Source organism: Bos grunniens, chromosome 5 (genome assembly GCF_055505025.1).
Source record: "Bos grunniens cultivar Pamir isolate PY7600 chromosome 5, Bosgru_T2T1.0, whole genome shotgun sequence".
NCBI classification, from domain to species: domain Eukaryota; kingdom Metazoa; phylum Chordata; class Mammalia; order Artiodactyla; family Bovidae; genus Bos; species Bos grunniens.
In genome coordinates, this window is record NC_141169.1 from 1324780 (window position 1) to 1396868 (window position 72089).

Genomic DNA, 72089 nt, shown 5'->3' on the forward strand with positions numbered 1-72089 from the left:
TCCTTAAAAAACTGGAAATAGAACTGCCTTATGACCCAGCAATCCCACTGCTGGGCATACACACCAAGGAAACCAGAATTGAAAGAGACACGTGTACCCCAATGTTCATTGCAGCACTGTTTATAATAGCCAGGACATGGAAGCAATCTAGATGTCCATCGGCTGAAGAATGGATAAGGAAGCTGTGGTACATATACACAATGGAATACTATTCAGTCATTAAAAACAATGCATTTGAATCAGTTCTAATGAGGTGGATGAAACTGGAGCCTATTATACAGAGTGAAGTAAGTCAGAAAGAAAAATACCAATACAGTATATTAATGCATATATATGGAATTTAGAAAGATGGTAATGATGATGACCCTATATGTGAGACAGCAAAAGAGACACAGATATAAAGAACAGTCTTGTGGACTCTTGGAGAGGGAGAGGGTGGGATGATTTGAGAGAATAGCATTGAAACATGTATATTACCATATGTGAAATAGATGACCAGTCCAAGTTCGATGCATGAAACAGGGCACTCAAAGCCAGTACACTGGGATGACCCTGAGAGATGGGATGGGAAGGGAGGTGGGTGGGTGATTCAGGATGGGGGACACATGTACATCCACGGCTGATTCATGTTAATGTATGGTGAAAACCACTACAATACTGTAAAGTAATTCACCTCTAATTAACATAAACAAATTAATTTTTTAAAAGGAAACCATAAAAGTTATAAGCATATTCACTGATTCATTCACTCATTTTGCTAACATTTGTGAAGTCATCAGGTTTCCCATTAGAATACCAGGACATATCAGAATGTTAGGAACTCTACATAATTTCTAGATATTCTACTAATATCTATCTTAGTAATATTTGCCATACAGTATAACCTAAGAGGATTTATTACTCATTTGATAATATTTCCCATGTAATTTAACCTACCAAAAAAGCAGAATTAGTTTAATATCTCTCTTTGGAATGTTTCAGGGGTCCTCTAAAGCAACCCAAAGCTAGCTAGAGGTCAAAAGAATTTCAACAGAATTTGACTTAGGAAGTTTTGTCGAAAAAAAAAAATCAATCAAAAGGGTTTAGAACATTCGATCAGATTTAGTCAATGCAGATTGGTGTATCATTTAGCTTGCTGATATGTCACAATGGGTATATATACTGAGGCTCAAGGTCTAGTGAAAGTCAACTCTGCCATCTTGGACTTAGTTAGCTCTAACCAATTCCCCTACAGCATTGTCATTCCTAACAAAGTCCATTTATCCAACTAATTGTAATCCAATTTTAGAAAATCCTGATCATGCATAACTCTTTTCAGTAATTGTTTTCATACCTTCTTCTACTGAAAACACATCTAAGTTTCCCTAAAGTATTTTACACAATGAGGTACATTTTCTTGTAGACAAATTTGTTACAGAACACAGTCTGATTTGACCTCTAGTAAACCTAGGTACAACAGGAGTATTATACTTATTGATGGTTCTAAAAACATGTCTATGTTACCAGGTATATTTCCCAGTTCACATGAACCTAAAATTCATTTAATTTAATTTAAAATTATTTGATTTATAAGTGCTTACTTTTTTTTAAAACCAATTAAATAGAACTTATTTACAAATTAATCTCAAAAATATTATCCAGAAACAAAGACATACCGAGACATACACATATTCAGACACAACACAAGATTTAGCTTCATTTTCTAAACTTAGTCATGAATTAGATGTTACAACATAAAATTCACTATTTTGTACATAAGTTGGATGAAATAAAATTTTTAAAGGCTTCTTCCCATTTTTTCTCAGTCTCAGGAGTTAGAGATGGCCTAGATACGTGTTCCTTGAGAGCCCTGGTCTCAAGGCACAAGGAAAGGAAATCAAGTTCTAACAAAATGGTGGCAGGTCCAAACCAAGTGGTGGCCAGGCAAAGCAAAATGGCCATTGAAAATCACAACACAGAACACAGAGTTAAAACAAAAATATAGACATGGCAGTCTTCATCAGATACTCCCTTAAATACAAGAATACAGTCTCAGAAAACCTCTTATAGAGACACAGAACTTCAGATCCAAGTACTAATAGAGTAAATGAAAACATCTCATGACTTCAAAGAGAGGAAAGAATGCCAGGTTGAAAGAAGAGGGGGGAAGAGGCAGGAGAAGGTGGCAAAAATGGTGGGCTTACGGACGTCTCCTGCCAGAAACTAGAACAGAACCAAAATTTGAGTTCTCTGCCAAGAAGAGATGAGGCCCTTTGACCAGATTCTTGTGTCCAGGGGACTAGGAAAAAAAAAAAAAGGGTAGGATAGGAAGGGTTAAGGAGAGGAAAGAGAGAGAAAGGAGAGATCATTAAAGTCTCTTGTTCCTTACCCAGTTGAGGCACTCTGGGCAGTTGTCCATGCCAGGAAGAAACCAGGGATGAAAAGGTCCCAGTTGTGGCAGCTGGATCTGGTCCATCAGTGGGCAAGCTGGTCCCTGAGTACCCCAAGTGGTCAGGATGTCAGTCACAGCAAAGAAGAGTCCTGGGTGAGGGCCATTTGTTACAGGAAGGGGGACCCCTTCAAGGACCCAAAAGTGGGCTCTTGTCTAACACTTAGAAATGAATGTCTGAGGAGACACATGTGCTGACAAAGCAAGAGATTTTATTGGGAAGGGGCGCCTAGGCAGAGAGCAGCTAGGTAAGGGAACCCAGGAGAACTGCTCTGCCATGTGTCTCCCAGTCTTGGGTTTTATGGTGATGGGATTCATTTCCAGGTGGTCTTTGGCCAATCATTCTGATTCAGAGTCCTTCCTGGTGGTGCACACATTGCTCAGCCAAGATGGATGCCAGCGAGAAGGATTCTGGGAGGTGGTTGTGAAATAGAAGCAAGATCAAAGCCTCCCATTAAAGTAACAACCTTTTGCTTTCCCTTCCATTATCTTGTTTTTGAATAGCTTCTGCTCATCAATTACCACTTTCACTTCTATGATCTTGCTTGTTCATTATATCCACAGGAACTAGGGCTACCTGGGGAGGAGAGGGATCTGACCTGTTTGAGTGGGAAGTTTACTGTGTATAAAAGATACCCAGACAAAGCCGGGGCACTCAGTCTTTGGAGGTGATGCCACTGGATCTGCACCAGTTCTGAATAAACCTTGCTGTTCTGTATCTTTGAGTGCCACTTTTGTCTTTTGGACACCATGGTTACTAAATATTTTCTGCTGTTTTGGCCAGGAAGCCAACAACCAAACTGGTCCATTGTGCCACCATTGTCAGGTAACCAGAGAAAGCCGCAGCTGCAGGCCTGGTGACAGATGGATAGGCACCACCCGGCCATCTGCCACATCCCAACTCTTACTCAAGCCACACTGGCCTCGGCCCATGCCACTTCCCAAACGGACTCAGAGCAGAAGCAGGTTCCAGGACAGGATGTCTGATGGGTGAGTGCCCCAGGGACATCTGCCTGAGTCGGGACCCACCATATGGCGGAAGGGGTGCCTGATCACCTCCCAGTGACCAGAGAGTTACTCAGAATAGGGTTTGTTCCTTCAGATGGTCATTTCTGGTGTGTGTGGGAGAATGATTGAGCAGAGTGAAAGCCAGCGCTCCACCGTCTTCGGATTATGGAGCCTGAGAGGAACCTGAGAGGAGCCCGAGAGGAACCTGTGGCTCCATGATGACCTCATTCAGCTCAGGGCAGTGCCAGCCTGTGGGGGATTTAATCTGTCCTTGAGAGGCTGGTCTTGGTCAGGGGTTTATACTGAGCTGCCAGTGCTAAGAGCCATCTAAATTTCCTTAAGGGGAGCAGCCAGGTGGATGAAAGTCAGTGTCCCCCTTTGTCTTGTGGAACACTGCCTCAGGGTGGAAACTGTCACATAATGGGCAATTTGACTTCTAAACTCATTATCTTAGAGTATATGGTAAAGAATTTTAAGAAATGATTTTCTGGGGATTGGGCTTCCTTCATAGCTCAGTTCGTAAAGAATCTGCCTGCAATGCAGAAGACTCTGGTTCTCTTCCTGGGTTGGGAAGATCTGCTGGAGAAAGGATAGGCTATCTAGTCCAGTATTCTTGGGCTTCCCTTGTGGCTTAGCTGGTAAAGAACCCACCTGCAATGTGGGAGACCTGGGTTTGTATCCCTGGGTTGGGAAGAGCCCTTGGAGAAGGGAAAGGCTACCACTCCCGTATTCTGGCCTGGAGAATGCCATGGAATGTATAGTCCATAGGGGTCGCAAAGAGTGAGACACAACTGAGCGACTTTCACTTTTTCTGGAGATTATGGTGTAAAATAGAGTCCTGAAAAACTGCACATTCTTTGTATCCTGGACTGGCCCTCCTTTGGGGTCAGATGGCCCCCAGAAGGGACCTTAGATGTGCCCACTGTCTGAGCAGTGTCATAGCCAGAGACTCCAGCCACCTGGACCAATTCCCATATATCAATCAATGGTTGGAAATTGTCCACTTAGGGCCCCCTTGGGTTCGATTTTATGCGGCAGGTCAGGGACAGTGTAAGGTCCTAGTTTTTCAATCAAGAAAAGAACCTCGCGCCTAGAGAAGGAACAACCTATCCTCCAGGGTGAAGCTGAAGAAATGCCTCCAATGCCCCCACCTTACATCCCCACGGCTCCTCCACCAAAAGCAGAAGATCCCTGTTTACCAGACAGCCACCTTCCATTCCATCTCCTCCTCCTGATGTTCCTAAAGCTGCTGTGCCCCCACGGCCAGCCACCCCAGCACTGATGGGTAGGTGCTTCTGGTCGGCTCAGGAAGCAGCTGCCTCAGCACTACAAATGCCCTTACGAGACACTCAAGGGCCACAGAACTTTGCTTCTGATGGGACCCTACAAGAGGAGGGACCCATTTTTTACTACCAGCCTTTTTCCACGACTGATCGCCTTAACTAGAAACATCACACCAACCTCTATTCTGAAAAGCCCCAAGCACTGGTCAATCTCTTAGAACCCATCTTCCAGACCCACCGCCCCACCTGGGTAGACTTCCAGCAGCTTCTCCTGCTGGAATAGGAACACCTGTTCCTGTTACAGAGGATCACCAACGAGTCAGGTCAGAGGCTCAGAAATGGCTCTAGGCCAATGCCCCAGGGGGTCAATTAGATGCAGAGAACTGGGCTTGGGAGAACTCCCCAGAAGGAGAGCCTCTCTGGGACCCCAATATCTATGGGGAAGAAACCAGTTGGAGAGGTATCGACAGGCCTTCCTACAGGGAGTAAAAGCTGGGACTAAGAAGCCTACTAACATGGCCTTGACCACTGAGATGCTACAAAAGGCAGGTAAAAATCCAGTCGATTTCTACATCAACAGATGATAAATGCACCCTGTGTGAGACAGGCCCAATCAGACATCCAAAAAAACATTACAGACGTTAGAAGCGTTTGCAGGTAAAAATGCTAGGAATAGCTATTTCTAGCTATTTCAGTTCTATTTCACGAACTGCCAGAAATAGCTAACAAAGTTTTTGTCAATCATAACTAAACAGCACACCAAGAAGCAGAAAAGAGGATGAAGCAAAAAGCCTCACTCCTGGCAGCTGCCCTGTCAAAGTCTGTACCCCTGGCAGGACCACCCCAGAAGGCAAGGGGCCCAGGTCCAAAAGGGAGAGTTCTCCTCAGCCGTAATCAGTGTGCCTATTGCAAGGGAAAGGGACACTGGAAAAATGAATGCCCCAGTTGCCCTCAGAAGAAAACAAAAGCAGCAGGCCCACTGAGCCAATATCAACCTGAGCCACCCAGTGCTAACCTGATCGGGCTAGCTGGAGCAGAATCCAACTGCGCAACTTGGGGCGGGGGGCGGCGGCGGGGGGCGGCGGGGGGTGGCGGGTGGAGGCGGGCAGGTTCTCTCTAACTGGGCCCCCGAGAGCCCGTGGTCAGAGTTCAAGTAGGGGGCCATCCAATGGACTTTATGGTGGACACAGGCGCTGAGCATTCAGTGGTCACCCAGCAGACAGCCCCCTCTTGGGAAAAAAAACTACCATCCTCAGGGCCACAGGCGCACAGATCCGCAGGCCGTTTTGCGGTCCTTGACAATGCCGACTAGGGGGCCGTGTGGTAATGCACGAATCCTGCTCAACTGCCCTGTTCCTTTGATGGGAAGAAACCTGCTTGCTAAGATGCGGGCCCAGATTTCCTTTTCTGCTGATGGGTCAGCTCCGCTAAAGCTAGCAGGACCGCCCTCCTCCTTGATTATGATTCTCGCTCTAAGGAGAGAAGAATGGCACCTGTATTCCTCTCCTCCAGGAGAAGGGACCATTCCTCCTGAATTAGAGACTGAGTACCCACTAGTTTGAGCTGAGGAAAATCCTCTGGGTCTGGCAAAACACCATGCTCCCATCCTGATTTATCTGAAACTGGGAACTCAGACTGCAAAACTATGACAGTATCCAATTCCCCTGGAGGCCCAACTGGGAATCCAGGCTCATTTAGACAGACTACTCCAACACGGACTTCTGATGAAATGCTAGTCATCCTGGAACACCCCATTACTACCCATGAAGAAGCCAGGGACTCACGACTACCATCCAGTTCAGGACTTAAGGGCTATGAACAAGGCAACAATTACTCTGCACCTGGCAGTGCCTAATCTGTACACCCTACTAGGACTGATCCCTTCCACAGTCAAATGGCTTACTTGCTTGGACCTGAAAGATGCCTTCTTCTGCCTTTGGGTTGTACCTGTCAGCCAACTGCTGTTTGCCCTTGAATGGGAAAACCCACACACGGGAAACAAGGAACAGCTCACTTGGACAAGGCTTCCTCAGGGGTTCAAGAACTTCCTTCTTCAGCAGAGCTTTGGCTGCCGACTTGGCTAACTTTCCTGGACAGGAGTTAGACTGTGTCCTGCTGCAATACGACAATGACCTCCTGCTGGCCAGCACAACACAGGCTCGCTGCCTAGAAGGAACAAAGGCCCTTCTCTCCTTGTTAGTGGAAGCTGGGTCCTGGGTATCAAAGAAAAAGGCGCTCCGGAAAGAGATTGTCCCCAGATGTGGAATACCTCTGACCATAGGATCGGATAATGGACAGGCATTTGTAGCCAAGACAGTACAATAGGTGGCAAGGGCTTTGAAGATTTGGTGAAAATTACATACTGCCTACCATCCCCAGAACTCAAGGAAAGTGGAACGCATGAAACGAACTCTCAAACAAACCCTAGCAAAACTATGCCAGGGGACCAGCATACCTTGGGTAGGCATGTTAACTATGGCCCTTTTGAAGATGAGGTGTTCACCCCAGGCAGGGATAGGGTTTTCACCATTAGAAATCCTGTATGGATGGCCACCCTTGCTAGTCAACTTAAGGGGAGACACCAGAGAACTGGGGAACTTGGTTTTACATAGGCAGCTGCAAGGGTTAGGACACACAGTCTCTCAAATACATACATGGATAGTATGTATTTGAGACCCATATATATATATAAGGACCCATATCCTTAAGCATAGCAATATATCCCCACCAACCAGGGGAGCAAGTATGGGTAAAGGATTGGAAAAAAGAGCCTTTAAAATCCATGTGGACAGGGCCCTAGTCTGTAATCTTAACTACCCCCACTGCTCTCAAGGTGGCAGGAGTAGACGCTTGGATCCATTACTCCAGAGTCAAAACTTCAAGTCCAACCAATAGCTGAGGGAAGTGGGAAGCAACCCTCACTCAGTCCAGAGGAACCCCTGTGCTTGATCGTGTGAAAAAGAAAACAGCCTGAAGCCTTACTCTAACCACACTGGAAGCTGGCCAGTCAACGCAGGGCTGAAGCTTGATGAACCAACCGGACCAACAAAAGTCAGATGTATTGGTTATTAATTGGACTGCTGCTGCTACTGCTACTGCTAGTCAGTCGCGTCCAACTCTGTGCGACCCCATAGACAGCAGCCCATCAGGCTCCACTGTCCCTGGGATTCTCCAGGCAAGAACACTAGAGTGGGTTGCCATTTTCTTCTCCAATGCATGAAAGTGAAAAGTGAAAGTGAAGTCGCTCAGTCGTGTCCGACTCAGTGACCCCATGGACTGCAGCCTACCAGGCTTCTCTGTCCATGGGATTTTCCAGGCAAGAGTACTGGAGTGGGGTGCCATTGCCTTCTCCTGAGACTCCCCTTATTCATCTTATTCAGAATAGGACTTTACTCTGTGTCTCCCCTGGAGTGGACTTGTATCCAAAAACTCTCCCTCTGCTTTGTCTACTTCTTCATTGTTCTTGTTTTTGGAGTCTCCTACTGTGATCAGCTTAAATATGAAAATGGCAAATTTTTGCCTTATAGTTCTGTTAAGTTGTAAAACCCCCTCCTCATCTGAGAGTCAGGATGATTGTTCTGAACATATGCTGCTGCTGCTGCTAAGTCGCTCAATCGTGTCCGACTCTGTGCGACCCCAGAGACCGCAGGCCACCAGGCTCCACCATCCCTGGGATTCTCCAGACAAGAACACTGGAGTGGGTTGCCATTTCCTTCTCCAATGCATGAAAGTGAAAGTGAAAGTGGAGTCGCTCAGCCGTGTCCAACTCTTAGCGACCCCATGGACTGCAGCCCACTAGACTTCTCCATCCATGGGATTTTCCAGGCAAGAGTACTGGAGTGGGGTGCCACTGTCAATCTTTCTATTATGAGAAGGGGTGGGTCCACCGCACCTTTGTTTACTGTATGCACCAGTCAGCCACATGTTATAGTTCAGCCTCTCCATGCACTAGAGAAGGGAAGCATTATTGGAAGGGAGAAATTAAAGCCCAAAGTATAGATGGTCAAAGATGTTACAGGTTTCCAGGACAAGCAACTTGTTGGAAATTAGGCAAAGAGAAAACAAAAATTCAGGTTGACCTAGCAAAATGGCCAAGTGAGTACATCTGGCTGGACTCCAACCCCTTAGTAGCCACCTCTGGCCCACCAACGTTAAGCCCTGGGCCAGGATCCAAGGGACTATATGATCAGCTCCAAACTTCCCTAAAAGATGAACTAATACCTACTGTTGCAAATAATCTCTTTATCCATTTAGCTGAGGAGGTAGGTAGCCGGAGAATTGGGTATCACTAACTGTTGGTTTTACAGAGGAGCCCAGATGAGTGAAACATGGCCCTGGAAGGGCACCAGACTGGACACCTTTCTGCTACTGCAATGGGATGGAACAATTAGTAGGCAGACAGGAGGTCCTATTTGAAATTGGACCCTGTCCTTGGAGACAATAGGTGAAGAATGCCTGAGCTAAGAAAGGGAAGTTATACCTGAGTCGGAAAAACAAAATGCAGAAGAGCCCCAGTCTATAGTGACACCAGTAAGAGCCATTCATGGTGACCAGGAGCCCCAAGCTGGTATTGGGCTCCCCAAAAAGGAGGGAATGTAAATCACACTTGTGTTCCCTTCAACTCCACCACCAGGATTCTAGGGCAAAACTGTACAGGAAATCAACCTGATATTAATCCTTTTCTTGCAATCCTAGACATTAGCCCATATTGGAAGCATCTTAAGTCCACACACCCAGACTTATGGCAGGCCCCGGAAGAACTTTTTTGGATTTGTAGGAGAAGGGCCTACTTACAACTCCCATCCAGGTGGGGCGTAACCTGCGCCATAGGAATGATTCAGCCAGATTTTTTCCTCCTAACTGGCTCACAAGGAGACATGCTTGGTGTTCCAATCTATGATGACTTAAAATGTCGAGAAAGGCAGTCTCCAGAGATAGGAGGCCATCAGGAATGGGATGAAAATGACTGGCCTCCCCAATGGATTATTCAATATTTTGGTCCAGCCACATGGGAACAAGATGGAAATTGGGGATACAGCACACCCACTTATATGCTAAATCAAATAATCCGACTACAAGCAATGCTATAGATTATAACCAATGAAACTGCTGCTGCTTTGGAACTGCTGGCACAGCAACAATCCCAGATGAGAACTGCCATCATTCAAAATTGCTTGGCACTAGACTACTTCCTAGCAGAGGAAGGAGGAGTCTGTGGGAAATTCAGCCAAACTGACTGTTGCCTCCAAACAGATGATAATGGAAAAGGTGTGATAGTCATAGCTAAACATATCAGGAAAATTGCCCATGTTCCGATTCAGACCTGGAAGGGATGGGATACAGATGGCTTCTTTGGAGGATGGTTCTCTTGGCTGGAGTGTGGGGGGGGTTGGCAGTTTAAAATAATGATTGGGATGGTTATAGTTATACTTGCCAGATGTCTGCTTATTCCCTGCCTCATACCTCTCCTAATCAGAGTTGTAACAGGGTTCATAGAGGCGGTTGTGGAACAGAGGAAGGCCATGCAGTGGCTGCTTTTAAAGGAATACCAGCAAGCTGATGTTCTCTGACAACTGCAGATGCACCCTAAACATCAAGAGGGGGAAATGAGGTAGGAATGAGATAAAAGCCCCCAATTAAAATAACAACCTTTTGTTTTCCCTTCTATTATCTTGTTTATATATATATTTTTCATTATCTTGTTTTTAAACAACTGCTGCTGCTGCTAAGTCGCTTCAGTCATGTCCGACTCTGTGCAACCCCATGGACCGCAGCCTACCAGGCTCCTCCAATCCATGGGATTTTCCAGGCAAGAGTACTGGAGTGGGGTGCCATTGCCTTTTAAACAGCTGCTGCTTGTCAATAACCACTTTGCTTCTGTGATCTTGCTTGCTCATTATATCCTCGGCAACTAGGGCTACCTGGGGAGGGGAGGGATCTGAGCTGTTTGAGTGGGAAGTTTACGGTGTATAAAAGATACCCAGACAACTGAGGAACTCAGCCTTTGAACGTGACTCCGCTGGGCCTGCGCCAGTGCTGAATAAACCTTGCTGTTCTGTATCTTTGAGTGCCGCTTGTCTCTTTCCGACACCACAGTTTCTATGTTGGACACGTGGTGTCACCTTTTGACCTTTCCTGAACTATTCCAGTTGGTGATGACCTATGAGTTCCATGTTGCTTACCAGGACCTCCTATCGAAAAACAATTCATGCACATGATAACTATGGTGCCTGGCCAGGGTGGGTGGTTTCAGTCAGTGTGCTTCCCCTAGCAGGTCCCTGATAAGCTAATGGATAATGAAAATTTTAATTCTCTAGACTGCAGAATTAGCACGTGCTTTCAGCATAATTAAAAACTAAGGTTGAAGTGTTTTTATTTAGCAGTAGAGACATTTAAGAACCGCAAAACTCACATTTTGAAATCCTACTACCCCCCCTTTTTTTTAATGGTATACCCATTTGGACCTGACAAATATAAAATTAAAAATATGGTTTAGATGACAATTTGTTTGGAACTGGGAATGTTAACTGCCTCTGTAGGGAGGCCAGAGGTCCCCAAGCGGCAGGAGAAAATAAACTCCAAGTGGCACACTGTTTTCCCTTCTCTGTTGACACCTGGTTCCACCTGAAATTAACTTTTCTCAAACCTTGAGCTAACCAATGCATTTTTCATATGGAAATGTTTTTCTTAAGCTATGTTAATGAAGCTGTCTATTTGCTTTGGAATCTGCCTTTCTTCAAATCGCCCAAGACTAAATCTTTTTTCTTTTCTCAAACCTTGGGCTGATCATGGCTCAACAAACCAGTGTTCATGTCAATTGTTTTATGGTGAGGGAGTGGGGATGACACACCTTGGGCCATTCTATCTCAAAAATGCATATTGTGGGAGGAGGGCCTGGTGAGACTCCCTCAGCCTTGAGGTGTCTCCCTTATTTGATTAGCAGCTCACTAACACATAAAATGCCTTTCTGAAAACTAGCAAGTTGGCACTCTTTCTGTCTCCTTCTGATGTCTATGTCAGAAGCTTTCCCTATCTCTATTATACTTTAATAAAACTTTGCTACAGGAAAAGCTCTGAGTAGTCAAGACTCATCTCTGCCCCAGGATCAAAATCCTCTCCTCCAGAGGTCACGAATCCCACATAGCACATGGCTTGCAATGGCAACCTTTCAGAATCATACCGAAAAACAGTTTATATGAAATAATTAAAAACAAGCCTCTCCAAAATTGCTTGGTGGTCCAGTGTTTAGGACTCCAGGCTTCTACTGTAGGTGGCTGGGGTCTGATCTCTGGTCAGGGAACTAAGATTCCCCTGCCATGCAGTGGTGCGACCAAAAAAAAAAAAAAAAAGCCTTTCTCCTTTAAAACAAAAACAAAAACATTTATTTGTTCATTTATGTATTTTGCCTGCACTAGATCTTAGTTGTGGCATGTGGGGTCCTGGTTACAGCATGCAAACTCTTAGTTGTGGCATGTGGGATCTAGTTCTCTGACCAAGGACTGAACCTGGGCCTCCCCCATCTTCGCCCCTGGACCGCCAGGGAAGTCCTTTGCTCGTTCCAGTTGCTCTGTGACCCTGCTGACTGGATCCCTGGGGATCCAGGGATCCTCCCCTCTACTGTCCTGCCACACATCTTTGTGAGTGTTTCATGTCTTTATGGTTCTGGACCAAGTATCACCGCAAACAACCCAGTGAACACATCCTGGTGCTCTCCACATTCTTGCATTTATATTTGAGAGGGTTGACCAAGAGTTCCTGCTAGTTTCCTGAAGAGTCTCACCATTCTGCACTCCTATCAGCAAAATGGAAATTTTCTTGTGGATCTGAAGCCCCACATATGGTATGTTGTCTGCTGTTTTAGTCTTGCTGTTTTTGAACAGTGCAGAGTATTTTCCTACGTCATTTTTTTTTTTTTTTTCCTGGCCAAAGTGCATAGTTTATAAGATCTTAGTTCCCTGACCAGAGATCAAACATGGGTCCACAGCAGTGACAGTACCAAGTCCTAACCATTGAATGGCCAAGGAAGTTGCTGTTTCATTCATTTTGACTTGCATCCCCAACCACCTCACTGCTGTCAATTGGCCTACGCAGTTTGCTCTCATGTGAAAAACTGTTCATGAATGACCCAGTTTTCTGCTGGGTTACCTGTTATTGGGACACAGATGATTATTGGGTTATTTTGTATGTGTGTGTATGTAGATCAAGTTAATATATATACATTTGTGAGAGGGTAACAGGCAGGAAGGCCAGGGGTCTCCAAATAGAGGAAATAGCCTGCAAGTGTCAGACATTTTTATCTCTCTTAAGCGGCAGGAGGAAACAAACTAGCAATATTTTTTCCTTCTCTATACAAATTTAAAGGGAGGTTTCTCTTAAAATATTGTGTTGCCATAATGACACCCGGCTTCGCCTGAAGTTAGCTATTCTCAAGTCTAGAGATAACCAATGCCTTTTTCTTATGGAAATGTTTGTCTTAAGCTATGCTAATGTACTATGCCTTTACCCCAAACTCTGTCTCCAAGTCGGTTCCGCCTCTTGGCCCAGAACCTACTTGACAAACCAGTATGGATATTGTTCCCCTAATCTATGTAAATGAAACTATTTGTATGGTGGTCTGCCCTTCTTCAAGATTCAAGTTAATCATTTTATGGCCCAGGATAAACCATTTGGTGCCAAGATTATCCCAAAATGCATCTTATGGGTGAGGGGCCTGGTGCCATTCTGAATTTTAAGACATTCCTTTCTTTCATTAACAGACTGCTAGGGACTATATAACATCCAGCTAAAGACTAGCAGGGGGGTACTCTTTCTGCCCCCTTCTGATGCCTATGTCAGAAGCTTTCTCTATCTCCTTTATACTTTAATAAAACTTTATTACACAAAAGCTCTGAGCGATCAAGCCTCGTCTCTGGCCCCGGATTAAATTCTTCTCCTCCGGGGGCCAAGAATCCTGGTGTATTCTCGTGATTCAACAACAACCTTTCATTTGAACAAATGCACAATGTCATATATCCACCATTACAGTATCATTCAGAGTATTTTGCTGCCCTAAAAATCCTCTGTGCTCTCTTTGTTCTACATTCCCAGCCCCTGGCAACACCGTCCTCTTACTGTCTCCATAATCTGCCCTCCCCGACACGTCTTCTAGTTGGGGTCACACCAGACATAACATTTCAGACTGGCTTCCTGATCTTTGTTTTCTGTTTGAACCTGTCTTTTCACCCCACATCACTCAGAGAATGTTATTTCAATGCAAAAGACTTTGTCACATAAAAGCCTTGTTGATCACCCAATATGACCATGCTTAGAAGTACATAAGATTTTTTTTTTTACTATGATCATAAAGTTCTAAGGGTTACATTTATTTCTGAATTATCATTACATTTATGAGTAATTCACCCTCATTAAATTAATATATATATGATTACACATTTTTATAATTATTAAAAATAAATATATTTGAAATACATTTTTAATAGAATGAATACTTTTTCCTTTTGCTTTTTTTTTTTTACATGTATCCAAAGATGACCAATGACTAATTGCTAGGAAGAGAAAAGATTCAATAGTTAGATCTATTTCTAGTTTGTATTTCTTAGATACTAGCACAGATACCTTGCTCAGAAGAGAATAACTTATTCACTCAATTCCTTCCCAATTACATAACCAAGTATCACAAGAAAAGCTGGATAACCTATCAGCTGACAACTTGATTAGTGTTTCCTTCAATCCTGTTGAAAGGACACAGTGGGAAGCTTTCAAGAGGGTTTATGAGAATCCTTTTTCAGTGCCTGGAAAGCAGGACAAAAACATCCACAGGATCACTAACTGAGCAGCTGTCAACCTGACCAGCATCCCTTTCATTGAGAAAGTCTTGCTTAATCTGATGAGCTTAACAGGCTCTGGAAACATGCAACACTGTCCATCTTATTCTGCCTTCATACATGTAGTATTCTGTTTCAATAAAAGGTTCTTACTGTAGGATGTTCTTGAAGTGCATTTTCATTAAATCTGTATATTAGCTTATTCTGCTTGTGGAATATAATTGGCATCTTCATCCCTCCCTGCCTGGCCACCAGCCTGGTCGAATTCTCTGACAGTCAAGACTCGAATTTCAGTGTTCACTGCAAGAAAAACAGGTGTTTGTGTTGCGAGGAGGCTTACCAAACCAGGGCTAGGCAAACTGCAGGATGCATCCCGCAAGCAGCCTCAAGAAGATCAGAATAAGATGGAGCTGGGGTGAACACAGTTCCTATATAAGTTCAAAATAGGAAGGGACTTCCCTGGTTGTCCAGGGGTTTCAGTTCAGTTCAGTTCAGTCGCTCAGTCGTGTCCGACTCTTTGCGACCCCATGAATCGCAGCACGCCAGGCCTCCCTGTCCATCACCAACTCCTGGAGTTCACTCAGACTCACGTCCATCAAGTCAGTGATGCCATCCAGCCATCTTACCCTCTGTTGTCCCCTTCTCCTCCTGCCCGACTCCATGGGCGCGAGTCTATATTGAGCTGTTACTAGTGGTTTGTATGTGTTGAAGAGAAATTCCCTGTAGGTATCTTTGCAAGAATTTTGTTTTTCCATTCTGTGGGTTGTCTTTCTCTTTCACTGATGGTTTCATTTGCTGTGCAGATGCTTTTAATGTTTATTAGGTCCCATTTGTTTATTTCTGTTTTGTTTTCATGATTCTAAGAGGTGGATCAAAAAAGAACTTGCTGCATTTTATGTCAAGGCATGTGCTCTTTTCCTCAAGATTTTTGTAGTGTCTGTCCTTTTATTTAGATCTTTCATCTATTTGGAGTTTATTTTTGTGTATGGTGTTAGGGAGCATCAAAAATTCATTCTCATTTTCATGTTAAGGAACCTGCCCAGTGTCCTCCACAGTGGCTGCTCCCAATTTCCATTCGCAGCATCAGTGTAGGAGGGTTCCCCTTGCTCTACACCCTCTCCAGCATTTATTGTTTGTAGAGTTTCCATCTATGGCCATTCTGACTGGTGTGAGGTGATACCTCCTTGAAGTTTTGATTTGCATTTCTCGCATATTTAGCAATGTTGACATCTTTACATGTGATATTTTAAACAGTGTGAGTTAAACTTATTTATTCAAACTGACTTCTTGAACGCCTGCTCTGTTTTCAATATTTTTCTGTTGACCTCCCCTAGAAAATTTCTTGAGGGCAGGTATTTTTTACTTACAGCCCACAGGCCTGCTGCTGCTGCTAAGTCGCTTCAGTCATGTCTGACTCTGTGTGACCCCATAGACGGCAGCCCACCAGGCTCCCCTGTCCCTGGGATTCTCCAGGCAAGAACACTGGAGTGAGTTGCCATTTCCTTCTCCAATGCATGAAAGTGAAAAGTGAAAGTAAAGTCACTCAGTCATGTCCAACTCTTAGCGAACCCATGGACTGCAGCCTACCAGGTTCCTCTGTCCATGGGATTTTCCAGGCAAGAGTGCTGGAGTGGGGTGCCTGGTGAATATTAAGTGCCCGTGAGCAAAGGTTTCAAAGTTGTTGTTATGGAAAATGGCCACAAGGCAGCAGCATGTCTTTACTCCTGGTTACTGGGGGAACCAGAACCTTAGGGAAAGTTCTGTTCCTGGATTGTCAATTAGAGTCAAATGTGCTAGAAGAAATATGCAAGGTTTATGTCCCATACCATCTTCCTTCCTTACCCCTATGCCCTGGACACATCCTACTTCCTGCACCCCTCTGTGGAAAGTGCTTTTATCATAGGTGGGGTGACCCTAAGGAAGGAAGCTGGAGGTGGGAACACCATCACCTGGAGACATGGAGCCCAGGGGGGCTTTCCAAAGCTCTTCCAGCCTAGAAGCTCCACCTCCTTTGGGTGCAGTAGGTGTAGTTTCACTGCAGGAGGTCCTGCCTGTATCTGGAAGTTGTGGGCCGGTGCAGAGGGGAACAGGCATGCCAAGTCCATGGGCAGGGCTCATTGGCTGGCACATCCTCCCCACCTCCCTCAGCCTCAGGACAGTCCAGCCAAGGGACTCAAGCCTGCCCAGGCTTCAGGGATGTGGCAGCAGCCCAGCTCACTAAGGCCTGAAAGGAATACAGTCAGCATTCTCTTTTTGTAAGAAGTATTTTTTTGGTGTAGATGTGACTTACAGTGTTGTAGAGTGTTTTTTGATTGTTTGTTTGTTTGTTTGTTTCAGGTGTACAGCAACATGATTCACTCACACATAGCCAGCTGCATGTTCTTTTTTGGGTTCTATTATGCAGTGTTGATTAGGGGTCCTTGTCCTGTAGTGGGTTCGTGTTGGTTATTTTATAGAGTCATGTTTGTGTATATTCATCTCCATCTTCTCATTTTTTTGCCCACTACCTTTCCCTTTTGGTAGCCATAAGGTGGTTTGCTATGTTGTGAGGGTGTTTCTGTTTGGTAAAGAAGTTCATTTGTATCCATTTTTAGAATCCACCTCCAAGAGATATCACATACTTGTCTTCCTTTGTCTTACTTACGTCACTTTGTATTATCATCTCTACTTCCTTCCTTGTTGCTGGACATGGCATGATGTCACCCTCTTTATGGCTGAGTGATATTGCTGTGTGTGTGTTACCCACTTAGGCTTCATCCATATCTTGGCTCTCATACATAGTGCTGCCATGAACATTGCAGCACACGTGTCTTTTAAAATTGTGGTTCCTCTGGATCTGTGCCCAGGAATGGGATTGCTGGGTGTCATGGCACTTCTCCGTTTACTTTTTCATGAACCTTTGTCCTGTTCTCATTTGTGGATTTACTGACTTTCATTCCCACCAACAGGGAAGAGAGTTCTTTTCCTCCATTCCCTCTCCAGAATTTATTGTTGTAGGTGTTCTATACTGACCGTTCTGATGTGTGTGAGGTAATGCCACTTCTGATTCACAGTTCTCTAATACTTACAGATGCTGAGTATCTTTTCATGTACTTCATGGCCATTTCTACGTCTCCTTTGGAGAAAGGTCCATTGAAATATTATGCCCTTATTTGATGGGTTGCTTCTTTGATATCGAGGTGCATAAGCTGTTTGTATGTTTGGGAGAGAAATCCCTCGTGGGTGTCTTTGTTTGCACATATTAGCTCTACTATGAGGTTTGTCTTTCTGTTCTGTTTATAGTTTCCTCTGCTGTGCCAGCACTTTTTAAAAATTAATTAATTTATTTTAATTGGAGGCTAATTACTTTACAATACTGTAGCGGTTTTTGTCATATATTGACATGAATCAGCCATAGGTGTACACATGTCCCCCATCCTGAATCTCCCTCCCACCTTCCTCCCCATCCCATCCCTCAAGGTCATCCCAGTGCACCGGCTTTGAGTGCCCTGTCTCATGCATCGAAACTGGACTGGTGATTCATTTCACATATGATAACATACATGTTTCAACTCTACCCTCTCAAATCATCCCACCCTCACCCTCTCCCACAGAGTCCAAAAGACTGTTCTTTACATCTGTGTCTCTTTTGCTGTCTCATATATAGGGTCATCTTTCTAAATTCCATATATATACATTAATATACTGTATTGGTGCTTTTCTTTCTGACTTACTTTATTCTGTATATTAGGCTCCAGTTTCATCCACCACATTAGAATTGATTCTTTTTAATGGCTGAATAATATTCCATTGTGTATATGTACCACAGCTTTCTTGTCCATTTGTCTGCCAATGGGCAACCAGGTTGCTTCCATGTCCTAGCTATTGTAAACAGTGCTGTAATGAACATTGGGGTACATGTTTCTCTTTAAATTCTGGTTTCTTCAGTGTGTATATCCAGCAGTGGTATTGATGGGTCATATGGCTGTTCTACTTCCAGTTTTTAAAGGAATCTCCACACTGTTCTCCATAGTGGCTGTATTAGTTTGCATTCCCACCAAGAGTGTAAGAGTGTTCCTTTTTCTCTGCACCCTCTCCAGAATATATTATTTGCAGATTTTTTTGATAGCAGTCATTCTGACTGGTGTGAGTTGGTGTCCCATTGTGGTTTTGATTTTCATTTCTCTGATAATGAATGATGTTGAGCATCTTTTCATATGTTTGTTAGCCATCTGTATGTCTTCTTTGGAGAAATGTCTGTTTAGTTCTTTGGCTCATTTTTTGATTGGGTCATTTATTTTTTTGGAATTGAGCTGCAGGAGTTGTGCATATATTTTTGAGATTAATTCTTTGTCAGTTGCTTCATTTGCTATTATTTTTTCCCATTCTGAAGGCTGTCTTTTCACCTTGTTTATAGTTTCCTTCGTTGTGCAAAAGCCTTTAACTTTAATTAGGTCCCATTTGTTTATTTTTGCTTTTATTTCCAATATTGTGGGAGGTGGGTCATAGAGGATCCTGCTGTGATGTATGTCGGAGAGTGTTTTGCCTATGTTCTCCTCCAGGAGTTTTATAGTTTCTGGTCTTACGTTTAGATCTCTAATCCATTTTGAGTTTATTTTTGTGTATGGTGTTAGAAAGTGTTCTAGTTTCATTCTTTTATAAGTGGTTGACCAGTTTTCCCAGCACCACTTGTTAAAGAGATTGTCTTTTCTCCAGTGTATATTCTTGCCTCCTTTGTCAAAGATAAGGTGTCCATAGGTGTGTGGATTTACCTCTGGGCTTTCTATCTTGTTTCATTGATCTATATTTCTGTCTTTGTTCCAGTACCATTCTGTGTTGATGACTGTGGCTTTGTAGTAGAGCCTCAAGTCAGGCAGGTTGATTCCTCCAGTTCCATTCTTCTTTCTCAAGATTGCTTTGGCTATTTGAGGTTTTTTTGTATTTCCATAAAAATTTTGAAATTATTTGTTCTAGCTCTGTGAAGAATACCGTTGGTAGCTTGATAGGGATTGCATTGAATCTATAGATTGCTCTGGGTGGTATGCGCCAGCACTTTTAAGGGGAATTAAGTCCCACTTATTTATTTTTGTAAACAGGAGGCTCCTGATGAAATTCAATGAGGAGAGTAAAAAAGTTGGCCTAAAACTTAACATTCAGAAAACCAAGATCATGGCTTTTGGTGCCATCACTTCATGGGAAATAGATGGGGAAACAGTGGAAATAGTGGCTGACTTTATTTTGGGGGGCTCCAAATTTACTGTAGATAGTGACTTCAGTCATGAAATTAAAAGACACTTACTCCTTGGAAGAAAAGTTATGATCAACTTAGACAGCATATTAAAAACCAGAGACATTACTTTGCCAACAAAGGTCCATGTAGTCAAAGCTATCGTTTTTCCAGTAGCCATGTGTGGATGTCAGAGTTGGACTATAAAGAAACCTGAGCGCCAAAGAATTGATGCTTTTGAACTGTGGTGTTGGAGAAGACTCCTGAAAGTCCCTTGGACAACAAGGAGATCCAACCAGTCTCAGTTCACTTCAGTCACTCAGTCGTGTCTGACTGTTTGAGACCCCATGAACTGCAACATGCCAGGCCTCCCTGTCCATCACCAACTCCCAGAATTCACCCAAGCCCATGTCCAATGAGTCAGTGATGCCATCCAACCATCTCATCCTCTGTCGTCCCCTTCTCCTCCTGCCCTCAATCTTTGCCAGCATCAGGGTCTTTTCCAATGAGTCAGCTCTTTGCATGAGGTGGCCAAAATACTGGAGTTTCAGCTTCAACATCAGTCCTTCCAATGAATACCCAGGACTGATCTCCTGTAGGATTAAGTGGTTGGATCTCCTTGTAGTCCAAGGGACTCTCAAGAGTCTTCTTCAACACCACAGTTCAAAAGCATCAGTACTTCTGCTCTCAGCTTTCTTCACAGTCCAACTCTCACATCCATACATGACCACTGGAAAAACCATAGCCTTGACTAGATGGACCTTTGTTGACAAAGAAATGTCTCTGCTTTTTAATACGCTATCTAGGTTGGTCATAACTTTCCTTCCAAGGAGCAAGCGTCTTTTAATTTCATGGCTGTAATCACCATCTGCCGTGATTTTGGAGCCCAGAAAAATAAAGTCAGCCACTGTTTCCCCATCTATTTGCCATGAAGTGATGGGACCAGATGCCATGATCTTTATTTTCTGAATGTTGAGTTTTAAGCCAAGTTTTTCACTCTTCTCTTTCACTTTTATTAAGAGGCTCTTTAGTTCCTCTTCACTTTCTGCTATAAGGGTGATGTCATCTGCATATCTGAAATTATTGCTATTTCTCCCGGCAATCTTGATTCCAGCTTGTGCTTCCTCCAGCCCAGCATTTCTCATGATGTACTTTGCATATAAGTTAAATAAGCAGGGTGACAATATACAGCCTTGACGTACTCCTTTTCCTATTTGGAACCAGTCTGTTGTTCCATGTCCAGTTCTAACTGTTGCTTCCTGATCTGCATACAGGTTTCTCAAGAGGCAGGTCAGGTGGTCTGGTAGTCCCATCTCTTTCAGAATTTTCCACAGTTTCTTGTGATCCACACAGTCAAAGGCTTTGGCATAGTCAATAAAGCAGAAATAGATGTTTTTATGGAACTCTCTTGCTTTTTCGATGATCCAGCGGATGTTGGCAATTTGATCTCTGGTTCCTCTGCCTTTTCTAAATCCATGTTGAACATCTGGAAGTTCATGGTTCACGTATTGCTGAAGCCTGGCTTGGAGAATTTTGAACATTACTTTACTAGCGTGTGAGATGAGTACAATTGTGTGGTAGTTTGAGCATTCTTTGCCATTGCCTTTCTTTGGGATTGGAATGAAAACGTCCTTTTCCAGTCCTGTGGCCACTGCTGAGTGTTCCAAATTTGCTTGCATATTGAGGGCAGCACTTTCACAGCATCGTCTTTCAGAATTTGAAATAGCTCCACTGGAATTCCATCACCTCCACTAGCTTTATTCGTAGTGATGCTTTCTAAGGCCCACTTGACTTCACATTCCAGGATGTCTGGCTCTAGCTAAGTGTGAGTGATACACCATCATGATTATCTGGGTCGTGAAGATCTTTTTTGTATAGTTCTTCTTTGTATTCTTGCCATCTCTTCTTAATATCTTCTGCTTCTGTTAGGTCCATATCATTTTTGTCCTTTATTGAGCCCATCTTTGCATGAAATGTTCCCTTGGCATCTCTAATTTTCTTGAAGAGATTTCTAGTCTTTCCCATTCTACTCTTTTCCTCTATTTCTTTGCAACAATAACTGAGGAAGTCTTCCATAAGTCTCCTTGCTATTCTTTGGAACTCTGCGTTCAAATGGGTGTAGCTTTCCTTTTCTCCTTTGCTTTTCACTTCCCTTCTTTTCACAGCTATTTGTAAGGCCTCCTCAGACAGCCATTTTGCTTTTTTGCATTTCTTTTCCATGGGGATGGTCTTGATCCCTGTCTCCTGTACAATGTCATGAAGCTCTGTCCACATTTCATCAGGCATTCTGTCTATCAGATCTGGTCCCTTAAATCTATTTCTCACTTCCACTGTATAAGGGATTTGATTTAGGTCATACCTGAATGGTCTAGTGGTTTTCCCCACTTTCTTCAATTTAAGTCAGAATTGGGCAATAAGGAGTTCATGATCTGAGCCACAGTCGGCTCTTGGTCTTGTTTTTGCTGACTGTATACAGCTTCTCCATCTTTGGCTGCAAAGAATATGATCAATCTGATTTCAGTGTCGACCATCTGGTGATGTCCATGTGTAGAGTCTTCTCTTGTGTTGTTGGAAGAGGGTGTTTGCTATGACCAGTTCATTATCTTGGCAGAACTCTATTAACCTTTGCCCTGCTTCATTCTGTACTCCAAGGCGAAATTTGCCTGTTACTCGAGGCGTTTCTTTACTTCCTCCTTTTGCATTCCAGTCCACTATAATGAAAACCACATCTTTTTTGAGTGTTAGTACTAGAAGGTCTTGTAGGTCTTCATAGAACCATTCAACTTCACCTTCTTCAGCGATACTGGCCAGGGCATTGACTTGCATTACCATGATATTGAATGGTTTGCCTTGGAAATGAAAAGATATCATTCTGCCATTTTTGAGATTGCATCCAAGTACTGCATTTCGGACTCTTTTGTTTACTATGGTGGCTACTCCATTTCTAAGGGATTCCTGGCAAACAGTCAATCCTAAAGGAAATCAATCCTGAATATTCATTGGAAGGACTGATGCTGAAGTCGAAACTCCAATACTTTTGCCACCTGATGCGAAGAACTGACTTATTTGAAAAGACCCTGATGCTGGGAAATATTGAAGGCAGGAGGAGAAGGGGACAACAGAGGTTGAGGTGGTTGGATGGCATCACTGACTCGATGGACATGAGTTTGAGCAAGCTCCGGGAGTTGGTGATGGATAGGGAAGCCTGGTATGCTTCAGTACATGGAGTCACAGTCGTACACGTCTGAGCAACTGAACGGACCTGAGCACTGCTTTTCATGGCGTTGTTAAATAAAAGGCCACAAGGGGGCAACACTTCTTCATGTCCCACTGTTTTCTTCTGGTAATTTCCTTGTTATTTTAGTGTGGAATATTTTTGATTTCTGATGTGTTTGTTTCAGTTGTACAGATACATGATTCAGATATGCATAGATGTTTATTTATTCTCTTTGGGTTCATTTCCACGTATAGGTGATTACAGTGTATTCATCAACTTTCCTATGCTTTTCAGTGGTTACTTTTTGATCATCTATTTGATATATATTACTGTGTATATATTAATTCCAAACTCTTAATTTCTCCCACTGATTCTGAAGGTTGGGGGCTCTGCAGAGGGCAACAGGCACTCCTGGTCCATTGTGGAGGCACGTGGCCTGCTTCGTGTCCCCAGGTCCCTCAGCCCCAGAACACTCCAGCCTTGGTACACAAGCCAAGCAGGCTCCAAGGATGAGACACCAGCCCAGATGGCTATGGCCTGAGGGGATAGAATCAGCATTTCTTCTTCCATATTTTTCTGTTTCTACACTATGATTTGAACTGGAAAGTTTCTTTTCTAAATCTGTCAGGCTGTGTTTCTTTGGGAAAGAACTTCATTTGTATCCATTTTGGGGTTACACCTAGTGTCGTGTGATGATACGAGAGTTGTGATATGATAGTTGTCTCTCCCTGTCACCCTTAATTCACTCGGAGTGATCATCTCTACTTTATTTCTTGCGGCTGGACTTGGCATTATTCCCTACTTCCTTATTGTCGAGAAATATTGCATTGTGTACATGTGTCCCATCTTCTGTTTCCATTCATCTGTAATTTCTACATTTAGCTTGCTTTCCAGACTTGACTATTGTACCTTGTTGGGCCAAGATTGCAGGGGTTCCCATGTTTTTTAAATTTTTATTTTCTCTGGGCTTATGCCCAGGTGTGGGACTGCTGGGTCCTAAGGTACTTGTGTTGCAATGAAAAGGGAAAAAAGAGAGAGAGAAATGAATTTTTCTCTTTCCCCTTCCTAAGAACAAAGGCAATAAAGAGAACTGTGAGCAGACCTGAACATTCCTAGATTTCTTTTTTCTTTTTTTTTTTTCCTTTTTTACTTTAGCCACTCCTAGCTTTGCATGTCTGTTGCCAAGTTTGCTTTCCTGCCCCTAACTCTGTAGGAACTGCAGTTTGTCCTATGTAAAATCTCCTTTATACTGGGAACAGTTAAATCATACTAAGGACAGTCAGTCTAATAACACTAGAAAGCTAGGCTGGGTGCCTTATAATAATGTCAGTATATAGTTTCCCTAAAAAATACGGATTGGTATGGAACAAACTAAGGCAGGTGACTTACATATATACTGGGCTATGCATAATGGAAGTTCTTGCCTCAAGTTCTTACTGATGACCTTATCATTATTGCCAGCTATATTGTTTTCTATATTGCCTGTTTCAAAAGTGTTGTCCTGAGCCTATTATACAGAGTGAAGTAAGTCAGAAAGAAAAACACCAATATAGTATATTAAAGCATATGTATGCAATTTAGAAAGATGGCAATGACAGCCCTATAAGGCAGCAAAAGAGACAGATGTAAAAACACATTTTTTGACTCTGTGGGAGAAGGTGAGGGTGGGATGATTTGAGAGAATGGCATTGAAATGTGTATTACCATGTGTAAAATAGGTGACCACTGCAAGTTTGATTCGTGAAGCAGGGCACTCAAACCTGGTGCTGTGGGACAACCCAGAGGGATGGGAGGAGGAGGGAAGTGGGAGGGGTTTCGGGATGGGGGGACACATGTGCACCTCTGGCTGATTCATGCTGATGTTTGGCAAAAAGCCACCACAATATTGTAAAGTAATTATACTCCAATTAAAATAAAGTAATTAATTTTTTAAAGAATTTTTAAAAAGCGGTGTCCTCTACATTACCAAGTGTGTGACAAAATGGTTATGTAATGCCCCCAAACTATGGTCAGATTCATGACCCAGAAGAGGCTCTGCCATCTGCCACTGAGGCCACTGACCTTTAACACCCCCTGAAAGGAGTTCAGGGTAGAAATTAGGAATGAAGCACTCTGTGCTCTGAAAAAAACTGCAGAAAAGGCATTCAGATAGTTGCACACTTTGGGGAGGAAATTTTTATGACCCCTGATTCTTGGATCTTAAACTTAGAGAAGCACTAGCATCACTGACAGCAGCAGCCACTTTGGCTCTTAAGAAAAAACTTTACAATTAAAGTCAAAATAGAGTAAATAACTAGGTGACACTATGGTGTGATTTCAGACACATCCTTGTATTGTTGAGAACTTGAGTTTTCTGAGCTGTATCAAACTTAGGATGTCATCAGCCATTTTGAAAACCAAGTCTGCTAGCAGTAGGTGACTACAACCGTACTTTTTAAAGGTCTGTTCTTGTAACTGTTATATGTTTAGACAAGGAAATTGCTCTGGATCATATGTTGACAAGAAAAATTATGTGTAATGACCAATAGCCACATTAAAGGTTAAGACCTACCTAGATAAACCTAGACCACTGGTGACCTGGCTACAAGTCCCCTCAAAGTGTTAAGTCTAAATTAGGACTCAGGCTCAGTTTCAGGCTTAATTTCTTCTAGTTTGTCTATTTATGTTTAGGTTGTCATTCATCCGACTATTTCTGAGTCCTAATGGCTCCAGCCCTTTGGACAGGATGACCTAAGCACTGACCCTGTCTTGACCACAGTCAAAATTGCCATCAAACATAACTTGGTTCTTACTTGTTCTTTGAGCCCTAGTTACAATAACTCTTTTACTCATCTATGGCCTCTGTTTTCTTAACTTGTCTCCTCCAGATGACAACAGATTTATATAAAGATAATAACGATGAAGAGAGAAAAGCCATGCCCCCCAAGGCGATTACAGCCACTCCTCTGAACAGATCCTGTGGGAATAACCACAAAAGTCACCCTGGGGCCCCTTAATCAAACAAGGCGAGAGTGCCATGACCCCGATTAGACAGGGTCTTTGAGTTCCATGTCAGCATTCAAGATGCTGTGAAAGATTGACCTTCTGTCCCTCATCACCCCAATAAAGATTTCTTGGAGTTCACATCTCTCAAGGAAAAATTGAAGTAGGAGAAAGATGGGCCCCTGGGCTGAAGAAAAGATGGGCCCCTGGGCTGAACAGCTGGTGATTGTCAAACAGAGCAAAACTGAGGTTTTGTCCTCAGCCAGGCAAGAACAAGAACGACACCCATTTACCTTTTCACTCATATGGAGGAAATAAAATGACAGGGGAATTTGTTGCAGTGAAAAGGGAAAAAAAAAAAAAAAAGTGAGTTTTTTTTCTTCTTTCCTGAGAACAAAGAAGATAAACAGAACAGTGAGCAGGCCTAAGCATTTCTAGTTGTTTTTTTTATTATTATTATTTTTATTTTTACTTTAGCCACTCCTAACTCTGCATGCTGTAACCTAGTTTGCTTCTCTGCCCCCTCACTCTGCAGGAGCTACATTACACACCTATTGTCCTTTGATTACCCTTACAACATCCTTCTTCCCCTTGTAGTTACAAATCAGAAAGAAGGCTGCAGAGCCACCGAACTAGCAGACTCAATTACTGGGTTACTGATGCTAGCCTGTGACTATTTTTTGAGACGATTCTAACACGTCTGTTCCTCCTCACCAACCCCTCACTGTGAACCCTTGCCTTATATAAGCCACTAGACTCCTCGTGGAGGGGAGTGTGGGGCACAGTTTTTGAGGCATGAGCCCACTGTGTTCCCCTCTCCACTGGCTGAGGATTAAAGCCACCTTTCTATTCTTCCAAGCTTTGTCTCCATATTTTTTTGAATACGGTGGACCGAGAAAGCCAAGATTTTGGCCAGCAACACGTGTAGGTTATTTTTATGTGACCCTCCATACATTCTCCTAAGTACATTGCAAACAACAATGCGGGAGGGTTTCTCTCTCTCCACAACCTCTCTAGCACTTATTCTTTAGGATGTTTTGAGGTGGCCAATCTGATGAATGTGAGTGCTTACCTCATTGGACTTTTGATTTTAATTTCTCTAGTCATTAGTGATGCTGAGCATCTTTTCATGTATCTATCTGCTCTCTGTAAGTTTTCCTTGGAGAAACATCCATTTCGATCTTTGGCCCCCTTTTTTTTTTCTTGGTTTGTATGTATTTTTGATATTGAGCTGCATAGGCTGTTTGTATGTTTTGGAGATGAATTCCTTGTGGGTCTCTTCCTTTGCAAATATTTCTTTGTATTCTGAGGGCTGCCCTTGTCTTTCCTTGAGGGTTTCCTTTTGGTATGCAAAAGCTTTTAAGGTTAATTCGGTCTCATTTTCTGATTTGTGTATTTTTTCATTTTTTATTTTTCTAAGAGGTGGATCCACAAAGAACTTGCTGCATTCATGTCAAATTGTGTCCTATTTCTATATTTCTGAAGAATTTCATAGTATCCATCCTTAACAATTAGATTTTTAAATCTACTTGGAGTTTATTTCTGTGTATGGTGTTAAGGAGTATTCTAATCTCTTTCTCCTTTTCATGGCTGAAGGAAGCTTCACAGTGTCCTCCACAGTGGCTGTTACCAACTTACATTCCAAGCATCAGTGGAGGAGGGTTCCTTGTCTGCACACCCTCTCCAGCAGTTACAGTTTTTAGAGTGTTTGACCATGGTCCTTCTGACTGGTGTGATGTGATGTGATACCTCGCTGTAGTTTAGATTTGCACTTCTCTAATAAATAGTGAGGTTGACATCTTTTCTTGTAATTATTTTAAAGGGTGTGAGTCAAACTTACTTCTTGAAATTGGCTTCATTAATGCCTGCCTTGTTTTGAATTCTTTTCCGATGACCACCCCTAAGGCACTTCTCCATGCCTTAGGAGGGCAGGTGTTTTTTACTTTGTGAAATGTGAATATCTCCTGCCATATTCATAAACGTGAAACATCACAGACATCAGTGATTTCTGGTGTCCAAATGTGAATGAGGGCTCCCCAAACGGCGACCCAGAGGATGCCGTCACCCCCACGGTGATGGCTGAGGAGTGGGGGGGGATGCAAGGGCAAGGTGAGCAGGGAAGCAAGGCTGGCCACGGACGGCTGAGGAGATTGTGAAAGGAACGGACTCAGCGAGCCCAGTGGCTGAGCCTTCCCAGAGAACGCTGAATTCCTTAACTGTATATCTGATCTTTGCTTTTCAGACCGCCTGTTTCCCTTGGTGTAAACTTGTATAGCCTGACTTCCCCTGACTTCCCCTCCTGCCTCCTTGGAGCAGTTTTCTCAGAGATACTGAGATGCTGTCTCCCAGACTTGGACTTGTTAACATTCCCACCAAGTAAAATAACTTTCTCCTTTCAGGTTGTGACTGTTAAGTTGTGTCTCTTAACTTAACAGACCTTGAATCCTTACATAAATGCCCGGCAGCACTACTCTTCATAGTGTTGTTACAGAAAATTGCCACAAGGCGGCAGCACTTCTCCATGCTGCACACTTTTTTGTTTTGATTTAACCTGTTATTTCCTTATTTTCTATTGGATATAATTGATTTCTAATGTGTTTGTTTCAGATGTTCAGGAACTAGATTCAGTTACATTAATACCTGGACATTTATCTATTCTCTTTTGGTTTCTTTTTCACATGTAGATGATCACAGTGTGTTCAATCAGATCAGATCAGTCGCTCAGTCGTGTCCTACTCTTTGCGACCCCGTGAATCGCAGCACGCCAGGCCTCCCTGTCCATCACCAACTCCCGGAGTTCAATGAGACTCACGTCCATCGACTCAGTGATGCCATCCAGCCATCTCATCCTCCGTCGTCCCCTTCTCCTCCTGCCCCCAATCCCTCCCAGCATCAGAGTCTTTTCCAATGAGTCAACTCTTCGCATGAGGCGGCCAAAGTACTGGAGTTTCAGCTTTAGCATCATTCCTTCCAAAGAAATCCCAGGGCTGATCTCCTTCAGAATGGACTGGTTGGATCTCCTTGCAGTCCAAGGGACTCTCAAGAGTCTTCTCCAACACCACAATTCAAAAGCATCAATTCTTCCGAGCTCAGTCTTCTTCACAGTCCAACTCTCACACCCATACATGACCACAGGAAAAACCATAGCCTTAACTAGAGGAACCTTTGTTGGCAAAGTAATGTCTTTGCTTTTGAATATGCTATCTAGGTTGGTCATAACTTTCCTTCCAAGGAGTAAGCATCTTTTAATTTCATGGCTGCAGTCACCATCTGCAGTGATTTTGGAGCCCAGAAAAATAAAGTCTGACACTGTTTCCACTGTTTCCCCATCTATTTCCCATGAAGTGGTGGGACCGGATGCCAAGATCTTTATTTTCTGAATGTTGAGCTTTAAGCCAACTTTTTCACTCTCCACTTTCACCTTCATCAAGAGGCTTTTAAGTTCCTCTTCACTTTCTGCCATAAGGGTGGTGTCATCTGCATATCTGAGATTATTGATATTTCTCCCGGCAATCTTGATTCCAGCTTGTGTTTCTTCCAGCTCAGCATTTCTCATGATGTACTCTGCATAGAAGTTAAATAAGCAGGGTGACAATATACAGCCTTGACGAACTCCTTTTCCTATTTGGAACCAGTCTGTTGTTCCATGTCCAGTTGTAACTGTTGCTTCCTGACCTGCATACAAATTTCTCAAGAGGCAGATCAGGTGGTCTGGTATTCCCATCTCTTTCAGAATTTTCCACAGTTTCTTGTGATCCACACAGTCAAAGGCTTTGGCATAGTCAATAAAGCAGAAATAGATGTTTTTCTGGAACTCTCTTGCTTTTTCCATGATCCAGAGGATGTTGGCAATTTGATCTCTGGTTCCTCTGCCTTTTCTAAATCCAGCTTGAACATCAGGAAGTTCACAGTTCACATATTGCTGAAGCCTGGCTTCGAGAATTTTGAGCATGACTTTACTAGCGTGTGAGATGAGTGGAATTGTGCAGTAGTTTGAACATTTTTTGGCATTGCCTTTCTTTGGGATTGGAATGAAAACTGACCTTTTCCAGTCCTGTGGCCACTGCTGAGTTTTCCAAATTTGCTGGCATATTGAGTGCAGCACTTTCAGAGCATCATCTTTCAGGATTGGGAATAGCTCAACTGGAATTCCATCACCTCCACTAGCTTTGTTTGTAGTGATGCTTTCTAAGGCCCACTTGACTTCACATTCCAGGATGTCTGGCTCTAGGTCAGTGATCACACCATTGTGATTATCTGGGTCGTGAAGATCTTTTTTGTACAGTTCTTCTGTGTATTCTTGCCATCTCTTCTTAATATCTTCTGCTTCTGTTAGGTCCATACCATTTCTGTCCTGTATCGAACTCATCTTTGTATGGAATGTTCCTTTGGTATCTCTGATTTTCTTGAAGAGATCTCTAGTCTTTCCCATTCTGTTGTTCTCCTCTATTTCTTGGCATTGATCACTGAAGAAGGCTTTCTTATCTCTTCTTGCTATTCTTTGGAACTCCGCATTCAGATGTTTATATCTTTCCTTTTCTCCTTTGCTTTTCGCTTCTCTTCTTTTCACAGCTATTTGTAAGGCCTCCCCAGACAGCCATTTTGCTTTTTTGCATTTCTTTTCTATGTTTTCTATGTTCTAAGTTTTCTATAAACTTCCCTATGTTATTCAGTAAGTACTTTTTGATCATCTATTTGATATATATTAATGTGTATATGTTAATTCCAAACCCTTCAATTATCCAACCTGTGTCTGGAGGGCAACAGGCCCTCCAGGTTCATCATGGAGGCACACTGCCTGCCACATGTCCCCAGCTCCCTCAGCCCCAGGACACTCCAGCCTTGGGACCCAAGCTAATCAGGCTCCAGGAATATGACACTAGCCCAGGTTACTGTGTCCTGAGGGAAATAGAGTCACTATTTCTTTTTTGCTTTTACTGTTTTTATCTCCTCATTTGAACTGGAGTATATAGGTGAATTACAGTCTTGTGGGTGGCTTTTTTTTCCTTCTACCACAACTAGTTTTACTTCTATTAATACATATTGAGTTTTTTTTCCATATAGGTTATTACACAGTGTGGAATAAGTGTCCTTGTGTTATACAGTGGATCCTGGTCATTTATTTTATATATAGTAGTGTGCATATATTAGTCTGAAGCAACTCATTTCTCACATCTTTATATCCTGATGATTAGAAGTTTCTAGTCTGTGAGGCTCTGTCTCTGGGCAAGAAGTTCAATTGTATCCGTCTTTAGATTACGTCTATCCTATGTTTCTGATCCTTGTCTCTTCTGTGTCCCTTACTTCACTCGGAATGATCATCTCTACTTCCGCTCCTGTGCCGTGCCTTGGCATTATTTCCTACTTCTTTATGGTTGAGAAATACTGCATTGTGTTCATGTATCCATCGTCTGTATCAATTCAACTGTGCTTCTACAATTAGCTTGATTTTCAGTCTTGGCTATTGTACCTTAGGGGGTCAAAATCACAGGGTTACCCATCTTTTTTTTTTTTTTTTCAATACTCTGGCTGTATTCTGGACCCCATCCCAGTTCAAACATAAGACACAAGCTGGCTCAGGCTCCAGGGATGGGATAGCAGCCCAAATCAGGGAGGTTGCAGGGAATAAATTAGGCACTGATTTTTTTTCTTTTTGTCTAGGACATGCTGAACTTATGTCAGAGTGCCTCCTGATAGTGTACAACCGCCTGATTCAGTTATGACAGCGTATCTGTTCCTCTTTGGATTCTTTAGCCACAGATATGATTGCATAAGCTCAAGCAAAGCTCCACTTGCTGAACATCAGGTCCTTCTTGAGCATCTATGACAGCTACTGATTTCTGTGTATGTATGGAAGGAAGGAAAGAGATAATCCTTTTGGATTATCTATTACAGCTATTTATTTATGTGTATATGTAAGTCCCTACCTCCAAATTCATCCCCACCCTTTCTTCTTCTTTTTTTTTTTTAACTTCCTTTTTTTTTTCATTGTGTTTGAATTCTCAGAGTCTCTTTTTGGGTTGAAACTTAGTTCCTTTGTATCTCTTTTTTATTTTTCCTACAAGGGACATCAAAGGCTGTTGCCTTCCTCAGTTTGGCTGATTTCACTTAGCATATGATCCTTCAAGGTCCATCCTCCTAGTAACCAGTGGCATAATTTCATAATTTCAGTGATGCCTTTTCATGGCTGAGTAATCACCCATCGTCTGTATGTAACACATCTTCTTTAACCTTTAATGTCAGTGGACATTTTGCAGGTTCTGTTTTGGCTGTTGCAAGTAGAGCTGCAGTGAAGGTTGGGGTGCACGTGTTTTTTGAATGATGACTTTCTTGGGATATCGGCCCAGGTGCGCGGATGTCTGATCCTAGGACTGGCTCCCTTGAGAGGTGTTTTTTTGTTTTGTTTTGTTTTGTTTTGTTTTTTTGACATGCGGAGGCCATGCTTTTTAGGGGCTGTTGTCAAGTCCATTTCCACTGAACATGCACTGCGTTCACCTCACCTGCCGGCTCTCTCCTGCGTTTATTGTTTGTAGACCTGTAAGGATGGCCAGTCTAACTGGTGATATTTGATTTCTCATTGTTTTGATTGACATTCCTGCAGGAGTTAGGGTTGCTGTACATCTACTCCTGTGGTAGAGGTTGGCTTTTTTTTTTCTTTTTTCTTATTTCCTTTACATTAAAGTGTGTGAGGAAAATTTACTGTGGCAATTGGTTTCTTGAAACTCTGTTGTATTTGGAATTTATTTCTACAACCCCCACCCTGGGAGATTTCCTGAGGGCAGCTGTCATTAACAAAAATCCCAGGCCTAGTGAGTTAGAAGTGCTAGTCAGCCTCTTTGGTCAAGTTGTAGTTACAGGAAATGTTTACAGGCACTTTTTAAAGTTCATCTCTGGTTCCTGGGAAAGTCAGCATCCTGAGCTGTGGATTAGAGTGAATTATACCTAAGCAAACACCTAAGGGCTTGTGTTTCACTCCTTTTCCCCATAAAGCATCACACACACACACACACACACATACACCAGACTAATTACTACTGGGTCAACAGCACCCTGCTGAATGTGCTTAGGTGCCTAGGAGGCTGCACTCCAGAAAGAAGGCTTGAGCTGGAGCGCCCAGCACCAGGGCATGTGCAAGGTTTGTAATAGTTGCTCTCAAGTCCCTGGAGGCCTGGATCCTGCTGGGGAGTCTGGTCTGAGCCAGAACATAGCAGACAGTAGATGTTTAAATAAAAGGGTTCAATGAAGGGCACCCTACCAGGCTGTGTCAAACTCACCCCAGTCCATCAGTGGGACCTAAGCCTGCTTAGGCTCTAGGGATGGGATAGCAGCTCCAGTCAGGGAGGTCGGAGGGAATAAAGTAGGCACTGCTTCTCTTTCCTTCTCTTTAATATCATGCCAATGTTATTTTGCAGTATAGTTGATTTGCAATGTTCTGACTGCTGTAGTTTATAGCTGCCTGATTCAGTATAATGTATCTATGAGATATATCTATTCTTATTTGGATTTTTTTTTTTTTTTTTTTGCCATAGAAGGTCAAACAGAGTGGTGAGCAGCAGATCCTGTTGGGTTACGTATCTCACACAGTTTTCTGTGTATACAAAGAAGGAAGGTAGCAGATAATTTCTGTGGATTCTCTCCTAGAGATACATATTTCCATGTGTAGGTGAGAGGTACAAATCCCCATGTATATGGGAAAGGAAGGAAGGAAGGGAGAAAGGAAGAGAATAATCCTTGGGGATTATTGATTACACATACAGGTTTTTATGTTTATGTTAGTTCAGAGCTCCTAATTCATTTTCAGGGCCTTCACATTCTTTTCTTTTTTCTTTTTCTTTTCTTGGAATCCTTTGTGTTTGAAACCTCAGAGTCACTTTGGGCTTGTAAATTTGGTTCTTTGTATGTCTATTGATATTTTACCGAGAAGGTACATCACACACTATTGTCTTCCTGTGCTTGACTGACTGCTCTTAGAAATGATCCTTTAAGGTCCATCCCTGTGCATACCTGTGGATGTGTGACCCCAGCTTCAGGGTCTGGGAAGGGGTTCACCTTGGGAGACTATGAACATGTAACCCAGTTTCAGGGTCTGGGAAGGGGGTCACTCTGGAGACTGTGGACGTGTGACCCCATGTATAGGATCTGGGGGTGGGGTCACCTTTGAGAATGTTTACAGGTGACCTCAGGTGCGGGGTTTGAATATTGTGTGGGTCTCACCCCTCTGCACGAGTCAGGATCGTGTATACCCAGAGACCTCCTCTCTCTCCTTTTCCTGTAGCGTATCTTGTTCCCCTGAGATTTGCAGCATCTGAGTTGAGGGTGTTGCCCTGATTTACCTGTGGTCCATTGTCTGCTCTTGTTGCATTCATGAGGTCAGGAGCTTTGGGGCAGCTGTGCTCCCTGTTCTACTGAGTGACCAATAACCCTTGGTGTTCAGTTTCGGAACCCCACTTGAGATTCTGGCCCCAGCAGAGTGAAGCCCGTCCACTGACCCCACATTGTAGTGAAGGAAAGGAAGCCTGTGTTGCTGGTGCTGAGCAAAGAGTCCAGGGCAGACCATGCTAAGAAGGCTCACATTCCCTGAAGGCTTTCACAGTAAGTTTAAAAACAAAGTGAAGGAGGGAGTTATAATACTTGAGGATGTAATAGTTGAAAACTTCCCTAAAATGGGGAAGGAAATAGTCACCAAGTCCAAGAAACCAAGGGAGTCCCAAACAGGATAAACCCAAGGTGAAACACCCCAAGACACATATTAATCAAATTAACAAAGATCAAACACAAAGAACAAATATTAAAAGCAGCAAGGGAAAAACAATAACACACAAGGGGATCCCCATAAGAATAATGGTTGATCTTTCAATAGAAACTCTTCAGGCCAGAAGGGAATGGCAGGACATACTTAAAGTGATGAAAGAGAAAAACCTACAGCCCAGATTACTGTACCCAGCAAGGATCTCATTCAAATATGGAGAAGAAATCAAAAGCTTTACAGACAAGCAAAAGCTGAGAGAATTCAGCATCACCAAGCCAGCTCTGCAACAAATGCTAAAGGATCTTCTCTAGACAGAAAACACAGAAAGGGTGTATAAACTCGAACCCTAAACAACAAAGTAAATGACAACTGGATCGTACTTATCAATAATTACCTTAAAGGCAAATGGGTTGAATGCCCCAACCAAAAGACAAAGACTGGCTAAATGGATACAAAAACAAGATGTATGTTGTCTACAAGAGACCCACCTCAAAACAAGGGACACATACAGACTGAAAGTGAATGGCTGGAGAAAGATATTCCACGCAAAAAGAGACCAAAAGAAAGCAGGAGTAGCACTACTCATATCAGATAAAATAGACTTTAAAATAAAGGCTGTGAAAAGAGACAAAGAAGGACACTACATAATGATCAAAGGATCAAACCAAGAAGATATAACCATTATAAATATATGTGCACCCAACATAGAAGCACCACAATATGTAAGGCAAAGGCTAACAAGTATGAAAGGGGAAATTAACAATAACACAATAATAGTGGGAGACTTTAATACCCCACTCTCACCTATGGATAGATCAACTAAACAGAAAATTAAAAAGGAAACACAAACTTTAAATGATACAGTGGACCAGTTAGACCGAATTGATATCTATAGGACATTTCACCCCAAAACAATGAATTTCACCTTTTTCTCAAGTGCACACAGAACCTTCTCCAGGATAGATCACATCCTGGGCCATAAATCTAGCCTTGGTAAATTCAAAAAAATTGAAATAATTCCAAGCCATCTTTCCTGACCACAATGGAGTAAGATTAGATGTCAATTATAGGAGAAAAATTATTAAAAATTCCAACACATGGAGGCTGAACAACACGTTGGTTATTTTGCTGAATAACCAACAAATCACAGAAAAAAATCAAAGAGAAATCAAAATATACATATAAATGAATGAAAATGAAAACACAACAACCCCAAACCTATGGGACACTGTAAAACAGTGCTAAGGGGAAGGTTCATAGCAATACAGGTTTACCTCAAGAAACAAGAAAAAAGTCAAATAAATAACCTAACTCTACACCTAAAGCAACTAAAAAAGGAAGAAATGAAGAATCCCAGGATTAGTAGAAGGAAAGAAATCTTATAAATTAGGGCAGAAATAAATGCAAAAAAAAAAAAAAGACCATAGCAAAAATCAACAAAGCTAAAAGCTGGTTCTTTGAGAAGATAAATAAATTGACAAATCATTAGCCAGACTCATCAAGAAACAAAGGGAGAAGAATCAAATCAACAAAATTAGTCATGAAAATGGAGAGATCACAGACAATACAGAAATAGAAAGGATCATAAGAGACTATTATCAGCAACTATATGCAAATAAAATGGACAATTTGGAAGAAATGGACAAATTCTTAGAAAAGTACAATGCTCCAAAACCGAACCAGGAAGAAATAGAAAATCTTAACAGACCCATCACAAGCACAGAAATTGAAACTGTAATCAGAAATCTTCCAGCAAACAAAAGCCCAGGTTCAGACAGCTTCACAGCTGTATTCTACCAAAAATTTAGAGAAGAGCTAACACCAATCCTACTCAAACTCTTCCAGAAAATTGCAGAGGAAGGTAAACTTCCAAACTCATTCTATGAGGCCACCATCACCCTAATACCAAAATGAGACAAAGATGCCACAAAAAAAGAAAGCTACAGGCCAATATCACTGATGAACATAGATGCAAAATTCCTTAAGAAAATTCTAGCAAATAGAATCCAACAACATATTTAAAAGATCATACATCATAAGCAAGTGGGTTTTATCCCAGGGATGCAAGGATTCTTCAATATCCTCAAATCAATCAACATAATACACTACATTAAGAAATTGAAAGATAAAAACTATATGATTATCTCAATAGATGCAGAGAAGCCTTTGACAAAATTCAACATCCATTTATGATAAAAACCTTCCAGAAAGCAGGCATAGAAGGAACATACTTCAACATAATAAAAGCTATATATGACAAACCCACAGCAAACATTATCCTCAATTGTGAAATATTGAGAGCATTTACCCTAAAGTCAGGAACAAGACAAAGGTGCCCACTCTCACCACTACTATTCAACATAGTTTTGGCCATAGGAATCAGAGAAGAAAAAGAAATAAAAGGAATCCATATTGGAAAGGAAGTAAAACTCTCACTGTTTGCGCATGACATGATCTTATACATGGAAAACCCTAAAGACTCCACCAGGAAATTACTAGAACTAATCAATAAATATAGTAAAGTTGCAGGATATAAAATTAACACACAGAAACCCCTTACATTCCTATACACTAACAATGAGAAAACAGAGAAATTAAGGAAATAATTCCAATGAAAAGAATAAAATACTTAGGAATATATCAACCTAAAGAAACAAAAGAATGATATATAGAAAACTATAAAACACTGATGAAAGAAATCAAAGAGAACATTAATAGATGGAAAAATATACCATGTTCATGGATCAGAAGAATCATTATAGTGAAAATGAGTATACTACCCAAAGCAATCTATAGATTCAATGCAATCCCTATCAAGCTACCAACGGTATTTTTCACAGAACTAGAACAAATAATTTCACAATTTTTATGGAAATACAAAAATCTCGAATAGTCAAAGCAATCTTGAGAAAGAAGAATGGAACTGGAGGAATCAACCTGCCTGATTTCAGGCTCTACTACAAAGCTACAGTCATCAAGACACTATGGTACTGGCAGAAAAACAGAAATATAGATCAATGGAACAAAATAGAAAGCCTGGAGATCAATATGTGCACCTATGGACACCTTATCTTTGACAAAGGAGGCAAGAATATACAATGGCGAAAAGACAATCTCTTCTAAGAGTAATGCTGGGAAAACTGGTCAACCACTTATAAAAGAATGAAACTAGAACACTTTCTAACGCCATACACAAAAATAAACTCAAAATGGATTAAAGTTCTAAATGTAAAACCAGAAAACTGTAAAATTCCTGGAGGAGAACATAGGCAAAACACTCTCCGAAATAAATCACAGCAGGATCCTCTATGATCCACATCCCAGAGTGATGGAAATAAAAGCAAAAATAAACAAATGGGACCTAATTAAACTTTAAGTTTTCCTTTTGCACAACAAAGGAAACTATAAGCAATGTGAAAAGACAACCTTCAGTATGGGAGAAAATAATAGCAAACAAAGCAACTGATAAAGAATTAATCTCAAAAATATGCAAGCAATCCCTGCAGCGCAATTCCAGAAAAATAAACAGCCCAATCAAAAAATGGGCCAAAGAACTAAAGAGACATTTCTCCAAAGAAGACATATAGATGGCTAACAAACACGTGAAAAGATGCTCAACATCACTTATTATCAGAAATGCAAATCAAAACCACAATGAGGTACCATTTCAGGCTGGTCAGAATGGTTGCTATCAGAAAGGCTACAAACAATAAATGCTAGAGAGGGTGTGGAGAAAAGGGAACCCTCTTACACTGTTGGTGGGAATGCAAACTAGTACAGCCACTATGGAGAACAGTGTGGAGATCCCTTAAAAAACTGGAAATAGAACTGCCATATGACTCAGCAATCCCACTTCTGGGCAAATACACCAAGGAAACCAGGATTGAAAGAGAAACGTGTACCCCAATGTTCATTGCAGCACTGTTTATAGTAGTCAGGACATGGAAGCAACCTAGATGTCTATCAGCAGATGAATGGATAATAAAGCTGTGGTACATATACACAATGGAATATTACTCAGCCGTTAAAAAGATTACATTTGAAAAGTTCTAATGAAGTGGATGAAACTGGAGCCTATTATAGAGAGTGAAGTAAGCCAGGAAGAAAAACACCAGTACAGTATACTAACGCATATATATACTTTGACTGCATGGATCACAATAAATGATGGAAAATTCTGACCTGCATCCTGAAAAATCTGTATGCAGGTCAGGAAGCAACAGTTAGAACTGTATATGGAACAACAGACGGGTTCCAAATAGGAAGGTACTTCAAGGCTGTATATTGTCATCCTGCTTATTTAACTTCTATGCAGAGTATATCATGAGAAATGCTGGGCTGGAGTAAGCTGGAATCAAGATTGCCGGGAGAAATATCAATAACCTCAGATATGCAGATGACACCACCCTTATGGCAGAAAGTGAAGAAGAAGTAAAGAGCCTCTTGATGAAAGTGAAAGAGGAGACTGAAAAAGTTGGCTTAAAGCTCAACATTCAGAAAACTAAGATCAAGGCATCCGGTCCCATAACTTCATGGCAAATAGATGGGGAAACAGTGGAAACCATAGCTGACTATTTTTCTGGGCTCCAAAATCTATGCAGATGGTGATTGCAGCCATGAAATTAAAAGACACTTACTCCTTGGAAGAAAGGTTTTGACCAACCTAGACAGCATATTCAAAAGCAGAGACATTACTTTGTCAACAAAGGTCCATCTAGTCAAGGCTATGGTTTTTCCAGTGGTCATGTATGCATGTGAAATTTGGACTATAAAGAAAGCTAAGCCCCAAAGAATTGATGCTTTTGGACTGTGGTGTTGGAGAAGACTCTTGAGAGTCCCTTGGACTGCAAGGAGATCCAACCAGTCCATCCTAAAGGAGATCAGCCCTGGGTGTTCATTGGAAAGACTGATGTTGAATCTGAAACTCCAATACTTTGGCCACTTGATGTGAAGAGCTGACTTATTGGAAAAGTCCCTGTTGCTGAGAAAGATATTAGGCGGGAAGAGAAGGGGACGACAGAGGATGAGATGGCTGGATGGCATCACCGACTCAATGGACATGGGTTTGGGTGGACCCAGGAGTTGGTGATGGACAGGGAGGCCTGGCGTGCTGTGGTTCATGGGATCACAAAGAGTCGGACACAAGTGAGCAACTGATCTGAACTGAACTGAACTAAATGAGTATATATGGAATTTAGAAAGATGGTAATGATAACCCTGTGTGGGAGATAGCAAAAGAGACACAGATGTATAAAACAGTCTTATGGACTCTGTGGGAGAGGGCGAGGGTGCGATGATTTGAGAGAATAGCACTGAAGCATGTATATTATCATATGTGAAACAGATTGCCAGTCCAGGTTCAATGCATGAGACTGGGTGCTCAGGGCTTTTGCACTGGGATGACCCAGAGGGATGGGATGGGGAGGGAGGTGGGAGGGGGATTCAGGATGGGTAATATATGTACACGCATGGCTGATTCATTTCAATGTATGACAAAACCACTACAATATTGTACTTAGCCTCCAATTAAATTAATTAAAATAAAAAAAGAGAAAAGAACAGTTGGAAAGGCAAGTGAAGGAATAAATGTTGAAAAAATACAATAGGTTTAAAAATTGAAAATTAAAATTTAAAAAAGAGAAAAGAGAGGGAAAGAAATGGAAGAGAATGAAAAGGAGGCGGGGGTGGGGGGGTGGTGGGAGGAGGGAGGAAAACTCCACAGAACTGCAAAAGCCCAATGTAGACTCAGAGGTTTATAACAACAACAGAAATAGTGACTGAATATACACATATTCATATACACCCATAAGCAAAATCAAAACAGTCCAACAAAAATTAAGTAAAATAGATTGACCCAGTGAACAAATGAAATAAAAAATTATATTTACCAGAACAAATCTAATTAAAATACAAACTGGAAAACAAGACTAAATCAAGGTGCCAATTGGGGAATATATCAATAAAAATAAAACTAACAAATATGTTGAGAGGAAAGGAGAGCATGAGAAGAAAGAAAGAATAGATATGTAAAGTTAAATACAGGTAGATAAAGAAGATTTATATATATTAAAGACAAATTGCAAGGGGAAAAGAACAGTAGGAAAAGCAAACAAAGAAATAGATGTAGAGAAAAATAGTAATAGGTTTAAAAAATTAAAATTTAAAAAAAAAAAAAGAGAGAGGAAAATTTCACAGAACTGCAAAAGCCCAATGTAGAGACAGAGGTTTATGACAACAATAAAAAAATGTGACTGAGGAAAAAGAAAAGAAAAGCTCAAAACCTTAATTTGGATTCTTAGTGCCAATAAAATTGACAACTACAACAGAGGGGGAGATTAGGGGTGGGGGGGAGAAAAAATCCAAAAGAATCTACAGAATGAGTTAAAAATAAGAATAATAAATGTTTTTCTTGAGTCACTGCTGTTAGAATACTTTCCCTCACTGGAAATCACAGTCTACCTTACCTCCCTAGGATGCCCTCCAACACTGTACTGATTGCTCTCTGGACCTACTTTGAGGGCTGCTCAGATTCTAATCTGGTCCTACTCCAGTGTATTCTTGCTTCCAATGTCCACAGCTATCAGAGCTACTGCATTTTCTTTTGTGGGAGCTCTCAGTGGTCTTTTATATATACCATAGACACAGAGTCTGCTTAGTTGATCATGTGGATTTAATCTGCAGCTTGTATAGCTGGTGGGAAGGTTTTGGGTCGTCTTCCTTAGCCACACTGTGCCCGGGTTTCAATTGTGGTTTTATTTCCACCTCTATATGTGGGGTTTAGCTTCTGAGGCTGCCCTGGAGGTCTTGGGTTTACCCCTGTGAAGGCCAGGTGTGGAGGTGGTGCAGCTGCTTGGGTCGCAGGGGTTCTGGCAGCTCCAGGTACCCAAAGGGGTTGGCGGCTAGGGTAGTAGGAAATACAGTGCTCTAGAAGGGTATGGCAACCAGTGTTGGCCAATGTGCTCCAGTATTCTTGCCTGGAGAACCCCCTCTCTGACAGAGAAGACTTGCAGGCCACAATCTACAGGGTCGCAAAGAGTCAAACAGGACTGAAGGGATCCTGTGCTTATAAACACAAGACTTTCCCCCCCCCCCACGCCCCCGCCCCGACTGGGGCAGCTCTGCCCCAGTGAGAGTTGAGTGTGAAGGTGGTGCAGCTGTTTAGCTTTTGGGGACCCAGGTGGGGCCAAGTGTGCAGGGACACAGACTGTCTCTGTGGCAGGAGTTATGGCCCTATCAGAGTCTTTTTTTTCAAGCCTCTTGTAGCTGGAGATCAGAAGGCCTCTTTGACAAGTCTTTCTCCTTAGCCCTGCCCATTCAAGCAAATCAGAGGGATCCCTTGCCTGGGGTCCTTCACTCCACTGTTTTAAATTGCATTTCCTTGATGACGTATGATATGGAACATCTTTTCACATTTTTATCTGCCATTTATTTATCTTCCTTGGTGAGGTATATGTTAAGGTGTTTGCCCCATTTTTAATGGGACTGCACTGAGCTGAGTATCATGTACAGGTTACCACTCCAACTACATGGAGAATAGAAAACTTACTTCTGAAAACCAACTGGAGTAAAATTCCAAACAATTCTGCCCATTGCATCTTGGTTTTGGAGTCACTAAGAAAAATACAACACTGTCAAGAACTTTATTTAGATGGGCTCCTTTATTTAGGAACCAAACTTTATTTAGATAGAAGAGGCAGATCTGGATCAGCTTCAGTAGTGGGCACCAGTGCCCCATGGCCAGCAGGTCTTTCCCTCTCACTTGCTGCAAATGCAAGGAATTCCATTTATTCTTGCTTGGAGAACAGACAGAGCAGTGAGGTTGGCTAGGTGTCATATGATGCATACTCCAAGCCAGGCTTCAGCAAAACATGAACTGTGAACTTCTAGATGTTCAAGCTGGTTTTAGAAAAGACAGAAGAACCAGAGATCAAATTGCCAACATCTGCTGTATCATCGAAGAAGCAAGAGAGTTCCAGAAGAACATCTATTTTTGCTTTATTGACTATGCCAAAGCCTTTGACTGTGTGGATCACAAGAAACTGTGAAAAACTCTGAAAGAGATGGGAATACCAGACCACCTGACCTGCCTCTTGAGAAACTTTTATGCAGGTCAGGAAGCAACAGTTAGAACTGGACATGGAACAACAGACTGGTTCCAAATAGGAAATGGAGTACGTCAAGGCTGTATATTGTCATCCTGCTTATTTAACTTATACGCAGAGTACATCATGAGAAACGCTGGACTGGAGGAAGCACAAGCTGGAATCAAAATTGCTGGGAGAAATATCAATAACCTCAGATATGCAGATGACACCACCCTTATGGCAGAAAGTGAAGAAGAAATAAAGAGCCTCTTGATGAAAGTGAAAGAGGAGAGTGAAAAAGTTGGCTTAAAGCTCAACATTCAGAAAACTAAGATCATGGCACCCGGTCCCATCACTTCATGGCAAATAGATGGGGAAACAGTGGAAACCGTGGCTGACTTTATTTTTCTGGGCTCCAAAATCACCACAGATGGTGATTGCAGCCATGAAATTAAAAGACGCTTACTCCTTGGAAGAAAAGTTATAACCAACCTAGACACTATATTAAAAAGCAAAGACATTACTTTGTCAACAAAGACCCATCTGGTCAAGGCTATGGTTTTTCCAGTGGTCATGCATGGATGTGAGAGTTGGACTATAAAGAAAGCTGAGTGCAGAAGAATTGATGCTTTTGAACTGTGGTGTTGGAGAAGACTCTTGAGAGTCCCTTGGACTGCAAGGAGATCCAACCAGTCCATCCTAAAGGAGATCAGCCTTGGGTGTTCATTGGAAGAACTGATGTTGAAGCTTAAACTCCAATACTCTGGCCACCTGATGTGAAGAGCTGACTCATTGGAAAAGACCCCGATGCTGGGAAAGATTGAGGGCAGGAGGAGAAGGGGATGGCAGATGATGAGATGGTTAGATGGCATCACCAACTCAATGCACATAGGTTTGGGTGGACTCCAGGAGTTGGTGATGGACAGGGAGGCCTGGCATGCTGTGGTTCATGGGGTCTCAAAGAGTTGGATATGACTGAGCGACTGAACTGAACTTAAACAAAGACGGAGTACTAATTGAGACTAAAACAAGGAAAGCTATTTCCACAGAAGGTGATAAGCCTCGCAAAGCCTGTTGTGGGTACTTTAACTCTTCCTAAGGAAGTGTTCCCAAGACCCATCCTTGTGCACAGAAGAGGTGGGGCGGGAGCAGAAAGACTGAATGCATGAGACTGTCATCCCCATCGTTTGTGCCTTTATTGTTGAATTTGATTTCTTTGCATATTTTGAATAACAGTCATTTATCAGAGAAGTCATTTGCAAATATTGTCTCCCAGTCTATACCTTTTCTTTTTATTCTCTTGATGTCTTTCACAGGGCAGAAAATTTTAATTTTAATGAAGTCTAGGTCATCAATTCTTTTCTTCATGGATCCTGCCTTTTGTGTTGTATCTAAAAAGTTATTGCAGTACCCAATCCCATCTAGGTTTTTTCCTGTGTTATTCTAAAATTTTTACAGTCTTGCATTTTACATTTAGGTCTGTGATCCATTTTGAAGTAATTTTTGTGAAGGATGTGAAGCCTGTGCCACGATTCTTTTTTTTTTCTCCTTTGCATGTGGATGTCCAGTTGTTATATCATCATTTGTTGAAAAGACTATTGTTTCACCATTATATTGCCTTTGCTCCTATATCAAAGATCAGTCAAATTACATAGTAAAATGCACTTTATAGATGCATACTTCCAGTAATCTTGATAAGATTCTACCTATTTTGTGAGCAATTCCTTAACAGGGTTTTCTTGATGATCCTAAACAGGGACTTAAGGCCTAGTGCTTTGTTAAAAGAAAAGTTATGACCAACCTAGACAGCATATTAAAAAGCAGAGACATTATTTTGCCAACAAAGGTTCATCTAGTCAAAGCTATGATTTTTCCAGTAGTCACGTATGGATGTGAGAGTTGAACTATAAAGAAAGCTGAGTGCTGAAGAATTGATGCTTTTGAACTGTGGTGTTAAAGAAGATTCTTGAGAGTCCCTTGGACAGCAAGGAGATCTAACCAGTCCATCCTAAAGAAAATTAGTCCTGAATATTCATTGGCAGGACTGATGCTGTAGCTGAAACTACAAAATTTTACCACCTGATCTGAAGCATTGACTCATTTGAAAAGACCCTGATGCTGGGAAAGACTGAGGGCAGGAGGAGAAGGGGATGACAGAGGATGAGATGACCTGAGTTTGAGTAAACTCCAAGAGTTGGTGATGGACAGGGAGGCCTGGTGTGCTGCAGTCCATGGGGTCACAAAGAGTCAGACATGACTGAGTGACTGGACTGAACTGAACTTTTATGAGAGAATATTGGACATGGAATTCTGGGAATTTGTTATGGTCAGTAAAAAGCTTTTCTGTGTTTATACATGTGTTCATCATTTAAAACCCACCATGTGTTACACGGCACAACTAAACTGCCACATATCTACCTGCATTATTCATTTAAGCAATTTCATGATCAATATTGACTGCTGTAGCCAAATTATATAAAAATCCACATCACCTAGTAAGATTGACCAACCAATTTGCCACTCCAGACACTTATTTTAGGTGTACTAATCAGTTCTATATGTCTTTACTTAAGACTCATTAAAAAAAAAAAAAGTAGAGTACTGATTATTTTGTTTAGATGACTCAAGGAGAGGTGTGAGACTAAACCTTCTCATGAATGACCTCTTTGAACAAGCAGGAGAATGTGCTTCTCTTAACAAGAGAATAGTAACAAGGGATAATATCAATCTGCATTGCAAAGCAAGATTTTCAAAGGCCTTTCTACTGCATTATTTCATATAGTTTTCATGACGATTCTGTTATTCAGACAGCGCAGTTAGTCTTCACTTCATTAGGCAAATGGTGAAACTAACAAAGGTCACACTGAAAACATAAAAAAGAAAACTTAATTCTTTTACCTGGGATTCACTGTGGAATCCAGCTTGCTTTCCCTGAGACCACTAAAGCACTTTAATTTTCTGAGTGCCACATGGTCAGCAACTGCATTAAGAAATGTCTCCAAGTTCATTCACGTACTTTCAAAATTCCCTTTTTCCTTTCCTTCTTTCAGCACTTTACCTGACTTACAGTGGGAATAATAAACCTCCAAAATTGGTGGGTTTGACTCATGTATAATGGAAAATGACTCCATTGGTTATGAGCTATGATGTGAGACATCTGCTAGAATGGTCTGGCTACTACTGGCTGGACAACTCTTTTATTCTTTGTATTTTTCATGATCATTTTATGTGCTTTAATTATTTCCTTAACTATACTTTAAACTACTCTAGGGAAGAAATGATAATTTATAGTTTGTATTCTTAGCACCTATGTTTAAATATAGGTAGTCACTGAAATGAATTTTTGTTGATAGGTTCATGTAGAAAAGGGTTTGATGTATGCATGCAATATGGATCCAACAGTTTCCAAATGAATAAAAATTGCTGAATGAATAGCTCCTTTCAGGTTATTAAATGTACCATGCAAACTAGCTATGGCTCAACATCTGCTATATTTGGGCTTTTTATACTGTATCACGTTTCGTATAGGAAATGTTGCTATAATACTAACTTTATGATGTTTTTCTCCACTGCTGTATAGTATATTTTGATCTGTATGAAATTAATTCATCCAGAAAACACTTACTAATCTGCTTTTATATGCCAGACACTTGATATGAGCTTGGCACATAGGATGTGCATAAAATTGGCTCAGACTTTAAGGAACTTTACATTTTGTAGTTAATTTAAAACATGCTGTGCATTCCTTATTTCTTCTATTTCCTCTTTTGCTTCTCACTTCCCATTTCCCCTCAGCTTTTGTCATGTTTGTTTATATAGTCTAGCAGCAGTTGGTTAATACCAAGAAGGCTTCCATTTATTGCATACTCACTGAAGAGCTGTGCTAAGTGCTCTTCACACAATGCCTCATTGAATTTCATTTTAAGCCTTGGAGCAAACCTACTAAGTGGTTGTTATTGTCCTGTTCATTTTACAGCCTAGTAAATAAAGGCTTGGAGTGGCTGGATAATTTGCATATGATTAATAGCTTAGGTAGGGGAGCTGGGATCGAACCCAGGTCTTTCTTCAAATTCCACTCCTTTACCCACTACTCCATTGCTGCCATTTAACTAAGGATGAAGTCATTCATTTGTATAATGACAGACGTTTTATAGTTCAGTGGTAAAGAATCTGCCTGCAATGCTGGAAACATAGGTTCAATCCCTGGGTCGTGAAGATACCCTGCAGAAGGAAATGGTGAACCACTTGAGTATTCTTGCCTGGAAAATCCCATGAACAGAGGAGTCTGGTGGGCTACAGTCCATGAGAGTCACAGCACAGTTGGACACAACTTAGCGACAAAACAACAACAGACATTTTGTGGCATGCACACCTTTATTTTTCTGATGTATGTGAATCAACAAAAGTACACGTACAGACTAGGAAAAAAATGTAGAGAGGGGCTTAAAATAATATCCAGGAGAGCTGAAGGGAGGGAGATTATTTAGGTGGAAAAAGAAAACTAATGGAATATTGAATCTGTCTTTAGGGCTGTCACGTGGAAAAGGAATTTACCTACTGAACACTACTACAAGGATAAGGGACTTCCCAGCTGGCGCAGTGGTAAAGAAACCACCTGCCAATACAGAAGATGCAAGAGACCTGGTTTTGATCCCTGGGTCAGGAAGATGCCCTGGAGGAAGAAATGGCAGCACACTCCAGCTTTCTTGCCTGGAAGCCCAGCAAGCAACAGTCTGTGGAGTCACAAAGAGTTGGACATAACTGAGCAACTGAGTGGACACACAGACACACACACACAAGGATAAGGTTAAGAGAAAGTTGCCTTACAATACAGGGGACACAGTTTCAATCCCTAGTAGGGCAACAAAGCCTACACGTGGCAACCACTGAGCCTGAGTGCAAGAACTAGAGGGAGTCAGAGCCCCGCACTCATGATGGAGTGAAGATCCTGCGTGTTACAACTAAAACCTGATGCAGTCAAATAAATAAATACTTTTTTTAAAAAGGAAACAAGTTTGAGTTCACTATGAGGAAAGGCTTTCTAACAGATTTGTTAAAGAAGAGAATGCAATTTGTGCAGAAGTTCAAACATGATAGTGTAAAGGAGAGGCCTCAGCAGAAGGGAGAGGTAGATGAGATAGCGATCGTGGTCCTGCCTCTGACTCCAAAGGCTAAATAGCTGAATCATGGGTCATTCTAGCCTTAGGACACCTTCCAGGATTTGCCCTATTGAGCAGTAGATGTCACTGTTTCATAGAAAGAAGAGTAAAGATACACCTTTCTGACTGTAAATAGGATATTTGAAAATGATGTATTCAGATCTCCATCTATTTTCAATGGAGAGAAGTTTCTAAAAACTGTTTAATGTTGTAGCTAAGAAACACACAATGAGAAATCCAAGATTTTATAGCATTTTTCTTAAGAACTAAGGTTTTATTTTTCTTGTAAGGCTTTGCCCAATATTGTAATGAAAGATTATGCTTGTTCCAAAGAATCCCTATGCACAAGATGAGATCTAATAAAAGACAAAAAGTCTTGTTCCCTAGACGGTGCTGCTGGTATTAAGGGTGATATATATGTATATATACATACATGCACACACACAAACACATTTTGAATCAATGTTTATTTTGTCTTCCTTTCTGGCCCTCTATTCTTTCTGGGTTTAGCCCAAGCTTTTTAAAGGAAAAGAGCGTGACATGAACACAAGGTGACTGGGATTTGCATATTCACATTGAGATCACCATGACTCAAGTTTCAGGTGGAAGTAGCTTTTCTTGGCAGGGTTATCATCTATTAAACCCAAAGGTTGGGACTGAAGTGATTTCTCAGCCCCAGAGAAAGTTACAAGGTCATCAACACTGTTTGGCAATAGGAGACAGCAAAGCTGCCTGGACCACATTTCAAGTGTATCCTCTTCTCTCAGCTTTGTCTCTTCAGTTCCAAAGATCCCTCCTGGAGCACACAGGACGTGATGCTCATCTGACCCATCTCCCTGAGGAGCTTTTCTCTGGATAGAGGTTTCTTTCACTTCAAAGAGACTCCAAAGACAGAGACAGGGAAAGAGCAGATGGAGTCCTTTAAACCTGTCCCCTTCATTGTCTGTGAAATACATCAACAATGGCTTCCTAAGCATCTATAAATATAAGTTAACTTCTGGCTGCATTTTCTTAAGAAGCTTATATTCTCAGAGGACAGATGAAATGTAGTCAAATGACATAATAAAAAGTGGAATGCACCCTAAAAGTAGAACAAAGAGCCATATGTTTTAAAATAGGAAAGTGAGCTGGAATAATCATATGAGCATTTTTTATAGAGCATGTGAAATTTTAATTGTGATGGTGAAGGATGGGTAGAATTTTGATACGCAAAAAATGCAGAGGAATGACATTCTAAAAAAGAAATGGTATAGTTTCAGTGCTGCTCTCTCAATTCGTCCCAACCTCACCTTCCCCCACTGTGTCCACATATTTGTTCTCCATGTCTGCATCCCCATTGCTGTGTTGCAAATATGGCTGATTCATGTTGATGTAACCAACACAGAAACCAACACAATAATGTAAAGCTCTTATCCCCCAATTAAAAATAAATTTTAAAAAAGGAATTATCATAATATAAGGTGGAATAGAAAGGGGCTTGCAAAGGTGGAATAAGAAGGGGCTTGCAAAGGTGGACATGGAACAACAGACTGGTTCCAAATAGCAAAAGGAGTAGGTCAAAGCTGTGTATTGTCACCCTGCTTATTTAACTTATATGCAGAGTACATCATGAGAAATCCTGGGCTGGATGAAGCACAAGCTGGAATCAAGATTGCTGGGAGAAATATCAATAACCCCAGATATGCAGATGACACCATCTTTATGGCAGAAAGTGAAGAGGAACTAAAAAGCCTCTTGATGAAAGTGAAAGAGGACAGTGAAAACGTTGGCTTAAAGCTCAACATTCAGAAAACTAAGATCATGGCATCTGGTCCCATCACTTCATGGGAAATTGGTGGGGAAACAGTGAAAACAGTGTCAGACTTTATTTTCTTGGACTCCAAAATCACTGTAGATGGTGACTGCAGCCATGAAATTAAAAGACACTTACTCCTTGGAAGCGGTTTGCCATTCCCTTCTCCAGTGGACCACATTCTGTCAGACCTCTCCACCATGACCCATCCTTCCTGGGTGGCCCCACATGGCATGGCTTACTTTCATTGAGTTAGACAAGGCTGTGGTCCGTGTGATCAGATTGGCTAGTTTTCTGTGCTTATGGTTTCAGTGTGTTTGCTCTCTGATGCCCTCTCACAATACCTACCGTCTTACTTGGGTTTCTCTTACCTTGGACGTAGGGTATCTCTTCACAGCTGCTCCAGAAAAGCGCAGCTGCTGCTCCTTACCTTGGATGGGTCGCCCCTCCTGACCTGGAACGTGGAGTAGCTCCTCTTGGCCCTCCTGTGCCTGCGCAGCCGCCGCTGCTTGGAGGTGGGGTACCTCCTCTCAGCTGTTGCCCCTGACCTTGGACATGGGGTAGCCCCTCTCAGCTGCTCCTGTGCCACCGCAGCCTGGCACTTTGGTCGCCATCCTTCACCTTGGGTGTGGGGTAGCTCCTCTTGGCCGCACTTCATGCACTGTGCTTCACAGCCTCCATGCTTCCTGTGCTGTCCTATTCTTGCCTTGAGAAACCCATGAACAGTATGAAAAGGCAAAATGATAGGATACTGAAAGAGGAACTCCACAGGTTGATAAGTGCCCAATATACTACTGGACATCAGTGGAGAAATAACTCAAGAAAGAATGAAGGGGTGGAGCCAAAGCAAAAACAATACCCAGTTGTGGATGTGACTGGTCATAGAAGCAAGGTCCGATGCTGTAAAGAGCAATATTGCATCAGATCAGTTCAGTCGCTCAGTCATGTCCGACTCTTTGTGACCCCATGAATCGCAGTATGCCAGGCCTCCCTGTCCATCACCAACTCCCAGAGTTCAATGAGACTCACGTCCATCGAGTCAGTGATGTCATCCAGCCATCTCATCCTCTGTCGTTCCCTTCTCCTCCTGCCCCCAATCCCTTCCAGCATCAGAGTCATTTCCAATGAGTCAACTCTTCCCGTGAGGTGGCCAAAGTACTGGAGTTTCAGCTTTAGCATCATTCCTTCCAAAGAAATCCCAGGGTTGATCTCCTTCAGAATGGACTGGTTGGATCTCCTTGCAGTCCAAGGGACTCTCAAGAGTCTTCTCCAACACCACAGTTCAAAAGCATCAGTTCTTCGGTGCTCAGCTTTCTTCACAGTCCAACTCTCACATCCATACATGACCACAGGAAAAACCATAGCCTTAACTAGAGGAACCTTTGTTGGCAAAGTAATGTCTCTGCTTTTGAATATGCTATCTAGGTTGGTCATAGCTTTCCTTCCAAGGAGTAAGCACCTTTTAATTTCATGCCTGCAGTCACCATCTGCAGTGATTTTGGAGCCCAGAAAAATAAAGTTTGACACTGTTTCCACTGTTTCCCCGTCTATTTCCCATGAAGTGGTGGGACCAGATGCCATGATCTTCGTTTTCTAAATGTTGAGCTTTAAGCCAACTTTTTCACTCTCCACTTTCACTTTCATCAAGAAGCTTTTTAGTTCCTCTTCACTTTCTGCCATAAGGGTGGTGTCATCTGCATACCTGAGGTTATTGATATTTCTCCCGGCAATCTTGATTCCAGCTTGTGTTTCTTCCAGTCCAGTGTTTCTCATGATGTACTCTGCATAGAAGTTAAATAAACAGGGTGAAAATATACAGCCTTGATGTACTCCTTTTCCTATTTGGAACCAGTCTGTTGTTCCATGTCCAGTTCTAACTGTTGCTTCCTGACCTGCATACAAATTTCTCAAGAGGCAGATCAGGTGGTCTGGTATTCCCATCTCTTTCAGAATTTTCCACAGTTTCTTGTGATCCACACAGTCAAAGGCTTTGGCATAGTCAATAAAGCAGAAATAGATGTTTTTATGGAACTCTCTTGCTTTTTCGATGATCCAGCGGATGTTGGCAATTTGATCTCTGGTTCCTCTGCCTTTTCTGAAACCAGCTTGAACATCAGGAAGTTCACGGTTCACGTATTGCTGAAGCCTAGCTTGGAGAATTTTGAGCATTACTTTACTAGCGTGTGAGATGAGTGCAATTGTGCAGTAGTTTGAGCATTCCTTGGCATTGCCTTTCTTTGGGATTAGAATGAAAACTGAACTTTTCCAGTCCTGTGGCCACTGCTGAGTTTTCCAAATTTGATGGCATACTGAGTGCAGCACTTTCACAGCATCATCCTTCAGGATTTGGAATAGCTCAACTGGAATTCCATCACCTCCACTAGCTTTGTTTGTAGTGATGCTTTCTAAGGCCCACTTGACTTCACATTCCAGGATGTCTGGCTCTAGGTGAGTGATCACACCATCGTGATTATCTTGGTCATGAAGATCTTTTTTATACAGTTCTTCTGTGTATTCTTGCCACCTCTTCTTAATATCTTCTGCTTCTGTTAGGTCCATACAATTTCTGTCCTTTATCGAGCCCATCTTTGCATGAAATGTTCCTTTGGTATCTCTGATTTTCTTGAAGAGATCTCTAATCTTTCCCATTCTGTTGTTTTCCTCTATTTCTTTGCATTGATCACTGAAGAAGGCTTTCTTATCTCTTCTTGCTATTCTTTGGAACTCTGCATTCAGATGTTTATATCTTTCCTTTTCTCCTTTGCTTTTCATTTCTCTTCTTTTCACAGCTATTTGTAAGGCCTCCCCAGACAGCCATTTGGTTTTTTGCATTTCTTTTCCATGGGGACTGTCTTGATCCCTGTCTCCTGTACAATGTCATGAACCTCATTCCATAGTTCATCCGGCACTCTATCTATCAGATCTAGGCCCTTAAATCTATTTCTCACTTCCACTGTATAATCATAAGGGATTTGATGTAGGTCATACCTGAATGGTCTAGTAGTTTTCCCTACTTTATTCAATTTAAGTCTGAATTTGGTAATAAGGAGTTCATGATCTGAGCCACAGTCAGCTCCCGGTCTTGTTTTTGCTGACTGTATAGAGCTTCTCCATCTTTAGCTGCAAAGAATATAATCAGTCTGATTTTGGTGTTGACCATCTGGTGATGTCCATGTGTAGAGTCTTCTCTTGTGTTGTTGGAAGAGGTTTTTGTTATGACCAGTGCACTTTCTTGGCAAAACTCTATTAGTCTTTGCCCTGCTTCATTCCATATTCCACGGCCAAATTTGCCTGTTACTCCAGGTGTTTCTTGACTTCCTACTTTTGCATTCCAGTCCCCTATAATGAAAAGGACATCTTTTTTAGGTGTTAGTTCTAAAAGGTCTTGTAGGTCTTCATAGAACCGTTCAACTTCAGCTTCATCAGCGTTACTCGTTGGGGCATAGACTTGGATTACCATGATATTGAATGGTTTGCCTTGTAAATGAACAGAGATCATTCTGTCGTTTTTGAGATTGCATCCAAGTACTGCATTTCCGACTCTTGTTGACCATGACGGGGCTACTCCATTTCTTCTGAGGGATTCCTGTCCACAGTAGTAGATATAATGGTCATCTGACTTAAATTTACCCATTCCAGTCCATTTCAGTTCGCTGATTCCTAGAATGTCGACATTCACTCTTGCCATCTCTTGTTTGACCACTTCCAATTTGCCTTGATTCATGGACCTGACATTTCAGGTTCCTATGCAGTATTGCTGTTTACAGCATCAGACCTTGCTTCGGTCACTCACCTGGAATATCAGGTCCATGAATCAAGGCAAATTGGAAGTGGTCAAACAGGAAATGGCAAAAGTGAACGTCGACATTCTAGGAATCAGCAAACTAAGATGGACTGGAATGGGTGAATTTAACTCAGATGACCATTATATCTATTACTGTGGGCAGGAATCCCTCAGAAGAAATGGAGTAGCCACCATGGTCAATAAAAGAGTCCAAAATGCAGTACTTGGATGCAATCTCAAAAACGACAGAATGATCTCTGTTCGTTTCCAAGGCAAATCATTCAACATAACGGTAATCCAAGCCTATGCCCCAACCAGTAATGCTGAAGAAGCCGAAGTTGAACAGGTCTATGAAGACCTACAAGACCTTTTAGAACTAACACCCCAAAAAGATGTCCTTTTCATTATAGGGGACTGGAATGCAAAAGTAGGAAGTCAAGAAACACCTGGAGTAACAGGCAAATTTGGCCTTGGAATACGGAATGAAGCAGGGCAAAGACTAATAGAGTTTTGCCAAGAGAACGCACTGGTCATAGCATACACCGTCTTCCAACAATATAAGAGAAGACTCTACACGTGGACATCACCAAATGGTCAACACCAAAATCAGATTGATTATATTCTTTGCAGCCAAAGATGGAGAAGCTCTATACAGTCAGCAGAAACAAGACCGGGAGCTGACTGTGGCTCAGATCATGAGCTCCTTATTGCCAAATTCAGACTTAAATTGAAGAAAGTGGGGAAAACCACTAGACCATTCAGGTATGACCTACATCAAATCCCGTATGATTATACAGCGGAAGTGAGAAATCGATTTAAGAGACTAGATCTGATAGAGAGCCTGATAAAATATGGAATGAGGTTTGTGACATTATACAGGAAACAGGGATCAAGACCATCCCCAAGAAAAAGAAATGCTAAAAAGCAAAATGGCTTTCTGAGGAGGCCTTACGAATAGCTGTGAAAAGAAGAGAAGTGAAAAGCAAAGGAGAAAAGGAAAGATATAAGCATCTGAATGCAGAATTCCAAGGAATAGCAAAGAGAGATAAGAAAACCTTCCTCAGAGATTAATCCAAAGAAATAGAGAAAAACAGAATGGGAAAGACTAGAGATCTCTTCAAGAAAATCAGTTTTACCAAGGGAACATTTCATGCAAAGATGGGCTCGATAAAGGACAGAAATGGTATGGGCCTAACAGAAGCAGAAGATATTAAGAAGATATTAAGAATACACAAAAGAACTGTATAAAAAAAGATCTTCATGACCAAGGTAATCATGATGGTGTGATCATTGACCTAGAGCCAGACATCCTGGAATGTGAAGTCAAGTGGGCCTTAGAAAGCATCACTATGAACAAAGCTAGTGGGGGTGATGGAATTCCAGTGGAGCTATTTCAAATCCTGGAAGATGATGCTGTGAAAGTGCTGAACTCAATATGCCATCAAATTTGGAAAACTCAGCAGTGGCCACAGGACTGCAAAATTCAGTTTTCATTCCAATCCCAAAGAAAGGCAATGCCAAAGAATGCTCAAACTACCTCACAATTGCACTCATCTCACATGCTAGTAAAGTAATGCCCAAAATTCTCCAAGCCAGGCTTCAGCAATACATGAACCGTGAACTTCCAGATGTTCAAGTTGGTTTTAGAAAAGGCAGAGGAACCATAGATCAAATTGCTTACATCCGCTGGATCATACAAAAAGGAAGAGAGTTCCAGAAAACATCTATTTCTGCTTTATTGACTATGCCAAAGCCTTTGCCTGCATGGATCACAAGAAACTGTGGAAAATTCTGAAAGAAATGGAAATACCAGAGCACCTAACCTGTCTTTTGAGAAACCTATATCCAGGTCAGGAAGCAACAGTTTGAACTGGACATGGAACAACCGACTGGTTCCAAATCGGTAAAGGAGTACATCAAGGCTGTATATTGTCACCCTGCTATTTAACTTTTATGCAGAGTACATCATGAGAAACACTGGGCTGGAAGAAGCACAAGCTGGAATCAAGATTGCTGGGAGAAATATCAATAACCTCAGATATGCAGATGACACCACCATTATGGCAGAAAGTGAAGAGGAACTCAAAAGCCTCTTGTTGAAAGTGAAAGTGGAGAGTGAAAAAGCTGGCTTAAAGCTCAACATTCAGAAAACGAAGATCATGGCATCCAGTCCCACCACTTCATGGGAAATAGACAGGGAAACAGTGGAAACAGTGTCAGACTTTATTTTTCTGGGCTCCAAAATCACTGCAGATGGTGACTGCAGCCATGAAATTAAAAGATGCTTACTCCTTGGAAGGAAAGTTATGAATAACCTAGATAGCATATTAAAAAGCAGAGACATTATGTTGCAAAAAAAGGTCCATCTAGTCAAGTCTTTGGTTTTTCCATTGGTCATGTATGGACGTGAAAGTTGGACTGTGAAGAAAGCTGAGTGCCAAAGAATTGATGCTTTTGAACTGTGGTGCTGGGACTCTTGAGAGTCCCCTGGACTGCAAGGAGATCCAACCATTCCATTCTGAAGGAGATCAGTCCTGGGTGTTCATTGGAAGGACTGATGCTGAAGCTGAAACTCCAATACTTTGGCCACCTCATGCGAAGAGTTGACTCACTGTAAAAGACCCTGATATTGGGAAGAATTGGGGGCAGGAGGAAAAGGGGACGACAGAGGATGAGATGGTTGGATGGTATCACTGACTCGATGCACATGAGTTTGGGTAAACTCTGCGTGTTGGTGATGGACAGGGAGGCCTGGCGTGCTGCAATTCATGAGGTCTCAAAGAGTCGGACATGACTGAGTGACTGAACTGAACTGAACTACTCCATGGAAGCAAAGTTATGACTAACCTAGGTAGCATATTTAAAAGCAGAGATATTACTTTGCCAGCAAATGTCTGTCTAGTGAGGCTATGGTTTTATCAGTGGTCATGTATGGATCTGAAAGTTGGATTTTGAAGAAAGCTGAGTGCCAAAGAATAGATGTTTTTGAACTGTAGTGTTGGAGAAGACTCTTGAGAGTCCCATGGACTGCAAGGAGATCCAACCAGTCCATCCTAAATGAGATCAGTCCTGGGTGTTCATTTGAAGGACTGATGCTGAAGCTGAAACTCCAATACTTTGGCCATCTCATGCTAAGAGTTGACTCATTGGAAAAGACTCTAATGCTGGGAGGGATTGGGGGCAGGAGGAGATGAGAACAACAGAGGATAAGATGGCTGGATGGCATCACCGACTCGATACTCATGAGTTTGGGTAAACTCTGGGAGTTGGTGATGGACAGGGAGACCTGGGGTGCTGTGATTCATGGGTTCGCAAAAAGTTGGACATGACTGAGGTACTGAACTGAACTGAACTGAACTGCAAAGGTGGAATAGAAAGGTGCTTGTGGTTCCTGTCCAGATTGGTTGAAATGCAGGGTTCATAAAAAGAATATCAAATCAAATCAAAATCATTATTATGATTTTGCTTTGCATGTGAGGATATAACCTGAATGCTTTTCAGGAAAGAAATAATAGTTCTAACAGGAATGCTTTATAGAGATTATTACAACATGTATTTATGCTGTCACACCCCCATTGTGTTATCCTCTTTGTAACAGGAGCCCAGAACATCTGCTGAATAAAGAACAGGGGCATGCAATTGGGATCTTTAAAATTATGTAGATTTGGTGAGGTTACTATAGCAATTTCAGAGAAATAAAACTTGTGAAGACCAAGCAGACTGAAGTCACAGAACACAGATCATGTAGCATGAGTTTGTAGCAGCCAGCATAATACTGTAATAAGCAGTATTGGAATGGAAACATGGAAAACAGATGGTGGTGGCCAGTGAGGGCTAGAAATGTGCATGGTGAGTAGAACAGAGGATAAATAAGGAATTCAAGGGTATAGAAAGGGCAGATTGAGAATGACTGAATCCCAGCTTCTGTTCAGGTGGAAAGGTAAATAAAGCTTATGTGGATATCTGCATGTGCCAGGCAATAGGTTAAACAATTTTTACAAACTCTGTGAATTAATGTTGATGTACTCATTTTATGGACAAGGAAGTGAAGAATTGGTAGGAGACTGGTATGACTGGTATGGGACAGAATTAGGATTCTAATCCCGGTCTGCCTGATGGAGACTGAAGAAAGGAGCTGGTAGTTTCCTCATGGGTGAAGACAGTGAAAGGAGTGGTCTTTTGGGGGAAGTCTGGGTCAAGGCACACCAGGGGACTATTAGGATATAAAAGGAGGATAATTCAATGCATGCTGATGAGCATGCAACTGTTTCTGAAAAGCATCCCTTTCATAGCTTTTCTTAGCATCTTAGATGCTAAGGTAATGGGATTCTCTAAATTTTACATGACTGCCTCAGTCATGGTAAGAAGTAATAATACTTCTTAGGATCAGAGTGGCTTTCAGGAGGACTGTGGGCTGACATTCCAGTGTTATTGTCAGAATCTCTCACGATCCTGTGAAACAAAAGTATCACTTCAGCCAGCAGCAACGATCTGCAGTCAGTCACTCTGCTACAATCACAGGCCCATCAAGAGACAACCTCAATTTGTGAGTATGAGTACTAGACCACCTCAGAACACATGGCTGAGGGTGGCAGAGAGCACCAGAGAAGGAAACAAGGAGGCTGAGGCATGTGTGGACAAGGTCTGGGCAAGGCATCCACCTGCTGGCACCACCTGTTTGGCCAATCCCAGCCACTACAGAGGAATTTGCTTTGGGAGAAGGAGAGCTGAAGCTTGATCCCCTTCTGGGCCACGACAGTTGCCCGCTATAAGAGTGGTATTGCTTACAACAGACACTTCAGGGTTGAAAAGCATGTGCTCTGCTGTCAGAAAGAATTGCTTTGGGTTTCCAGCCCTACTGTTTATTAGCTAGATAAGTTTGGATATCATTTCTATAAAAATGGGACTAAGATATCTTTGTCTGTCATCAGTGACTTCATATTAGCCCTACAACTAATAGTACTGTAGTACTGGTTGCTGAATCAATAAATAGTAGCAGCTACTAGCTGTTAGTGGAGCTTCCTAGGTGGCACTAGCACTAAAGGACCTGCTTACCAATGCAGGAGATGTAAGAGATGCAGGTTCGATCCCTGGGAAGGGAAGATCCCTTGGAAAAGGGCATGGCAACCCACTCCAGTATTCTTGCCTGGAGAATCCCATGGACAGAGGAGCCTGGTGGGCTACAGTCCCTAGGGTCACAAAGAGTTGGACCAGACTGAAGCAACTTAACAAACACAAATGCACATTAGCTGGTAGTAGGTGATGGAAAACAAAAACTATCTAACAATAGAAATTGGCTCTACAAATTCAGACTACTTGGTATAAAGTCACTAAATAGTATCCATGGTAGTAGGGCTGGAATAAAGTGAGAGGGTGATGAGTTATGGATTGTTCTTTTTGCGTATTTTATGTGGTTTTCATAATTTGAGACAAAGGGGGTTGAAAACAAAAACACAGTGATAAAAACACTTTTAGATTTATGCTTCTCACTGTTCTCTAAGTCTCAAATTAAAATGCTCCAATATTTATATTATAACAGTTTTGGTTCATTTAGTATGTTAACTTCATTACCATACCATATACCTAGTGATTTCCAAAGAAATGTATTTGCTCTTATTTAGGACTCCATATATATGATTCTAAATTTTCTCCACTCAAACACAACTGATTTTTATTTCTTCTGTTTCACTTTACTTCCTGTCCATATATAAACATACACCATATATTCTAATTGTGAAAATAGAGATTTTATACTCCTTTTTTTCATTGAACATTGTTCATGTAGCTCCACTGTCTCCATATTTAAAACTTTTCATGGCTACTTATTAATATTCTATCAAAAACTATTCTTATCTGTCCATTCCTCTAAGATTAACCATTTCAGTCCTCCCACATTTCTACAATGGTGAACCAATTAGACTTTTTCACAACTTTAACCTTTTTCTTCTTGTGAACTCTTTCCTTAGGAAAAAAATTTTCAATGGTAGCAAAATATTTCTGGTTCTTAAAATTTATTGTTGGATTGTTTTTCAAAATCACCGTACACACAACACCAACCCCATGGCAGCTGCCACAGCTGCTTGATTTTCTGACCCAGAGGATCCCTATTATCATTTTAATTTTCATTTCTTTGATTACTAGCAGATTTAAGCATTATCATTTACGTCTATATTTTTATGTTTCCTCTTGCAGCTTTGACATTTGTAAACAAATATAACCTTCTGAATATGATTGGAACAAATCAAGTTTTTTTATTGCTGGCTTTTCCTTATTTGTTTCAAATTTAACCCAAAGTGTTCATTCACTTTTGAAGTGCCTCCCAGAATGCCAAAATTTAAGAACAAAAGTAGAAAACAAATATATAAGTTGGTTTTGTGTCATTCCACATCCAAGAAAGAAACTAAGGGCCTCGTATGTCCTTTCTCAACATCCTAAGGCCTGATGGCACCAATTCAATAGTCTAATGGGATTACCTTTGGGGACATTCAAAACAGTCATACTCTGAACAGCAGATTTTATTACTGACCAGGGTCAACTTTTAATGGGCCAGTTAGTTTGGTTGTTATAGCAACAAAATTTGATTTGACATTCAGTTATGCAATCAATAAATCAGCAGTTGACCTGAAAATAATCCATTCTGTTAAGAGTGAAATCCATTCTGTCTTTCCCTCATCAATAAACCTTATGCCAACATCCATTTGAAAATGTTCAGAGCTTAGTATTTCATCTGAAATACTCAGACTTAAAAATCTCAGGACTTAGTATTTCAAATCTGAAATGTGTTCTCTGTCTTCCTGAGAAAAGATTGAGCTCTTCGTTGAGATATTTAAGTTGCACATGGCTGCATCACTGAATATAATGCTATGTCACTCATTAGATCTGAACCTTGGGAAGCTGAGGAGTTTGATTTATTTTACTCAGTTTTATAAGAGAACCAGAGATAATGACTGCCCTGAAGAATCAGGTAGATTCTCTTTTTCTGAAGCTTCCTAAGTTTTACTCTGCCCTTCATTAATCATTTTGAAACTGGCTCTAAAGACTCCACCAGAAAATTACTAGAACTAATCAATGATTACAGTAAAGTTGCAGGATATAAAATCAACACAGAAATCTCTTGCATTCCTATACACTAATAATGAGAAAACAGAAAGAGAAATTAAGGAAACAATTCCATTCACCATTGCAATGGAAAGAATAAAATACTTAGGAATATATCTACCTAAAGAAACTGAAGACCTATATATAGAAAACTATAAAACACTGGTGAAAGAAATCAAAGAGGACACTAATAGATGGAGAAATATACCATGTTCATGGATTGGAAGAATCAATATCGTGAAAATGAGTATACTACCCAAAGCAATTTATAGATTCAATGCAATCCCTATCAAGCTACCAACGGTATTCTTCACAGAGCTAGAACAAATAATTTCACAATTTGTATGGAAATACAAAAAATCTCAAATAGCCAAAGCGATCTTGAGAAAGAAGAATGGAACTGGAGGAATCAACCTACCTGACTTCAGGCTCTACTACAAAGCCACAGTTATCAAGACAGTATGGTACTGGCACAAAGACAGAAATATAGATCAATGGAACAAAATAGAAAGCCCAGAGATAAATCCACGCACATATGGACACCTTATCTTTGACAAAGGAGGCAAGAATATACAATGGACTAAAGACAATCTCCTTAACAAGTGGTGCTGGGAAATCTGGTCAACCACTTGTAAAAGAATGAAACTAGAACACTTTCTAACACCATACACAAAAATAAACTCAAAATGGATTAAAGATCTAAACATAAGACCAGAAACTATAAAACTCCTAGAGGAGAACATAGGCAAAACACTCTCTGACATACATCACAGCAGGATCCTCTATGACCCACCTCCCAGAATATTGGAAATAAAAGCAAAAATAAACAAATGGGACCTAATTAAACTTAAAAGCTTTTGCTCATCAAAGGAAACTATTAGCAAGGTGAAAAGGCAGCCTTCAGAATGGGAGAAAATAATAGCAAATGAAGCAACTGACAAACAACTAATCTCAAAAATATATAAGCAACTCCTACAGCTCAACTCCAGAAAAATAAATGACCCAATCAAAAAATGGGCCAAAGAACTAAATAGACATTTCTCCAAAGAAGACATACAGATGGCTAACAAACACATGAAAAGATGCTCAACATCACTTATTATCAGAAATGCAAATCAAAACCACAATGAGGTACCATTTCACGCCAGTCAGAATGGCTGCAATCCAAAAGTCTACAAACAATAAATGCTGGAGAGGGTGTGGAGAAAAAGGAATCCTCTTACTCTGTTGGTAGGAATGCAAACTAGTACAGCCACTATGGAGAACAGTGTGGAGATTCCTTAAAAAACTGGAAATAGAACTGCCTTATGATCCAGCGATCCCACTGCTGGGCATACACGCTGAGGAAACCAGAAGGGAAAGAGACATGTGTACCCCAATGTTCATCGCAGCACTGTTTATAATAGCCAGGACATGGAAGCAACCTAGATGTCCATCAGCAGATGAATGGATAAGAAAGCTGTGGTACATACACACAATGGAGTATTACTCAACCATTAAGAAGAATACATTTGAATCAGTTCCAATGAGGTGGATGAAACTGGAGCCTATTATACAGAGTGAAGTAAGCCAGAAAGAAAAACACCAATACAGTATACTAATGCATATATATGGAATTTAGAAAGATGGCAACAATAACCCTGTGTACGAGACAGCAAAAGAGACACTGATGTATAGAACAGTCTTATGGACTCTGTGGGAGAGGGAGAGGGTGGGAAGATTTGGGAGAATGGCATTGAAACATATATAATACCATGTATGAAATGAGTTGCCAGTCCAGGTTCAATGCACGAAACTGGATGCTTGGGGCTGGTGCACTGGGACGACCCAGAGGGATGGTATGGGGAGGGAGGAGGGAGGAGGGTTCAGGATGGGGAACACATGTATACCTGTAGCGATTCATTTTGATATTTGGCAAAACTAATACAATTATGTAAAGTTTAAAAATAAAAAAAAAAGAAACTGGCTCTTCCTTAAGGCCTACTAAGTAAAATGAGATCAATCACAACATTTCAATGTGTTGTAATGTCATATATATTTCAACACAGATCCCAGAGGTTCCATAAACTTTGACCATTTTGGGGTAAATACTTCATAGACTGGTGACCCAACATGCTTAGTAATCCCTTGGGGAAGTAGACATGTTAATTAACTATAACTCTTAAAATAAAACTATACCTGCTTACCATTTGTTCCACTTAAAAGAAGTTTCACATTCTATCTTTAGCTGAAGGTTACTAATACAACTATACAAAATGCGTAACATTTTTCATCCAAGAACCTGTTTTGAATCCAAATTAAAGCTGTATATGTATGGATTTATGAAGACTTAGAGTTAAAAGAGAATCTTAGGGGTGGGGCGATGCTTGATTGAAGCCAACTTGTGAGGCTCCACTACCAGTAGAGAAGATATAAATATTCTCTCCTGTTGCTCCTGTGGCAACAGTAAAAAATATATTGAACTGAATCTAATGTATCTTCCTGTGAGTTCTTCCACAAACTATGATACACATTGTCTGGATGCATATTCTATTTAAGAAAGCAATGATCAAGATACTTCTGAGAGGTCACTTTATTTTTGTTAATCATTGTACAGGAAGACAATGCTACCAACCAACCATCAACCAAGGTAGAATATACATTTTGAGGACGTTTGTTTGTTTTTCTAGTAGTAGGGATTTGATTTTTTACATATTAGTCTATTTTCTGTTTCCAACCAACAGTATACAAGGGGAAATGATTAGAATTTAGAGCACAACAAAGTTAACTGACCCACAAAATGATTGAACCCAGAACACTGTTCTGTTCAGTTTGCCAAGTCAGTTTTCTGTTACATGGTAGCCTTTTAAATAGAGAGCATGGCAAACTGGAGTTGGTTACTAAACCTCATTTCTTTAAATCCAGGAAGAACTAATAGTCACTTGTAAGCAAGGTTGCGTCTTTCTACTTGCTTTGTTATTGACTACAACCCTGAGCAATTTAGCAGATTCAATGCAGCAGTTTTTTAAAAAGAACCTTCTTCTAACCTGTTAATATCAAAAAGCTGGGAGGTTGGCTGATAGCTCCTGAGTCTGTTAGGATAAAGGCATTACAGTACATTCTCAGACAAGAACTTTGTCCAGGTTCGATGCATGATGCTGGATGCTTGGGGCTGGTGCACTGGGACGGCCCAGAGGGATGGTACGGGGAGGGAGGAGGGAGGAGGGTTCGGGATGGGGAACACATGTATACCTGTGGCGGATTCATTTTGATATTTGGCAAAACTAATACAATTATGTAAAGTTTAAAAATAAAATAAAATTAGAGAAAAAAAAAAAAAAAAGAACTTTGTAGCTTGCTTTGTACCCCAGAATACCCAACCATGTAAAGTTCCTAGAAGGAGAGAACTTTTCCAAATATGTGTCCCTTTTTTCCTTAAAAAATTATGTCTAATTTTTTTTTTTAATAAGTTATTTGGTTGGCCAAAAAGTTCATTTGGGTTTTTCCATGCAATATTACAGAAACCCAAATGAACTTCTTGGCCAACCCAATAGTTTCAAACTGAGGTCACAGATAGTGTTTCAAGAGTCAACATCATGTGGCTTAGGTTTTAATTCTTGAGACTGACATATTCTACAAATTGATACTGATCTCTCTCTCCCCCTCTTTTCCTCTCCTTCTCCTCCCCTTTTTCTTCCTTTTCCTTTCTCCTCCCTCAAACACCCTCTCCTTTTTTAATATGTATTCATTTTACTTATTTGTTTGGCTGCATCCTGAATGCACCACATGGACTTTCTAGTTGTGCCACACTGGCTTAGCTGCCCTGTGGCATGTGGGGTCTTAGTTCCCTGACCAGATATTGAACCCATGTCCCCTGCATTGCAAGGCAGATTCTTAATCACTGAACCACACAAGAAGTCCTCCAACCACCCTGTCTTAAAACTGTTTTCAGTATCAAATGTTTTCTTATGGTTGTTCTTGCTGCATTTGGAATGAAGCTAACTCCACAATGGCCTTGGAATTGCCTATGGGGATTTACAGATGGTTGGGACGATGGAAGCTCCCTCAAGCCCCTCTATAGTGAGGGTCTCCTGGGCATTCACCCTGCGAACTCCATCAGAGCACTAAAGGCTGTTCCTTGATCATGTTACCCTGGAGTTACCTGCCTTTGTCCATCTCTTTCTGCTCCTCAGAGTAGAAGATAAAAATTCATTTCTGTGTAAGTACTCTCAGGATCACTCTTTTCAGTTCTATATCCTTTCAAAGCTCCCTTCTTTGGATCTGGACCACTCCAAAAGAGTGGTGCCAGGGAATCTGACACATAAGGTTTATATTGCAACCATGTATAATCATGCTATCTGGCTACTCCTGTCAGCCATTAGTCTTATCAGTTTAGTTGACATTACTTTAAAGCTTTCAAATCACTGGAAATAGAACTGCCTTATGATCCAGCAATCCCACTGCTGGGCATACACACTGAGGAAACCAGAAGGGAAAGAGACACGTGTACCCCAATGTTCATCGCAGCACTGTTTATAATAGCCAGGACATGGAAGCAACCTAGATGCCCATCAGCAGATGAATGGATAAGCAAGCTGTGGTACATATACACAATGGAGTATTACTCAGCCATTAAAAAGAATACATTTGAATCAGTTCTAATGAGGTGGATAAAATTGGAACCTATTATACAGAGTGAAGTAAGCCAGAAAGAAAAACACCAATACAGTATACTAATGCATATATATGGAATTTAGAAAGATGGCAACAATAACCCTGTGTACGAGACAGCAAAAGAGACACTGATGTATAGATCAGTCTTATGGACTCTGTGGGAGAGGGAGAGGGTGGGGAGATTTGGGAGAATGGCATTGAAACATGTGAAATGTCATGTATGAAACGAGATGCCAGTCCAGGTTCAATGCACGATGCTGGATGCTTGGGGCTGGTGCACTGGGATGACCCAGAGGGATGGTATGGGGAGGGAGGAGGGAGGAGGGTTCAGGATGGGAAAAAAAAAGAAAAAAAAATTATAAAAAATAAAAAAAGAAAAAAAAAAGAAAAAAAAGAATAAAAATAAAATTAAATTAAAAAAAGAAAAAAGAAAAAAAAATAAAGCTTTCAAATCTCATTTAGTGGAAAGATAGTATTTGGACAGATATGAAGTTTAATGCTACAGATAAATGGATACATTTAAGAGCAGTAAATTTATTTACTTTCCAATAAATACCTGTCCTAAATTCTCAGTAAATTGTAGTGTGACCATGCAGTTATACACACTCTAATATAATAAAAGTTACCTTTTTAAAACAAATGCATATAGATGAGTCAGGATCAATAATCAAACATATTCTATTTATGACATCTCATATCACAGTCAGGAAAAGAAAGGATTCATTTTGGAAAGAGATCTCTCTTTTTGCCCCTTCCGCTCTGATGATGAAAACCACTGATCTTGGCTCTGTTACTTGGACAAAAGAGCACTTGTGCAGATTTGGATTTAAGTTTTGTCTCTATCTCTAGCTGTGTGACCTTGAGCAAGTCACAACTACCCTCTCTGTTTCTTCAACACTACGTATAAAATAGATAGCTAGTGATAAGTGGCTATATAATACAGGGAACACGGTGTGGTGCTCTGTGATGATCTAAAGGGGAGAGGAGGGAGGCTCAAGAAGGAGGTGATATATAATACAATATAATTATGGCTGATTTGCAGAAACACACAACATTGTAAAGCAATCTTCCTCCAATTAAAAAATAAATTTTAAAAAATGCTACATGAACAAAGAAGATTTTCCTTAGCCTTTCAGTTTAAAAAGGCCAGTGCTAATGCAAAACTGAAAGCATTTGCCAATTCAGAGGTAATGAAACATTTTATTTTTCTTGCTGTGTCTGTGAAGGGTTGGTGTGAAGTAAGAGGCCCAAGCTGAGCAGGGTTAGCCATCACTAAGGTTAGATGTGCATTCAATCAACCTCCTAAGAACTCACCAACCAGTGGGATTTCACAAAGGCACCTTCCATAAATCTACCATAGGATGTTGTTCTCATGAACCCTTTAGTCCTCCTGGGTTCTCCTAATAACAGTGGCCAAGTAATTGTCAACTTTTATAACTTATCTTATTTATTCAGTCAAGAAAGAAAAGCTACTGCTTTTCTAATCCAAGAAATTGTTTGGGCTGGTGTGGTGGATGCATTTATGTTTACAATTTTAAAGATCAAACTTCTGAAATATTCTTAGCAATAGAGCAGGCTATGGTACACAATATTTTGCCACCTGATGCAAAGAGTTGATTCATTAGAAAAGACCTTAATGCTGGGGAAGACTGAAGGCAGGAGAATGGGATGACAGAGGATGAGATGATTGGGTGGCATCACTGACTCAATGGACAGAAGTTTGAGCAAGCTCCAGAAGATGGTGAAGGACAAGGAAGCCTGGCATGGGGTCACAAAGTGTCAGACACAACTGAATGACTAAAGAACAACAACAGTAGTACACATGAGAAAATATATTTTGCAACGGCAGGAGAAAAAAAAAAAAAACTCCCTCTGTTACAATAGCAAACATTTTTGAATCAGATTCTTTGATTAAAATCTAATTCCCATGAAGCTTCTCATGTTTCTTTTCACTGAAAAGAACCAGCAAACATTTTTGTTCAAGAGGTATAACTCTTAACTCCAATAGAACCTGCATATTTCCCCCAACAAATATATCAAAGCAACAGTGTTAGCCAGTCTGAAAATAAATGATACTCATTTTAAGCCTCACTATTGTCTTAAGCCAAATGATATTGCCAACAGCCTGATGAAGATTAGCTCTAACGGAGAAGAAGCAACAGCCTGCAGAATTTTTTCTCAAGTTTCTCCAACTGTCAGTGAGTCAAAACAATGGTCACTAATGCAACAGCTCAGAAAGAGAGGGGAAGTTGAAAAACTTCCAATAACTGTCAAAGAAACTTCAAGACTTTCTTAGGTTTTAAATTAAGTTTTACTCATGTCAACTCCATCAGCACAAAGGAATAAACTAAGACTGTGTTTATGTGACACTAGACCAACCAGTCAATTAAGTGGGGGGTGAACTCAAATCTTTTGATTGACTTCAATTTTTACTTTCAGTTTGCTATTTCAGTGTATTTAATTGGTCACAGCCTGAACATGGGCATATTCATTCAGTAACATTCATGTGGCATTTGATCATTATTAACAACTTTTCTGGAGATCTAAGAATATAAAATACAAAGGCTCTAGGTCTATTTAAGTGCATATTAACTTCTGAGAAGCATTTTTGCTTTTAGCTGCTACTAAGCAATGGTGCAAATGAAACCAATGTAAAGATAGTGGTGAATATGGTATCCAAACATATAAGGTCCAGATTAATGTAAACACTGCTAGGGTACGAAGAACAAATCTTACTTCTCTGTTATTCAAAGATGAATATATACATATACACATGAAAAATGGTGAGTAGAGCAATCATGTTCTAATTTTAAAAATTATACTTTGGACAATAAACCATATTCTTTTACATTGGCAAATACACTGATTGGAAATGATATCTTTTTATTTACCAAATAAGTTATTAGATAAGAATTATATTTCACCAATTACATTGCTTTTAAGTGTAATTTATATATGTGGCAAACTCTAAATATTAGCTATATTTGATAAAAATAATACAATGGTAAGCATTTATTTCAAATAAATTGCCTGGTCTAATGAAAAATTTTGGACATGGAGTCAAACTATTGGGCTTTTCCTACCAGCATATTTACCCCAAGCTCCTTGACTTTGGAGAAAATCATTAATCTGCCTGAACATCAGTTTCTTAATATCAAGAACAAAAAAAAATCTGCTTCACAAGGCTGGATAAAAATTAAATAATCATTATAGGCAAAAATGTATTATAGAATCATAAAGTACCATAAATTGTCATTAGTATTTATAGTATGAAATTATAAATAGTAAAAATAATTATTAAAGTGCCTATTATGTGCTACACAATATGTAAGTCATTCATCTTTACAGTTATCTTGCAAGATAGAGAGAAAGCATGTTGTGCTTTCTGTATGCATGTTGTAGAGAAAAAGACATTGAGGTTTGAAAAAATGTAATCAAACAATCAGTAATCCAAACAGCGAGAGACTTAATTTTTCTGGGCTCCAAAATCACTACAGATGGTGACTGCAGCCATGCAATTAAAAGATGCTTGCTCCTTGGAAGAAAAGCTATGACAAACCTTGACAGTATATTAAAAAGCAGAGATGTTACTTTGCCGACCAAGGTCCGTCTAGTCAAAGCTATGGTTTTTCCAGTAGTCATGTATGGATGTGAGAAAGTAAAAGTGAAAGTTGTTCAGTTGTGTCTGACTCTTTGTGACCCCAGGGACTATCCAGTCCATGGAATTCTCCAGGCCAGAATACTAGAGTGGGTAGACATTCCCTTCTCCAGGGGATCATCCCCCAACCCAGGGATCAAACCCAGATCTCCCGCATTGCAGGCAGATTCTTTACCAGCTGAGCCACAAGGGAAGCTGGGTTACAAAGAAAGCTGAGTGCCAAAGAATTGATGCTTTTGGACTGTGGTGTTGGAGAAGACTCTTGAAAGTCCCTTGGACTGCAAGGAGATCAAATCAGTCGATTCTAAGTGAAATCAGTTCTGAATATTCATGGGAAGGACTGATGCTGAAGCTGAAACTCCAATCCTCCGGCCACCTGATGCAAAGAACTGACTCCTTGAAAAAGACCCTGATGCTGGGAAAGATTAAAAGTGGGAGGAGAAGGGGACGACAGAGGATGAGATGGTTGGATGGCATCACCAACTCGATGGACATGAGTTTGAGCAAGCTCCAGGAGTTGGTGATGCACAGGGAAGCCTGGTGTGCTGCAGTCCATAGGGTTGCAAAGAGTCGGACATGACTGAGCGACTGAACTGAACTGAATCAATCCAGGAACATATATCAGCAAGCCTTTACAATAAGGACTTGAACCCAAGTCTTCTTGCTTCAAAGCCAAAGGGAGAGGTAAATGCATTCCTCTGCCACTGTAGAGCTTCAGATGGCTGCCATGTTCTTTGTACACACTTAGAGGTTTTATGTCAATATGTTTCAAACTGTGTTCATGAAGTAGCTCTCTCAACATCTGAGATACTTATAAAAATTCATATTCTTTGGCTTTACCATAAACTTACTAAATCAGAATATTAAGAAGAGTGCACCTACATGCACAAAAATTCCATGATTGATTTCAAGGCACATCTCATTTCCAGAGTAAATACTTTCAAATTCCCAATGCTTTCCTTCTCCATGTAAAAGTATTAGTCATTTTTCTTTTCATTCTTCAGTTGTGCTTCACCCCATGGACTGTAGCCTACCAGGCTCCACTATCCATGGGATTTTGCAGGCAAGAGTACTGGAGTGGGGTGCCATTTCCTTCTCCAGATGAGGACTTAAACTTCTGCAAAAAGATATGAGCACATGTAAAAATATAAGCCATATAATTTCAGTCAGTCCACAGATACTCTGAAACCCATTCATGGAAAAGAGTTAATAATTATTGTTTCAATAAGAGAAAAATTTACCAGTGTAATGAAATGTTTTAATGCACATTTTTAAGAAATTGATATATTAAGCAGACAGAAACAGTCAAATCTTAAAAATATAGACAGAAGGATGTGAATAGCACAAATAAAAAGTTTTATCTAGTGACTATGTGGGTGTGTCTAACAGTATGCAACTTTGGCAGAATTCATATTTTTATTAAGAACACACCATGCCTTTACAAAAGTTGACCACACACTGGGCCATAAGACATGTCTTAACTGATGTCAAAAAGTTTATAACAGTCATAGTATCTAACCAAGATGTGGTTTAATTAGAAATCAGAAAACAAAAGTGAGTGTGTGTGAAAGTTTTCTATTGTGCTTAGTCACTCAGTCGTGTCTGACTTTGCGACTCCATTGACAGTAGCCCACCAGGCTCCTCTATGGGGATTCTCTAGGCAAGAATACTGGAGTGGGTTGCCATGCCCTTCTCCAGGGAATTTTCCACTGGTATGTAACAAATTGCCACAAACTTAGCTGCTCAAACAGCACTCATGAATTATCTTGTAGTTCTGTATGCCAGAAGTCTGAGGAAGCTTGACTATTTCTCTGCTCAGGATCTACCAGGACTGTAATCTAGATGTGGTCTGGGCTGGACTCTGACCTGGAGGCTCTGGGGAAGAACATGCTTCTGGACTAGTCAGGATTCTCCAGAGAAACAGAATCAACTGGATGTAAACACATTGCATGTGACTCAGTCACTCAGTTGTGTCTGAGTCTTTGAGACCCTATGGACGGTAGCCTGCCAAGCTCCTCTATCCATGGGATTTCCCAGGCAAGAATACTAGAGTAGGTTGCCATTTCCTCTTCCAGGGGATATTTCCACCGCAGAGATTGAGCCCACATCTCCTGCATTGGCAGGTAGATTCTTTAACCACTGAGCCACCTTGGATATCAACATATACAAGGGGAGATTTATTATAGAAATTGATTCACACAGTTATGGAGGCTGAGAAGTCCACACTCTCCCATCCGCAAGCTGGAGACCCAGCAAAGTTGGTAGTGTAGTTATTCCAAGTCCAAAACCCTGAGGAGCAGAAGCATCAACATCTATGTTCAATAAGATTGTGTAGATAGAAAATCTAAACAATAAATTATTAGACTTAATAAAATAGTTACCAAGTTTAGGGAATAAAAAATAAATGTAGAAAATTACTGTATTTCTATATATCTGCAATTATGGAAGAATTAGATATTGAAATTTTTTAAATGTATCAGTCACAAAAACATAAAATAGCTACCAAATATAATATAGATATGCAAAATCTTCCTGAAGAAACTTTTTAAACTTTGAAAGATTTTTAAAGGGATTTTTTTAAAATGGATAGATATCCCATGTTGATTAGCTGGGAGACTCAATAAAATAAGGAGAAAGTGAGAGTCGTTCAGTCGTGTCCAACTCTTTGTGACCCCCATGGACTATATAGTCCATGGGATTCTCTAGGCTAGAATACTGGAGTGGGTAGCCTTTCTCTTTCCCAGGGGATCTTCCCAACTCAAGGATCAAACCGAGGTCTCCCACATTGCAGGTGGATTCTTTACCAGCTGAGCCACAAGGGAAGCCCTGGTTCTTCGATCTGGATAAAATAAAATAATAAAATAAAGATTTCCATTATTTCCAAATCAATATATAAATTGTACACAGTTTTAATCAAAATCTTGTTAGGTGCTCTTTGGTAAAAGTGATAATATGATTCTAAAATTTATATGAAAGCAATATATAATACCTAAATGACACGGAAAGGAGTTGCTGTGACTGCTTACTCTTCAGGTGTTTAGAATAATTATAAAGCTATAATAATTAAAGCAGTGCAGTGTGGAGCACAAGAGGAGCAGTTCTATGTGTACACTATAGTCAATTTGAATCCATACTCCTAGAAGACTTCAGAAAAAGGCACTGCT